The 72,089-nt window shown below is 38.9% G+C and overlaps 1 protein-coding gene across 1 annotated transcript; it reads left to right on the top strand.

Moving 5' to 3' along the window:
• Nucleotides 1–38,041: 38,041 nt before the first annotated feature.
• Nucleotides 38,042–52,771, top strand: KCNV1 (potassium voltage-gated channel modifier subfamily V member 1). The gene is made up of 4 exons (XM_026688934.2): nucleotides 38,042–38,254; nucleotides 42,506–43,017; nucleotides 45,596–46,122; nucleotides 51,166–52,771. Exons 2-4 carry the CDS (start codon nucleotides 42,536–42,538, stop codon nucleotides 51,675–51,677), a joined length of 1,521 nt encoding a protein of 506 aa, XP_026544719.1. The 5' UTR covers nucleotides 38,042–38,254; nucleotides 42,506–42,535; the 3' UTR covers nucleotides 51,678–52,771.
• The last annotated feature ends 19,318 nt before the right edge of the window (nucleotides 52,772–72,089 follow it).

Raw genomic sequence — 72,089 nt, 5'->3', positions numbered from 1 at the left:
GGAAATCAGATGGTTCTTCCTTCCCTCTGGGACACTGTGTTGGACAGTGATAAATTGTCAGTTGTTACCTGAAGCATTGTGCTTTGGGCATGTCATTATGCTAATGCTAAAGCAGCATGGTTTTGAAAGAAGTACAACACAAAACATTTCCCTTACTAATGGGCTTCTTGTTTTGTTTTTAAAAGCCCAGATAGTGGAGATTTTAGAAATTGTGTTCCAGGTAAAAACAACAACTAACTGACAACAAATAAAGATTAGCAGAGATTCCGTGAAGGAATGGGAAGACTCTCTAAAGACATGGAAAATATCGGTAACAGTTGAGTTTCTCTTTCTTTTATATACATGAGTATTCATTACTCATCAGGGAGACTTAACCTCTCTGGCCTCATGTGCAATTAATGATCTGGTTAGAATGACATTCCCTTTATCAGAGAGTTTGCAGTGTCATGACAAAACACTTCTGGCAAATGATGTGGGAGAACAGATTTTTTTTTAAAATGGCAAAGTAGGAAATACCTCCAGAAGTTCTATTCCTTCCAGGAGTATCCATGGGAGTATCCATGGGAGGCATTTGTATTTTTTTTAAGCATAACAAAGGAGCCTGCTGCATCTGGATTGACAGTATATACGTGCATGCTCTAATCACTGAGGTGCATGCAAGTTGCATCTGTGTGGTGGTAAGAGGTGTATGTGTGTGGGTGGATGAACATGCATTTTCTCTGTGATTTTTTTTTCTCTTTGCATTCCTTTGTGTTTGTTGTGTGTAGGTGGCCACTGGGAAACATATCAGAAGTGCAATATGGTACAAAGTGTGATGTCTCCCTTGGACAATTCCTCTGATTCTTCTTTGGAGGCCAGCTCAAGAGAGGATGAGCTCATTGCTGACACATCAGGAACTGGGTTAATTAATGATTCTGAACAGCCTGCCAAAAGAGATTTAACAGGAGACTTTGACTGGGTCAGTGAAGAGGAAGAGAATGAGTTACCTTCCATGGATCTGAGAGCACGCAGGGCAGAGAAAAGACAAGAGCAATGGAGATGTGTCAGATTATTCCGGGAAAAGGCCTTACCCATCTTGATGGGCTGCACTGGAAAGCTATTTATTATGGCAGACAGAGAGAGGCTAGATCTTTCTGGGAACAATGTGTTTGGTTTATGGCTGTGTGTTCTTTGTGCTTCCTGCTTGATTTGCCTTGGTGTGATGACCCAGGGTAGGATACAAAATAAACACAGTCACAAAAAAACAGGTGAAGCCCCTTTTATTCTTTCACTTTGCTTCAAAGCTCCAAATATCCTTGACTGGAGACAAAAAAAACTCCCACACAAGCAGTTACAAGACGGAGGAAATGCCGTTTAAATTATAAAGAGTAAAAAACAACACAAACTAGGCAAGATAAGGCTTGAAGACATCCACAGATATCAGAACACACACTGGGAAGGATGCCAAACTTAGAGAGGAACAACAAACTAGAGATATTTCCATGCTTTGTTTCCAGCACTCGCCTGTACACATGTCCATCCTTATCCAGTTGTCACAGCTGCAGCCCATGTAGAGGATCAAGGCCCTCTCCTCCCGAGTAGACCATGTCTCTCCCTTATCCTCTCCTCCCTGTGTGCCCTAGGATGGATAGGGAATGGGCCTGGATCCTCCTCTGACTGCTCAGCCGGCCTCTGGCCTTCCCCAGCCTCCTCCACAACCTCTGGAACCACACTTCCACTCTCTGTCGGCCGTTCCTCCTCTCCCTCAGAGTCAGTCTCCACCAGGGGCATGACACTTGGAGACTCTGAACTTCTTTTGCCAAGTAAGCTCCTGTTGGTGTGTTTCAGTTTGGTGTGGGTAGGTGGTTAAGTTGTTTGGTAGACTTATTTGTTGGAGCAACTTTTTATTGTTTTAGGGGCTATTGGGCATTGCTTTGTGAAATAACTTTGGTTTGCTTGTAGTTGGATTTATTTGGGACAGTTCTAACTCTGAGTGAAGGGAATTGCTGGGGAACATTAATAAACTTTCTAAAACCAAAACTCATGTTTTGGACTTGTTGTACATTATCTTTGTTTAGACGTCTTCATTTTATTTATGTGTTTATTAAACACATTAAATGTAGTTAGCCACCCATCTCCCAATTTTGGGCAGTGAATAACAAAGCAAATTTACAACCAGTTAAAAAGAAACTAGATTATGGTGCCTAAAACATATCATAGCTAGATAACTAGATTGTGGCTGGAGAAGTAGCCAGATCTTATAGCCTTCCAGAACAATGAGCATTGAACAATGACTTGTGCACTGAAGATATTGCCTATCAGGGTAAAGAAACATCTGCAAGAAAACAGCCAGGCCCAGAGAACAGCAAGGATTCCAGGGTTGGGAATGTCCATACCTTGGGGTGGGGAGGTAGGGACTGTTCCAGAAAACAGGTGCTTCCTGCTTAGATTATTGCAATACACTCTACAAGGGGATACCCTTGAAGAGCATTTGGAAGCTACACTACAGAATGTACTGCTATGTACAATTGTGGAATGCATGTAATACTGGCCAAATAACACTGCTTCCTTAATCCAGAGCATGGTTTAATATTCATAGTGGTATAAATAGAGTGCTCAGAAAAAAACACACTCAAAGATATGAAAACATTGGAACTAATCGAAGCGTGGAAAAGCTCAATTTGTCACAAGAGGATAGCAACTGAGATAATTTTACTCCAATTGGAAAACTAATGTACTTGATTTAAAGTTCTGGACTGAAGTTAAATCTATGTAAAGCATCTTCATATGAATTGATTTTCAACTGGCATTTTGGAAGTGCTCACCTAAATTACCTTGTGTAGTCAAAGTTTAATCTTTTTGAACAATTAAAAAGAGAACAATTAAATAGATGGTGATACCCAAGTGTTAAACAAATTATAATAACATTTAAGGTTTGAGTACCACTATTTATTTAATTGTTCTTTTTTTTCCCCTTCTCTTACTTGATTTATTTCTGTATTATGACTCTTATAATGTGGGAGGGGGGTTGTCTCTTCTGTTACAAATTAAAAAGAAATTTGAAGAAAAGGATGGGATGGGATGGGTATCCTCTGCTTAATAGTCACTAGAATTTTCAACAACTATCCCTCTGCCTCTCCATAAATCCCCAATAAACCCAGCCCATTTTCAAACTTGATTTTATTTTCCTGACTTATCCCATTCTGGTCCCATTCTGATCTGATTTTGGAGAAGTTATCCAGATGGTGGACAAACAGACAGTCTAAAGCCCACTTGACACAACTGCCCTCCATTTTGTTGGATAGAAAAAGAAATAGAAATAGGCCAATTCTAACACTCATTCTGGGCTGCATTTCTCAGAATATAATTTGGGAATTTTTTTTCCATTTTTTAAAAAAAATTAGATCAGTTCACAATCCACTACTCACAAATCTGGCAGATGTTCTCTTTTAACTAACAGCAACAACATCCAGCTAAGCCTAAAATAGATCCTGGATTATAGTCCTAAATATGTTGTTTGCGATAAATCCTGCTGAAAAGAGTGGGATTATATGAAATTTACAACAGCCAACAGGAAAGGTCATCAAGAAAATCTGTGATGGAATATGTGCCTACTTCTTTAAAAAGCTGTCACTTCCATAGCTGAACCTCTAAGCCAGGGGTGGGCAAACTACGGCCCGTGGGCCACATCCGGCCTGTTGGTCTGTCCAATGCGGCCCGCCCCTGAAAAAAAATCGCTCGCGGGCGCTCGCGCCTGGCCCCGAGCCGTGCGGCAGAGGGAAGCCCAGTGGGCGGGCAGGCTGCTTGGAGGAGGCGACCGGCGGTGCTCCGGCAGCAGCAACAGGCAGTTTCGCCCGGGCTCCGCTCAGGTGTCCGGCTGGGGCTGTCAAGGGTTGCTACCGCTGGCGCAGCTCCGTGCAGCTCCAGTCCCGCGTTGCCTTGGGAAGGAAAAGGCAAAACCAGGAGCCGCTGAGCCTGAGCCTCCGGTGTCGCTGCTCCCGTTGCAAAGCACCACCGCGGCTCTTCCTTTTTGCCTTTCCCTTCCCGAGGCAACGCGGGACTGGAGCCATGCGGAGCCGCGCCGGTGGTAGCAACTCCTGACTCAGGGGGCCTCCGAGGGGAGGGAAGGAGGAGAAGAGGCGGCGGGAAGGGTGGGGGCGATTCCCAAAAAATCTTGTGCTGACCCGGCCCGTCTGTCAAATTTTAAAAGTCAATGCGGCCCCGAGCCAAAAAGTTTGCCCACCCTGCTCTAAGCATAATCTTTGAAAAATCTTTTAGGACCAGCTCCTTGCCTAACCTATGGTCACAAGCCACGGTCATTCCCATCTTCAAAAAGGGAGACCCCAGCCTAGTTGAAAATTACAGACCAATCTCTTTATGCTGCGTCAGCTGTAAAGTCATGGAATCAATTATTAACCAATCCATTATACTCCACTTAGAAACAAACAACTTACTCTCAAATAAACAATTTGGAAAAAAAAACTATCATGTAATCTGCAACTCCTACACTGCAAAAACATATGGACTACAGAACTCGATCAGGGCAAAGCAATTGACACAATCTACATAGACTTCTGTAAAGCTTTGATTCAGTGGTACACGACAAACTATTCCTAAAACTAAAATCTTACGGTATCTCTGGACACCTGCATAACTGGATAGAAGCATTCCTATCAAACAGACAACAAATGGTCAAAATTGGGAGTGTCCTATCAAATTCTGTACCTGTCAACATTGGTGTCCCCCAAGGAGTGTTCTAGGACCAACTCTCTTCATAGTCTACATAAATGACCTCTGTGATCATATCAAGAGCAACTGCATTCTCTTTGCTTGACTACATATCAGAATGGTCAAACAAATAGCAACTTCAAATCTCAACAAATAAATGCTCTGTCCTACATATTGGCAAAAAAATAATAATCAGAAAATAAAATACAGGCTGAATAGTCAAGACCTTGTTGACAATCCAGACTTTGTCAAGGATCTTGGAGTACTCATCACTAATGATCTAAGTGCTCATCAGTGTGGAATCTACATTACTGATATTAACACAGTTGAGAAAGTCCAGAAATATTTCACAAGAAGAGTTCTCCACTCCTCTACTCATTGCAGAATACCTTATGCCACCAGACTCAAAATTCTAGACCTAGAAAACCTAGAACTACGCCGCCTTTGGTCCAATCTAAGTAAAGTATATAAAATCATATATTGCAATGTCCTACCTGTCAATGAATACTTCAGCTTCAGCCATAACAACACAAGAGCAAACAATAGATACAAACTCAAGGTTAATTGCACCAAACTTGATTGCAGGAAATACAACTTCAGCAACAGAGTGGTCAATATTTGGAATACTCTACCTGACTGTAGTTTCTTCCCCAAACCCCAAAAACGTTAACCTCAAACTATCCACTATTGACCTCACCCCTTTCCTAAGAGGTCTGTAGGGGACGTGCATAAGCGCACCAACGTGCCTACCGTCCCTGTCCTATTGTTTTTTTATTTTTCTTACATGTATCCATGTATTCATAACTATGTTTTTACTTATACCTATTACCTTGTAAGCAATTGACAAAAATAAATAAATAAATAAAAATAAAAAATTCTTGAACTGCTCTCCTTCTGGGCACTGACCTGCTTTAGCTTCCTGAAACACAATGCTACCGAGATTCTGTCATTTGAATACCACGTTCCTTCCTTCTCACTTCTGCAGGAGATGTGACCAGTTGCTCATGTATCACTAATTCTCTGCCAAAGTTTATTCTGCATTTTAGTTCTGTCATTCTCCTTCAATTTGATGGAAATGTTTTTTTCCCCCGCTTGCTTTTCAGAGACGATAATGTCTGTCTTCAAATGTCTGTCAATGTGTATCAAGACATTTTCAGGGGGGAAAGCATGAAGCGCTTCTTCTTATTTACCTGCAAAATGATAGAAGGGTGTATTTGAATGTCCGTAGTTCACTCTGCAGTCTCCTTGCCTTCTCACAATTCCATTAAGCTCCAGCACTACCACCATCAAAATGCTGTGTAAGAGACTTCTATCGTGGTACTTTTTCCAAATGCAACATACAGTATGAGTGGCCAGGAAAGTTGCTCAATGAAAGAGATATACAGGTAGTCCTTGACTTACAGCTGTTCATTTAGTGACTATTTGGAATTACAATGGCAGTGAAAAAACTGACTTATGACCCGTTTTCACACTTAAAACCACTGCAGCATCCCCATGGTCTCATGATCAAAATTCAGGCACTTGGCAACTGGCATGTATTCATGACAGTTGCCTTGTCCTGAGCCATCTGATTATCATTTGTATCTAACTTCCCAGCTGCCTTCTGACAAGCAAAGCCAATGGGGGAAGCCAGATTCACTTAATGACTGCATGAGTCACTTAACACCTGCAGTGATTCGCTTAATAGCTGTGGCAAAAATGCTTGGTCAAAACTCACTTAACAACTGCCCTGCTTAGGAACAAAAATTTGGGGCTCAGGTGTGGTCATAAGTGAAGCGCTACCTGCAAATCAACAATAACAACTACCTGTAGCAACTCAGCCTCTTGTTTATTTATTAAATTTATATGCAACCCATATTGCCTAGAAGTGACTATGTGCAGCTTACAACAAGGTTAAAAACAACCAACATGAAAATGTTAAAAAAATAAACATTGAAGTTAAAATTAGCCAAGATGTCTAAGGAATAGAGCAAGGTACAGATGGGGTATTAATGGTCTCTCTGTCCCTTAACCCTATCCTATATGACAGGGCCATTGGCAAAGCCAGATTTTAAGGCCCCTAGGGAAAGTCAAGAGGTTTGGGATGGATCTCACCTCTAGGTAATATTTCAGAGGACGGGAACCACATCAGAGAAAGCTCTTTCCTAGACCCTGCCAACTGGAATTTCTTGACAAATGGAGTCTACCAGGCCAATCCCGTTGGGGTGAGATGTTTTCTCAGGTAATCTGTACTCATGCCATAAAGGGCTTTAAAGAGGATGGCCTGAAAGTTTAAAAATACCTTTATGGTTTCTCTACATTTTTTAATTAAAAAAAACAGCCTGGTTTTAAATGTAGAAAGAACAAAAGAGATTGTTGTCGATTTCAGAAAAGGCACAGCCATACACCTCTGTGTATTCATGATTCATTTATTTATTTATTTATTTATTTGATTTGATTTGACTGTGGAGGTGGCTAGCATCAAGTTTCTGGGTGTGCAGTTGACAAGCAGGTTAGCTTGGTTGCTCAACAGAGAGACACTGGTGAAGAAGACACAGCAGCACCTGCATTTTCTGCGTTGTATGAGAACAGTACAACTTCCTTTCCCTATAGTACCCTTAATACTTTCTCTACAGTATCTTTACCACTTTCTACAGAGGGACAATTGAAAGCATCCCATCATATTGTATTATTCTGTGGTTTGGAAGTATTACTGTTTCAGAATAGAAAAGCTGTGGAGAGAGTGATGAGGATGGCAGAAAAGATTATTGGATGTTCACTTCCTTCTATTCAAGATATGGTATATAAGCGATGCTTGACCAGGGTCCACAGTATTGTCTGGGATGCTACACATTCTCTCCATGAAGGGTTTTCTACTGAGAGGAGGCTTCGTGCTATCTGAAGCAGAACATCTAGGTTCTGTAATAGCTTTGTACCATATAATATCAACCTTAATAAATCTCAAGTCTTTACCCTTTATGTATTCAAAATGGACTGTGGATATTCTCTCTCTCTCTCTCCCTCCCTCCCTCCCTCCCCCATCTCTCTAGCATATGCATGTGCATGTATGTGTATATATTTATTTTCTTTTGAGAGTGGGCATCAGAATTTCATTTTTTAATGTGTGCCAGTGCATTCACAGAAAAAAGGTGACAATAAGGATGATCTCATATTAAATAAATTCTATCACACACTTCAAGGATGAAGAAAAGAGACATCTCTTTGGGGGAACAAGTTTCTGAGACAGCATGCTGTATCTCTGCCTTCCTGTTGCAGGTATTTGAATAGTTGGAATTTTCCAATTAATGATAGAAAATGATGACCACCCTCTCCCAGGATTCAGCTTGTAGTCTGTGATGACTGTTGTTCCCCCAAAACTAATCTTTATGTCATATGGAGTAATACAACCTTTTCTCAATTCAGGAGATGTCTCCAGTGGGACACCTCTAAGTATTTTGTTTGCTGATGAAATAGAAAGGAACTAGGGAAGTGGGTACTATTGAAATGACAGAATAATTAATTGAATGTTACACCACAGGCACATTTTGTACTCTAAATGAAATACTACAATGGAGACATATAAAATGTTCTAAGTGTTGCAGATAACGACACAGGGGAATTTACAGATTTTAAATTAGCTGCAACCTATTATTTGATCGATGACTCCTGTTATTTCATAAAATGTTTCATTTTTCTGGGGAGGAATAACAGAGCAAGCTTAGAGCCATGTATTTGGAAATGAGTCCCACTTTTAAGCTCTGGATTGGGGCTTAAATACTCCATTCCTGAATCAGCTCATGAGCCAATAAAATAAAAAAAATAAAAATTATAGACTAAAGTAATATAGTTTAAAATCATTCTATTAGTAAGACAGAAATTTTCAAGAGTGTCAGAAAAATAGTAATTGTTTAATGGTGCACTATTATTTTCCCAATGCTTTTCACTATTATTTAGAATGTGCTTCCTAATCTTACCTGACAGTTTTCTTTTATTCTTTGCTTCTCTTCCTCACAGTAATCTGCACAGTTCAGTCTTACTGAATTCAGCTATTAATCTTCAAGGGTAAGTGCTGTTTTAACTATCTATAGCCTTAATCTAAGAAGCCCATCATGTAAAGTGTATGTTTTACTCAAATACAAAAGTCTCCCCTATAGTAAATCACTGTGAGATATAAGCATTTTTTATTAATAGAGTGAAACAGGCAAAACACCTGGTATCAACTAACACAACTTTACACAACTTTATCTTCTATGCAAGATTGCTTTTGCTTCACATTAGAAGCCAAGACTCAAATGAAAGAAAAATAACAATGTTGGAGATGTGTCTTGAGAAACTTACTTGTGGTGTAGACCCCATGAAATCAATGCAATAATTTAATTATCCTGCCTATCATTAAAAACCTTCTTAGAAATCACATCATTAGCATCACATCACTACCTGGGTTATTTTTTAAAACCTTTGTGTTAACTCTATCAATCATTATTAAAGCCTGCTAGTGAATTTATAGAGATATTCTGATGACTACTATTAATCAATATGGTTAATGTTCATATTGTTAAGTCAATGTTTCTCAAGCTTGGCGACTTTAAGATAAGTGGATTTCAACCCCCAGAATTTCCCAGCCAGCATGCTCTCTGGGGAATTCTAGGAGTTGGTTTATACATCTTAAAGTTGCCAAGCTTTGGAAATACTATGTTAAGCAATGGAATAAATATTTGGTTCCCAAAATAGCACTGTGTGAAGAAATGTATTGTGTTGGGATATTTCTTGCTAATTGGTTTGGACTTTTACATAGTTATGGACAAATTCGTTGTTTCAGAATTGTAGATACATTATCATCCTTCAGATAACTAGAGTCCTATGTCATGAAGGGCTTTAAAAAGAAAGAACCAGCAGCTTGAATTGCAGCTAATGGAGCTGATATACCAGTAGTGAGATATGGCAATGAAAAATGTCCATTACTGTTTGTACTGCTGCATTTTAAATCATCTTTTGCATCTAGGTGATCCTCAAAGGCAGCCAGGTAGAGCAAATTGCAATAGTTGGATACTGGAGTGACCCAGGTGTGAATGACTATCTGCAGGGCTTCCCAGTTGAGGAAAGGACACCACTAGCACACATGATATGCCTATGCAAAGTCTCACATAGCTGCCATTTACTCTTTGAGCAGTAGCTCTGAATCCAAAGCTGAGGCCAAGAGGACCCCTAAGTTTTGCACAATTTCAAATTGAGAAGTGCCACCTTATCAAAGATCAATGACTGAGACATTCCTGCCACAGCCACTCAGTCTTGTCAGAATTGAGAGAGTCTGTTTCTCCCCATTCACACCTGTACACTTCCAGATTCTGAGTCACCATCTCAACAGCTTTCCTTGCACAACTTAGGGCAGAGAGATAAAGCATACTGATGATACTAAATCCTGAAGTGATGGATGCCCTCACCCAATGGTTTCATGTAGATATTAAACAAGAGAGGGGAGAGGACTAAACCTCACCTTCCATTTTAATCTCATTTTAAACTTCTTTGTGGAACAACCTGATATGACTTCTTGTTTGGGTGCCTTTGAGTCAGTTTTACTCCTGACCCCTGAACTAGTCTCTACAAGGGTTTTGTTTTTGTTTTGTTTTTGGGCTGTTGTTGTTTTGAAGTTGTTTGCCATTGCCTTCTTTCCAGGTGTGAGAGACAGTAATTGACCAAGATCAAGCAGGTGGCTTGTTGTCTCAGACAGGACTAGAACTCACAATCTCCCCATTTCTAGACTGGTTCTTAACCACTGTGCCAAACTCTCTCATCACTTCAAGAACTTAAAAAACTAGCCCATCTCTTTGAAGCTGGGTACAATAACATTTGTAAATATCAGTTTATCGGCTGTTTGGTTTATCTTTTCAAATTGGTAAAACTGACTCATCAATTTCCATGCTGACACTTGTCATGAGATTAGTCATTCATTGAAAGATTATGAAATTTAAAAAGTTATGTTAGGATACAAGTACAGACTGAAGGTTGTGAGGAAAAAATAAGTTGGGAACTAACTGCTATGTGCCTTTCAAAATATGGGGTATTTTTCTTCATCAAAATAAAGATTACCTCTGATACAGTGCTTCTAGTAACATTCTCAAAGGTTGCTATAGCAACTCTTGCAATGTAAATTAGCATCAAGCTTTATCACAAGATTTTTCAGATTGCTGGGTTTTAGGGACAAAACAGAGAACACCAACAAAAGTAAAAATAAGCTATAGGATAACCTAAAGGGATCAGTTAATAGTCAATGGTTGCCTATTGGTGACTAGACATTATGGAATTATTTTAACTGCTATATCTGTTGATTCAACAATAAAATGTTATTATAGTTGTAAGCTTATGCTCTTAGTTCGTTAAGTATTTCCAGACTCTGAATAAAGGCCCTTTTAAAATAGCCTTTAAAAAAAACTATTTGCCATTACTTGAAATAAAAATATTAAATGTTGCAAATATAGTTATAAGGTTATAAAAAGATTATTTTAGCCAATTTTCTTTGACTTGTACAGATGTAGTAGAAAATTAATTCATGTCACAATTTCCTCTTTTTATTGAAACCATTATGTGAGAGTGTAGGGTGCATATGTCTCTTCAAATACTGCTGAACTACAGTTCCTAGGATTTCTCAGAGTTGATTCTGTTGCATGGAAATTATGGGTTCAGAACTTCTGGATGGCCATATTTGTTCCATCTTCCTAAATATGCCTTTTTTAGTTAAAAAGCATGTCTGTATTACCCATGATACAGATTCTACTGCTGTCAAAGAAAAGCTAACAATAAACAGCCTAATCAAGGAACTACCCCAGACCATTCCCTCCAACATTGACAGGGGAAGTTACTAGTATATAAAATGAGAGCAAACCCACTCCCTTGTAGCACTGATGAAGTTACCTAGTTTGGTAATGAAACATCTGCAAGAAAACATCCAAGCTCAGAGACCACCAAGGATTCCACGGTTCAACCCTGAGCTACAAATATTCTCCTCAAAGAAAAGAAAATGGAGGGATTCACATGTGCCTTGAAAATGAGGTCCATAGAGATACCATGTCCATGGATACAAAACTAGAATTTGCTTTTGAATAAAACTTACTTTTGATTTTGTACCTAGTTTGCATGATTGGTTTCCAATGCTAGTCTCTTCCTGTAGAGCCCTAGCATCAGTTCTCCTCATAATCACACTAAGACTTCTTTCAATTTTGCTGCATTTCTTCTGAAAGTTCAAAGAGGTAGTTTCCATTGGCAGGAATCCCTGCCTTATCTCACCTCTCAGCTGCTCTGAGTACTCCCTCCCCATCCTTCCTGACCAGTCTTTGTGAGCTTTGTTGCTCCCTCACACAGTGCAGTGGTGGGATTCAAAAAAATTTACTACCAGTTCTGTGAGCATGGCTTGATGGGCATGGCAGGGGAAGGATACTGCAAAATCTCCATTCCCACCCCACTCCAGGGGAAGGATACTATAAAATCCCGATTCCCTCCCCACCCCACTAACCTGCTTTCCAGCTCCATTCTCCTGTGCAGGGCAATAAAAGAAGACCCAGCCGATTTGGCTCTTGGGAGGCAGAAAATAGATGGGGGCGGGGCCTGTCAGAGGTGGTATTTACCGGTTCTCCAAACTACTCAAAATTTCCACTACTAGTTCTCCAGAACTGGTCAGAACCTGCTGAATACCACCTCCAACACAGTGTCTAGCATACATCTAAACCAGGGGTGCCAAATTCATGTCGTCACAGTGACATCACGCAACATATTGTAACTTTTTTCCCCTTCACTAAACCGGGCATGGTTGTGGCCAGTGCGTGACTCATCCAGCTCGCGGGTCAGGATTTTGACAGCCCTGATCTAAACAATTCAACTCAAATTGTTTGCAGGAAACTGTTTTTCCCAAGCATTTATTTCCAAGCAATTTCAGATGTAAGCAACTGATGTCCTCTATTTGCAGAAGTATGTACAATCCCTGGCTGCTTTTTTTTTTTTTTTTTTTTTGCTACGATAGGACATAATGCAAAGGCTAAGCAATACTACTTAAATATTTAAGTCAGCAAATCAGAAAACACAACAGTACAATTTTCCAATCCAACTGCTGTTCTGTCAAGAATTTGTCCCTCACTTTTTTTCCCCCTGTAACAATGCTTTAATAATGTAACTTACATAATTTGCCCAGTTTCTGGGCTCTCTGCAAGAAAGAGTATTTTGAAAGGGAACAGTGCTCCCAGGTGATCAAATGTAGGAACTGCTTGAATCCTAAAATGAAGGAGTCTCACTGTGAAGATAAGGAAACAAGATCAAATTTGAGGAAATTATGGCATATATGAGGTAAGAAGAGATTCGAAAATAATCTGCCACAGATTGAAAGGCTGGTCCTGTCACAGCATCTAAGGCATTAAGGAATAAAGTCCATTAACATTAGCATACAACTTTGTGTAATCGAAATCTGTGCAGCAAATTGTGCATCTGTGAGAGAAAGAGAGAGAGAGAGAGATTCCTTAGAATGGCTGAGGAAAGGTAAATGCTTGTGAAAATGAAGGCAATTATGTTAAAGAAAGAGTATGCCCTGATATAAACTTTCTTTTATGTAATTACCTTCATTTGTGTTTTAAAAAGCTACGTCAGGAAACTGTTTCTAATAAAAAATAACTTGACAGAAATACAGTATATGTTAAAAAAGAATTTACCTAGGAAATTTAATAATGGAAGCTTGCATATAAAAGTAACATACAGTGCAGAAAAACATGATTAGGAGGAGGAGCAGGAGGAGGAAGAGGAGCAGGAGGAGTGGGAGAAGGAGATTTAAGGTGAGGAGAAGAAGGAGATTTAAGGTGAAAGGGGAAGATATGGATGTCCAGTCCTATGATTTATTCATATTGACTGATTCCCCATCATCAGAATGAGACATCATACATTTTTGGAACATCAGTCTATGCTATACTCACCAACTTGTATTTTTTATCCTAAATATTTGCTTTTAAAAAGAAAAAGAAAAAAATGAGAATCTAACCTGCAGCCATCAAACAATTTAATCAGAAAGATATACCAAGGTGTTTCTTGGATAGTTTTATTTATAATGCTAAAATTACTGGTGCTGGAGTATGAAATTTGGCTTCAGTTTGGAGCCATAGCAGGAGAAGCGGTTTGGGGCAAAATATGAATTATTGTGAGATGTTCAGAAATTGTTTCTTTATTGTTGAGATACTCTAAGGCAAGCAAATTGTACTAAGCAGCTGGAATGTCATCAGTCTGCAATCAAAATTTCCAAGCTTGTGGTTGGAATTCTGTTCAGTTTCTACTTTAATCTCCTGTCTTTTTATTGAAGTTGTTGAAGTTTTATATTTTGTAGTAGGGTTTTAGTGGCAATTTTTGTGTTGTGGAAGAAGCTGTGAGCAATGTTCATTTTCAACAGAATGGTGATTATTCTGTTAAGAAGAGATTATGGCTCAATCATTATAGTAAGATTTATTTGTTTGAAAAAGAAAAATAATCCTTTCATGGTCAAAGATATACTTTTTAAGCAAATGTTTGGTCAAAATTCAAAAAGGTTACTTTGTCAGTCAAGAAGCTTGAGTATGATTGCAACAATACGAGAAAAAAACATTTTCTAATCTCACGTGAAGAAATGCCATTCACTGAGAATCAATCAACTAGCATTCAGAAAACCTGTCTGAACTAACTGAACATTCTGTTACATGTGTTATGTGAATATAGAACAATAATATGTGGAAATCATGCACCTATCACTTAAAACCTCCAGAAAAAGCATTTTGGAGAGAGCAGATTCCCATAATTGATTTCGTCACTAAAGCCAAATGATGGAAACTGAGACCAGGAAAAATGAACATAACCCAAATGGTTAAGACAATGTGCTTGCAAAAAGTAATCTAATGTGAACAGATTGTTTCCCTGCCATCTACTAGGCATGAAGGAAAGTAGAACTGAATCTTGGGGAAGGAAGGATTAAACAATTAAGGGGGGGGAGCGTCAGGTGATTAGACAGTTCCAAGAAAGAGAGAAACATGAAGGGGGGAAATCAAAATAATTCTGCCTTGATTTTATTAAGTACAAAATGGGATTTTGTTTAGTATAGTATTGTTTAATATAAAAGAGAAGCTTAGATAGGTTTTAAACCTACCTACCTAAGGCCACTTTCAGTCCCAACAGACATCAGTACTTTTGGCCATCATTTTGCTTGGTATGTGTGCTTTTTATGTTATGCTTTTAAATCCGTTTGCTTGAGTTACTAGTAAAGCTTAAAATATCTTTATTTACCAGTGTGTTAATTGTCTCTGGATTCAGAGGAACCAATTGCCTGGGCACCTGATCATTGCTTGACCTTTGGCAAAACAGCGAGAGAATGGAAACTAAAGGCTAAAGGAATTTCCATTCCCAGTCGTTAATACCAGCACCATCAAATGTGAACTACAGTTACAATTACAATGCTCACGGTAAGCATTAAACTAGTGGCAATGTCCACATCAAAAGGAGAAAGTGGTTTTACTTAAGGTACATTTACATTTAATTCAATTCCATGATCATATGTTTATTAATTTCCCCAATTAATCACATCAAACACTACAATTTAATGTCAACTTTTAGAGGATTCTAAGGGCTTCATCATCCTATTTTGGAGGCTTCTTGCATCCCTGAGCACTCAGTTGTGGATCTGGATTTGGATAAGAAATGGTTGTAAATTTAAATTAATCCTATCCATTTCATAATTTCTTGTTTCACATCTTCAGCAATTATGATATTCAGGCCTGTTTCTGCTTGCATCAACAAGCTCCTGTTATTATAAGTTGCTGGATTGTATCTATTTGGTTCATCATATTAGCAGATTTTGTCCTTTTGAAGGGTCTTATCTGCCACATTATGTGTACAAATTATTTTCAGTAGATAGTTCATGACCTTATAAGTAAAACATGATCAAGCAGATTCTCTTATTAGATGAAAAAGTAAACCTTCACACTAGCTCATAAATATCTTTGTCATTATAATAGCTATTATCCACAATCAAAATCAACCAGTGTTAATTTGGGATGTACATATTTTGGTGCACATTTTGGTATCTTGCTTCTTATTATATAAAAGTTTTTGGCTGTCCTTAAATAGAGCTGTTCCTTTATGTTCACAGTTGGGTCCCAATAACTTTTGGGTTCCAATATCTTTTATAGTAGATTCATGGAAAATACCTGTTGCAGATTTTTTCTGGGGGAAGAGAACCTGAGTTGGCTGTCCACTATCAAATGATCAATTTTCTTCTCTTTCTTAGCCATCATCTTCAAAGAAGATAGTTTTATTTATATGTGCGTGTGTACCTTTGAATTAGTCTTGATTCTTGAGGATTCCAAAAGTCTCTGTAGTTCTCTTGGAAGCAGTTTTTATTTTCCTTCTTCTTAGGCCTGAGAATATCTGGTCCAAGGTCACCTAATTGGCTTTGTACCTAAGGAAAAACTAGAATTCCCAGTTTCCCAGTTTCTAGTCTATTTCTTTAACGACTACACCCTCTCTCCCCCTCCCTCCCTCCCTCTATCTCTAACAGCATGGGAGAGTGAATTATACAGATAGTCCTCAGTTTATAACCACAACTGAACCCAAAACTTCCATCACTAAGGGATGCATTTGTTGTATAAGTTGTGTCCAATTTTACAACCTTTTTACCAGGGTTGTTAAGCAAATCATATGATTCTTACCTGAATCCTGCTTCTTTGTTTGACTTTGCTGGTCTGAACCTCTTGGGAAAGTCTCAAATGAAAATCATGTGATCCTGGAATGCTACTACCTTTGTAAATATGTGCTGGTTGTGAAGCACCTGAATTTTGCTGCTGTGACTATGGGATGGCTGTGAGGGTTATAAGTGCGAGAATCAATTGTAAATTATTATTTTTCAGTGCCGTCATAACCTCAAATGGATGTTAAATGAATTATGATAAGCCAAGGATTACCTATGTTATGTTATTTTGATTGATTCTATAAATGCCTTCCTGCAAGACCACAGAGATTTGGATAGGGGGTGTGCATAAGCGCACCAACGTGCCTACCGTCCCTGTCCTATTGTTTCTCTTATTCTTCTTTTATTTTTCTTATATGTACCCATTTCATGTATTCACAACTATGTATACACTTATACTTAGTATCTTGTAAACAATTGGCAAATCAAATAAATAAATAAATAAATAAATACGTCCTAAAGCTACTATTTTGAATGTAATAATCTAAAATGCAATAATCCATGGGTTTATTTAACAGTTGAGGTGTGAACCCCATAAAATAACATCTTTTAACAGAATAACAGAGTTGGAAGGGACCTTGTAGGTCATTTAGTCCAAACCCCCCTCCCAAGCAGAAGGCTTTTCACCATTTCTGAAAGATAGCAGTCCAGACTCTTCTCGAAAGCTTCCAATGGTGAAGGTCACACAACTTCTGAAGGCAATTAGTTGACTATGTAGGTTCTGATACCTAATAAGGATAAAACTAGTCCTTTACTATCTACTGGTGGTCAACATTGCTGCAAGGGAGCCCTCTGGACCCTGTTCTTTGTGTCATCTATATTAGTCTATTTGATAAAGTATCATTTCCGTTCAGCTAACAGAATTGTTTAAAGCATCATTGTCTGGGATTCATTAAAAATCTGCTTGCATTTTGGTCTACTGCAGTTTCTATTTTTCTTCTCCTCATACAATGTCCTCCAACCCGCTCCACCTTCAAAAGTAGAACAAGTACCACACTGTTGCCGTTTCTAGGATCACTTAATCAGGTAAGTATTGAAAGGAAATTGTGATTTGTATGATAACTGTTCCACTTTTAAAAGAATTGGGCAAAGAGAATATTTATCCTTTACTGCAGGGATTTATGGATTTCCTACCTGGCTTTCTGCACAAGCTAAATTTAAATCCTTCTGAACAATGAACGCTTGAAAAGGACTTAACATTTAGGACTACTGGGAGGTATGGTTTTCCTATTAGCAGCCTGACACATTCCCAGCCAATCATTATAAATAGCTTTGAATATGTCTCTTAACTTGTGCAGAAAGGACAAATAAATGCTGAGCCAATGAACTCTGAACTTCATGCTCCCGAAAATGTGCTGAAGAAACAGTTGCCATAGTTGGTTATAATATCATCACAATGCCAAAGCTTGGCAATTTACATTTATTTCTAAACTGAGTCCTGCTGGTTAGGCCATATGGTTATGTCAATGAGGATTGATTCATTATTCCATTTTCCACCCACTTTATTGTTCATGAATGTACAAAGCAATGTACAGTATATACACATGTCCCCACCTCCTGATTTCCCACAGCAACAATACCATCAGGTCATATCAAAGAGGGCTCCAGGTCTGAAGTATGCCCAGCCAGTTTTCACACTTAAGGAACAACTGCAACTCACATCTCCTGGTTTCTAAGGATTGAGGTGCTTACCATATTATGGCATTAGTTTTTGAAATCTAGAGACCATGTCAACAAATACGCAATGTGTGCTTTGAGCACATTAATGTGGCAGCCAAAAAAACCAATGCAATCCTAAGCTGCATTAATAGAGGGATACAATCAAGATCAAGGGAGGTACTAATACCACTCTATAAAAACTTAGTACAACCACACCTAGAGTACTATATCCAGTTTTGGTCACCACACTATAAAAAACACATTGAGACTCTATAAAAAGTTCAGAGAAGAGCAACCAGAATGGGGACTGGAGGCTAAAGCATATACAAAGAATGATTACAGGAACTGGGCATGGCTAGTCTAGTGAAGAGAAGGACCAGGGAAGACATGGTAGCAGTGTTCCAATATTTGAGGGGCTGCCACAGAGCGGAAGGGGTCAAGCACATGAAGGCCAGACAACGAATAATGGATGGAAACTGAACAAGGAGACATTCAACCTGGAAATAAGGAGAAATTTTCTGACAGTGAGAACAATCAACCAATGGAACAGAAGTTGCCTTTGGAAGTTGTAGGAGCTTTATCACTTGAGACTTTCAAGAAGAGATTGGACTGCCATTGATGAAATGGTGTAGGTTCTCTTGCCTGGGCAGGGAGTTGGACTAGATGACCTACAAGATCCCTTCCAACTCTGTTAATCTGTTACAGAATTGTTAGATGATGATAATGTCTTGATCAGAGAACAGATCTGTTAGTTACTAGTAAGCCTCTTTTTTCTTCTAGGCATCATGTCTTTTCATAAATAATATCAGAAAGGCTGATATCAGAATATCAGAATTTACATAATTCTAAAGCTCTGGTGAAATAAATACAAACACTGTTTCCTGATGGTTAGAACTAGAACAGAATTGATTCACCAGCCTATATTTTTCACAACAGTCAAATTAAATCCATTTCTCCCTTAGGATCAAGAGTACAGCTGAGTCTAATCTACGTCTCTAATACAAAATAGAAACCATTTAAAAAACTACTTTATTTTACTTAAACATCAAATAGATCAAATTCCATAGGTTCACTGATCAGAATTCATCTATAAAAATGTGTCTAGCCTTGACTCTAGAAATGTTGCATTCCTTTTTCCTTCATAGTGATAAAGAAAGGTGTTTGTTTATTTAACTTTCTAAGAGTACCTCTGAGAGAAACGTGGATCATCTCTGCAGGGAACTGAACTTTATATAATTACAATGCATGGTACTTTGCCTGTTGCTTAAACAAAGCTAAATCTGTTTCCATACTGCAGAAAATATTTGGCTTTTGAATCTGAAAATGGTTCTGAGAAACTTAAGGAGGTGGCAGAGTTCAGTTCAAAGAAATGATCTCTGAAATGAATAACAATAGCAGCTTAGATATAAGTTTGCTTACATCTTCATTTTTTTCAATAATTCATATTACAACAAGAAAGACAAATCTAATTTCCTTTCCCTACAATCTTTTATTTCTGTTACTTATCCAGGCAGAACCCACCAGTAGTGTCATCCAATGAGAACCAAGCACAGGGAAAATCAAAGGGCATAATATGATTGAAATTGGGGAGTAGGGAGAGATGACAAGTAATTATGATGTTATCAGAGGGATGGTCATTTACCCACATGCCCTACTCTTCTAAAGCTACTCTTCCAACTTAAGAGACAGCCCCAAGTATCCCTACTACCATTGAGACCATGTTGCCAATAAAGGAGAATATTTGTAACTCAGGATTGAAATAAGGAGTCCTTGGTGCTATCTGAGCTTGGTTGTTTTCTTGCAGATGTTTCATTAACCAAACTAGGTAACATTATCAATGCGCTGATGATGTTACCTAGTTTGAAGCATCTGCAAGAAAACAACCAAGCTCAGACAGCACCAAGGACCCTCCTGAGACCACATTGGTCTTTAGTTTCCATATATCCTCCCCAGTTCCTGCTTCAGGCCCTGGTAATTCTCCAGTTTCTCATACTTCTTCTTCTTCCTGAGATTGCTGTCCCATAGATCCCTATCGGGAGGCTACCATTCTGGTGGGGAAGGACTTAGGTGCATTCTTTAGTTTATAGCCATTTTCCTGGTGCTTATCTATCCTGTACTTTGATTTACCTTCTTGGGAATGTAAGGGGGGTGGCCCATCTGTTATGTCTCAATTCTGAAGCCTCCATCAAGAGACGCCTAAGAACCACTTCTTCTTCACCTTCTCAGCTGTGATTCTCAAAAAAAAAACCTTCACACCTGTGGATTGGCTTATTCAACATGGACTGAGGGGTGGGGTTTCTACCTAATTTATCCTTAGTGAATTGTGTGGGAATCTTCAAATCCTGCTTCCTTTGTCCTGCAATCCATTTCTTTCAATAAAAGGTTCCTTTTTAAATGCTAATTGTTTCAAGAGTTTTACCTTCTTGAACAGAGAGGAGAGGCAGGCCCTTACAGGTGCTGTCACTTGGCACCACTGCATCTATCACCATCACTATCTTTTGGTTCTTGTTTATTTCCATGATGTCTGGATAGTATCTGTCTATCTGTCTCGATTTGAATGTTTGAACCCATGGAGATTGCTGGTTCCTTTTCCTCAACATCAATATTGTAATTAGGCAATAATAAAGTCTGAGCAAGACTCTACCATTCAAAGACACCTTCAACCTTCTAGTCTTGAGGCTTAACAGTTTGCAGTATGGTTTTCAAACCCATATCAGTGTGGGAGGTTCTTTTATTTGTGCTGTTTCTGGAGCCTTTAGTCTTTACCTCAGGTAACAACAGCAGCAGCAAGTAACACAGCTCCTGTCATGCTAACAGTCTTTTCATACTGTACAGTGTCAGCTGGTAGGCTTCAAATGTTCTGGTCCTTTGCATAAGATATAAGAGAAAACATGTTGTCCTTCTAAGATATGAGCCTCACAGAAAGACAGTTGTAAAGGAAACCAAGAAGAGCACATCACCACACAATCAAAGTGTTCTGCTTTCTCTGGGTGAAGATCTTTTGTCATGAGGTAAACTGCAATAAGCCTCAGGACAAGATGGAGTTTTCAGCTTCCTGAACATATCTGATATGTTATATTTTGGGGCAAAAAGTGCAAACAAAACAAAGCTAGCATTTTTCATGCCTCATTAGGCCACAAAATAAATATGGGATTACACTTACCCCAAAGGATCAATGACGTTGTCACAGATAACCAACTATATATGTAACATGAATGCATATGAATAACCTCTGGGAGAAGAAGTCATTCTGCATCCCACAAACACAGTTTCATTTTTCAGTTTTTGCTGAAAATTATTTTGCTGAAAACAGTTTTTGCTGTTTTTCCCTAATCCACATTCTGAACAGCCACATGTAAACAGAACATGCCTGTTGGCATCATGAAATACTTAAAAGATATAGAGAGATCTAAACAGAAAAAAACCCTCTCTTGACATTTTATTCAGTGGCAACATGTTTAAGGCTGCTAGTGTCATTTGCCTGAAGCTTTAGGAAGAACATATCTAAACAGTGCAATAACACTATCTACTTTTGTCATGTCCTGTCCTATCCTATCCATAGCTAATCAAGTAATAGACTTACTGATTTTAGTTTAGCCTACAGTCTATTCACAAATTGTTCAAAGTTCCAACTGTCCTACCAGGGGGTTGCTTATGACCCAGATTCAAAGTTCCAGTGGTTATGTACACCCCTCCCATGATCACCTAAACCTACTTTGAGTGCTTGGCAATCAGGCCATATTTATAGCCATTTGCAGCATCCCTCAGTCACATGACTATGCTTTTACAATGGTTTTGCTAAAACCTGGAATTTATTTCTGCACCCATCATGAAGCAGTGGTTCATTTACAATTGCAGCATTTAATTAATCATCACCAAAAAAGTCTGTAAAACTAAATGAGTCATAAGATGTTTTACCTGTTTTACCCCTATCAGGAATCGTGATCTTGATGGGCAGGCTCCCATGTATATATAAATGGGTCTATTTGCTTATTTCTTAGTTTTATGTCCTCCCCACTTTTCTCCATGAACTCAAAACAAGTTATCTGGGCAGCTTGTTTTATCAAATTCTCACAACCCTCTCCCTTTGAGAATGATTGTGTGATAGTTACCCCTGTGTAACTAGGGATTAGCTCACACCTAGGTCTCAGCATGCATCCAACTTCTTAACTGCTACATTCAACTGGTTCCCTATCACAATGTAAAAGAATACAAGACTACTACTTAATTTCATGACATTAAAAACCAGCCATTTTGGATTTTGACTCTCTTCTGCTAATAATGAATTAATGAAGTCATCTTATAAAATGGCCATTATTTGGATTACATCACGATGTCACTTTGCTTTGTTGGCTTGTTTTTGCTTTTGTTTCTGAATTTTGGCTTTATTTTACAGATGATTTATTCTGCTTTGAGGATGCTTTAATATCATACGCATTATAATTGTGTCTGAAGCTAAGGATGGGATCTAATCAGAGATTATCAGCTTTTGATCCAGGGTTACCCTTTGCTTAATTCTCCCCCATTTAAGAATTTAAGACTGCTAAAATCTGCTAACTGAATGTTTATCATATTCTGGTGTGATCTTTTTTCCTTTACACTCACAGGAAACTTCAGCATGATATTTACTTATGCTACTTTTTCAATCTTGTCATTAATTACTGAAGACATATTTACCACAAATCAGTCACAATTTCAGTGCATTGTGCCCCCAACCGCATCTCCAAAAACCCAAAAAATATCAATTTGAAAAATAGTTAACTGGACCTTTTAAAAAAAAGAGGTCTGAATAAAATAAGAGGCAAGTGCCAAAGATAAAACTAACTCTCTGGTTAAAACATCTAACAAGCTGGCAAGAGAAAAAGAAGTCAGAAGAAAGTGATCCTTCCCAAATTGGCAGAAGGCAACTTGGCAAGATGTTTCATAGTTAGGATGTGCTGTTTCTAAAAAGAACTCATGTCAAATCTAAATATAGTTGACCAAGACAAAAATGTAGTTGCTGATTAGATATAAAACTAATGATACAAATAAAAATTAGCACTTCCATTTTTTTAAAAAATGAATTATTATCTAGAACATATTCAGGACACATTTTATTTACTCTTTTATATACTGCGAAATGGTATATATCTATGTGCTGTTGCTAGTATTATTATTTGAAATGATATAGGTTTTAGTGCTAACTATCAGCTTGGCTTGCTTCAAAAAGGGTTGGATTTTTATCATAAGTGGTGGACTTGTGCTAAAAAAAAAATGAGCAAAAATACATAGATGGTTAGAAAAGATAAGAGGGAAACATGTAGAGTTTAAACCTGATGTGTTTTTATTAGGGATGATATCAGAAAATTTTGATGAGTATATATATAGTATTAAATATTTTAACAGCAGTGAGGATTATCTTTGCACAATAATGGAAAGGTGAAGAAACATCACAAGATAAAGAGATAATTAAGAAGATACTAGACTGTGCAGAAATGGATAGACTTGCATTGAAAATCAAACAGAAAGAAAAAGCAGAATATTATCAAAATGGAACTTATGTTACCAGTGGTTGGAAAAAAAGGGGTGGAGAGTAAGAATGGCATTTGTACTGTTAAGCAAATTAAACACCCAGACAACACGATGTTTCTTAAGCACTAAGAAATGTAATTAATATAAAATTAATAAAATTTAATTTCAAAAAGGGTTGGACCAATCAATGAAAGTCATGGGTTCAATGGCTGAATAGCTTCATCGGTTATTCAGATGGCAATCTGACTTCCTCTGCTTCTGAGGTCCATTTCCTAAGGGATAAGTAGGGTTCCTTGTGCAGTGCCAACTCGTAAAGCATTCCTGGTTTGCTCTCGAGTTGCCATAAGAAGGAGACAGGGAAACATTTGATGGAGCAGTTCGTTGCTATGACCAGAAGCACATTCCACGCATACCTTTCTCCAGATTGTGTCTCAAGTTACCAGTGTTTTCCACAGCCCGGAAAGTGCTTTGTTGGAAAATGTGGTTTATGACACACCCTGGGAGGAGGAGGAAACAGGGTCATAGTGAGCAGTAAATTACATAGGGCAGAGCCGACTGCACTTGAGAAGGTGCCAATGTTGCTCCTAATAAATAATTGGATTTCTTTTGAAACTTGGCATGAGGTTCATGAATTAATTAGAGCATCCATTGGAACCCTAACATGAAGTTAGTTGGCCACTCTGGGTACAAGCTGTTGGATTAGATTGGCCAGAGGTTCACTCCAACAAAGGTTTATATTTATATGTTCTAAATTAAATTCACTCCAAGCTCAGTTCTTGGTGACATAATGTGCATATCCATATAATTTTCTTAAGAAGACTTTGAATAGAGGTCACATTTCCTTCTTCCCCAATATTTCTCCACTCCCATTGTAACCTTCAGCCCTGAGATTTTCTGATATTATTTAAATACTAACTGCAACTAACCCTGCTTAGGTTTTTGACATTAGCTAAAGATGAGCTGTAATCAAGCATATTATTTTAGTAGTACAATTTGACTGAGGGAATAAGCAAACAATCAAAAACTTCCCAAATGATTTAAATTTTTCTTAACTTGTGTTGCCTCAACTTTTCTTTATTTTTATTCTCACACATTTGAAACACCCTTCATTTTACCATTCTCCATCTTGAAATCTTAGGCATACAAACTCGCAGTTGATGTTTTATAAAAAGTCATGGATCTGCTAGATAATTATTAGGGGAGTGGGCTAAGGAAGATCTGGTTCAGAAACATCGCAGAGCTAAACAGAGCAAAATCTGAACCTATTTTAAAATGACAAAATCAAAGTTCCCCCTAACATTAACTATACCAGTACAAAATAATTAGGGTTTTATAAATCTGTGTTTTCTTCTTGGCATATTAAGCTGGCTGGTAAAGCCCCAGGAAATTGATATTATTCTATATATTTCTATCAGAAACAGTGGTGTTATTCGACAGGTTCAGCCCCGTTCTGATGAGCCCGTAGCAGCAATGAGCAGCAGAAACCGAACAAGTTCTCTCTGCCGCTCTGCTGTTGGGCCCACCCGCCCAGCTGGGCTCCCATACTCACCTTTAGCCTCTGAATCTGAAGTGCAGCTGCTTTATGCAGCACAGAAGAGTGCTGCGCAGCAGCTGCTGAAGCGACCAGGATCATGCAGGCTTGCAGGAGGTGAGTTAGAATGCCTCTGCACCTGCAAAATGCCTCTGCACCTGTGCACAGTATGCTTTTTGCACGTGCCTGCATGCAAAGTGTGTGCACGCACACAAAGCGCGCCCACCAAGCCACACCCACCGAACCGGTGGTTAAAATATTTGAATCCCACCACTGATCAGAAGCCATTCAGTTCACTCAGGAAAGGGAGAAAGTTGGATTTGCTTCAGAATCTAATGCACCTATAGACCTTTGTGTTCTTACTCTGTATACCTGCATCTTATTGAAAGCTGCTGTTTGTACGGCTTTCCCTTCCTTTATTGTCAGAACTAATCAGCTATTTTGTTTTAAATTCTTGTCACCTAATGCATAGCGACAATGACTTCCATTCTGTCGGAAATGTACCTTCAACAGCACTTCAGCATCTCATAAATGCTGGCAACAAGGGGCAGTGGATAGAAACAAAGAATAATGCTACATCCTGTTTTCAGGTTTCCTTTTTCCTGGCTTTTATCTATGAGAGTGTTAAGTTACCAAGTCACTTAATGTCTGTGGAGATTCTCAGCATCCAGGTCATGGTTGTCCCAAAAGTGCTTTTTTTAAAAAAGGCAACTAGACTTTCTTTGTTTTTTTCCTTGAAGACATTTCAAATGTCATCCAAGAAGCTCCTTCAGTTCTGACTGATGAGGAATGGTAGGATTTATATTCCTTGCAGTCATCTGGTCATTAATACTCTGAAGGTCAGTTATTAGCTCTCTGAGAGCTTTTGATGCAACTTGAGAGTTTATCTGTGCACTTAGGGTCATCTGCAAATGGGTGTGGAACCTTCTTGGAACTACTACTTGGAACTACTGAAAGGACTGAAATGGAAAATAGGTGGTGTTGTACTCCTTGCCTTCTGTTGAGAGGGGATTTTTCCATTTTAATTTAGATGGCCTCTTTTACCCCTCTTTCAAACCAGTGGTCCTCTCTATCCAGAATGTGGACTTTGCTGTCTTCAAAAGAATGACATTTGTCTTTTGAATGCAGATGGACTGCTGAATCTTTTTCCTGGTGGATTTGTTTTCCCATGCTGTGCCATGCGTTTGTGAAGTGTTGTTTTGTTTCTCCAAACAAAAGAGAAATCCTTGTGTTCAGGCACATAGACATAACCTTTTGCTCTGCGATTGTCAACTGGCAAGATGTAGTTTGCTAGGTATTTACGATCTGCCTATCTCTATGATGTATTTCCTTAACCAAATGTTCTCTTTGTTCTAGTCATAAAGTTTGTTCCACTAATCATTGTTTAGATTCTATTCTCAGGAATGCTCCTATCCATACTCTAATGTTACCTCCTCCAACACATTATTACTATTAGTGTTTAAGTTTTGTAACTTATACAAGTACACCATTTCAGGAAAATATCGGCTAGGTAGAGAAACAACAAATAAAACTTCGATGGATGATGAAAAGTAATGTTATTTAATTACACATATAAAGCCACGCAAATTCAATTAGAATCTCTTTATAATTACTTGAACTCATGCTGAGGAAAAAGAAAGCACTAGTGGAGGAGATAAACAACCCCATGGAGAGCAAAAAATCTAGAAGATTCTGTACAAGGAAAGTGTTGGTTGTATGCTATTTCATTTAGTGATAATGGTAAACTACAGCAAAATCTATGGGAAGGCAGCAAAATAGCCATCAGCACTACAAAGGTTGAGTTACAGACTCTCTACTGCAAAGTCAGGCAAATTACTGACAGCGAAAGGTCTGGAAACTGGAACTGGAACTGAGATCTGCACTTCTCCTAAGTCTAGAAAGCTACAGGGAAGAACCACCTTTTCAAGTTTCTCTGAACAATCAGCAGGGAGACCAAAAAGATGAAGTCAAGAAGCCAAGAAGACTCTGAAGCCAATGTCTTCAGAGACATCTTGAAGTTGCCACTTCAGATATAAATGCCGTCCAGATAATATGATTGACTGATTGGTTCAGTTTCTATGGCTGCCCATTTCAATGAATGATTCTCGGCAGTTTACAATTCCAATGAATTCTAATTGCAATGATAGTGAAGACATATAGTCACAGGGCTTGGAAGTCCAAGGGTCTTCAAACTTGACAAGTTTAAGACTTGTGGACTTCAACTCCCAGAATTCCTGAGCTAACATGACTGGGAGTTGGAAGTCTACAAGTCTTAAAGCTGTCAAGTTTGAAGACCCCTGTTCTAGTCCAACCACCTGCCCATGGCAGGAGTCTATACCATCCCAGAACAATGGTTTTCCAATCTTTCTTGAACAATGAAGCACCCACAAATCCAGGAGTTAAGCTGTTTCATTGAGTGATCATTCTCACTGTCTGGAAATTCCTCCTTATTTCAAGGCTGGATATCCCTCTGAGGAGCTTCTGCTCATTACTTTTTGTCCTGCCCTCAGGTGCTGTGGAGAGTAAATCAATGCTCTGTGATGGCCTTACTTTAAATGAAGTACCTTTCCTAAGCTTAGATTCATGAACATAAAGTAATGAATTACAGACAGTTTAGACTGCATGTATATTTCATTTACACAGTCATATTATAAATAGATGCTCCTAAATTTTGAAGTTTTGTCTAAAAATTAGCTCTGCCATAAGGCCAAATGAGATGGATGCCCACAAGGACAATTGTTGGAAATTGAGAGTGGTAACAATATATAGAAGACAGAACTTTGATTTTGCAACCAATGTTGCACCCCTTAAACTATTCTACTGCCTTGTGATATAATAGAGAACCATAATCTGTATGGTGCAGGTCAGTGGTGGGATTCATTTTATTTTTTTTACTATCGGTTCTGTGGGCATGGCTTGCTGGGCATGGCAGGGGAAGGATACTTTAAAATCTCCAGTCAGAGGTGGTATTGGCCGGTTTTCCGAACTACTCAAAATTTCCGCTACTGGTTCTCCAGAACTGGTCAGAACCTACTGAATACCACCTCCTGTACAGGTATATATTTATGTATGCATATAGAAAGTGTATATGTGTGTTATGCATGTGTTTGGGTAGATAGACACTTTCTCTTGAAGAGCAGGCAACAGAATTGCATTTTAATATGGACCAGTATGCTCACAGTAAAAAAAAAATGACAATAAACATTATCTCATTTCATCTTTTATCCTGAGGTAAGATTTAACTGCTGGGATAGTGCAATATGTTTGGAGATCAGAATGGAGCAACTTGAAAATGTCCCTAGCCCTAACCTTCACCCTTATCTTCTATTATGAGCCACAGTGGCAAAATGGTTAGAGTGCAGTACTGCAGGCTACTTCTGCTGACTGCCAGCCGACTGCAATTTGGCAGTTCAAATGTCACCAAGGTTGACTCAGCCTTCCATCCTTCCGAGATGGGTAAAATGAGGACCCAGATTTTGGAAGGGCAATATGCTGACTCTGTAAACTGCTTAGGGAGGGCTGTAGCAAAGCACGGTAAAGCAGCATATAATTCTAAGTACTAGTGCTAAGTGCTATTATCCAAACAGCGGCTCATCCAGTTGGATTTGTATTCAGATGAACGCTGTGTTTGTAAATGTTTAAATTTTCCTGCAGGTAGTAAATAAGTCCATTAGTGCTACAGTCCTATACAGCAGGGGTCCCCAACCACCGGTCCCTGGACCAGTACCGGTCCGTGGAACATTTTCTACCAGGCCGCAAAGCTTTGGCGCCGCCATCTTGTTTCGACAGCGCTTCCGGGTTTTTGGTTGCTTCCGGGTTTTTGGTTGGAAAGTGCTTCCAGGTTTTCAGTTGGAAAGCGGCGTTTGGGTGCTTGTGCCTTAGTTTCGTCGAAGGGGGCGCTTGAACGAAGAGCCGTCCTGATGGCGGTGGAGTCTCGCGTTACTCAGGTACCGGTCCGTGGAAGAATAAATAATCATGAAACCAGTCCCTGGTTCAAAAAAGGTTGGGGGCCACTGCTATACAGAGTTATCTGGGAGTGAATTTTACTGAATTTAGTGAAGTTTTCTTCTCAAAAGTATGCAAAGGACTATAGACTTAAACAAGGTTTAAGAATGCTAGCTATTCTACTATCACTTCATACTGGATGCTAGTCAGTGGTGAGATTCAAATTGTTTTACCACCAGTTCAGTGGGTGTGGCTTGGTGGGCGTGCTTTGCCTAACGCTGGCACACAGCTTTCCCCACACCAGCTGAGACCTGCAGTGCCAATCAGCTGAGAGGATCAAGAAGAGAAAAGTGCAGGGGTGCGTGGGAGGGCCAATCCTGCATTTTTCTCTTCTTTTTCCTCTCAGCTGATTGTTGAGGATTTTTTTTCCTCCTCTCAGCTGATCATTGGCTTTTTTTTTACTACTGGTTAGGCCAAACCGGTCTGAACTGGTAGCATACCACCACTGATGCTAATATTTTGTTAACCTTCTTCACACACTAGGGTTCTTCACTATGTTGATGACCACTACACACAATAAGTGAGCAGACAATGGGGGATCTTCATCCCCAGTTGAAGCAAATATCTGGATTATGTTCCACTCTGGCAAATAGATATGCTGTCATAGCAGTTCACTATCAACAAGCAGTTTTACAATTTTAGTTTAATGTGTAATACTTAGCATTGCTCCAACTCATGTAACTACTGATTTTGGAATTAATTTGGTTTGCCGCATAGAATATAATAGGCATGGGAGAACTACTTCATAGTTTCAAAGTTCAAAGGTAGTAATTAAATCAGGTTAAAATATAATGGGAATCTGAATTACCTACTGCAATGTTTCTTAAACTTGGCAATTTTAAGATGTTCTGGACTTCAACTCCCAGAATTCCTCAGCTAGTGTGCTATAACTGGGCATTTCCCCATTTCCTGAACTGTTGCATGGATTCAGTTTTGCTTGTGAAATATGAAAATATTTTCTATCATATACTAATGTGGCAGGAAAAGAGCCTTGTGGGATTGGATGTCATACTGTGCAATTGAATGTTGTTGTTCTCTTTAATCTAAGAAGCTAATAGACTGGGTGAATTATTGCTAGTAATGGTACATCCTTGCTGGTAGTGAGCCATTCAAATGTGTAGGAAGGGATATAATCTGAATCATTTACATCAATATCTGAAGCATTTCTTTTAATACAAACACTCTTGTTAAAAGCTCATTTGAGCTACTTTGAATAAAGATTATGATAAATTCTCTAATGACTTTACCAGTCATGGCAAGTAAAAGAACCGGGGGAAATGTGGAAAATAAGTGAATCCAGTTTAGGGATGCTTTTTTTGCCCAGATTTCCATTCTGGAAATCAAGTTTTGTTGATAAGGCAAGTGCTCATTCCCACCCACATCAATATATATTTTATTATTTATGTATTGGATTCAGAGGTAGTATTCAGTAGGTTCTGACCAGTTCTGGAGTAGTCTGAGTAGTTTGGAGAACCTGCAAATACCACCTCTGACTGGAGATTTTACAATATTCTTCCCCTGCCATGCTCACCAAGCCACATCCACAGAACCGGTAGTAAAAAAAAAAATTGAATCCCACCACTGATTGGATTATATACTGCAATTCATACATGACTCAAAACAACTAGGGTCAAAGCAGCTTACAGTCACTTATAAGAATAAATCAACTTTCACACACACAAAAAACCCCAGCCCTCATTCTTCCTGATAATACAGAGCAACAGATACATCCAGTCTAGAGGAGGACAACACTTTCATCCATTATCTAGGTTAAGACTTTCTGAAAATGTGAGGTTGGATCGTTTTCCAAAAAAAACCAACAACCCAAAACAGAACCAAACACAATAAGTAGGAACCAACCTCTTCCTAAGGAAAACGACATCTGAAGAAGTGGCATAGCAACTGAGAAGGGTACTAGCCTATGGTACCCAAAGGAGAACATCATTTTCTTCTTGGAGTAGTGAAAAATGAAATAAGTAAAATAGCTATGCAGGTAGTCCTTGCTTTACAATTTATTTAGTGACAGTTCTAAGTTATACAGCACTGAATAAAGTTACTTACAACCAATCCTTGCCTTTTCTCCTTCTGTCCTGGCCACTTTTTACAGAGGCACGGTTAAGCTTTTTAACAAACTGCATCACTGTTTGTTTAGGTGGCAGCAGTGCCTCAGATAGAAAGTCCATACAGAGAGTGGTAAGGGCAGTCAAGAAGATTATAGGAAGCTTGCTTCCTGTTATTTAAGATACTGCTTATAAGTGCTATATGTTTAGAGCTCAAAGCATTGTTAGAGGCCCCACACACCCACTTCACAGTCTATTTCTGTTGCTCCCCTCTGGGAAGAGGTTTTGAAGTATTTCTAGCAGTGGCTAAGATGCTGAGAAAGGTCAGAAGTTGTTGATCAGAAAGGTCAGAAGTTTGGTGGTTCAAATCCCTAGAGTGAGCTCCTGTTACCAGCTTCTGCCAACCTAGCAGTTCAAAAGCATGTAAAAATGCAAGAAGAAAAATAGGGACCACTTTGGTGGGAAGGTTACAGCATTCCATATGCCTTTGGCATTTAGTCATGCCAGCCACATGACCACGGAGACATCTGCAGACAGTGCTGGCTCTTTGGCTTTGTAATGGAGATGAGCACTGCCGCCTAGAGCTGGAAACGATTAGCATGTATGTGCGAGGGGGACCTTTTTACCTAAGTGTAGGTCCTTTCTTTCCTTACCACTGAACTGCATAGGCCTCAAGAATACTAGAAATCAAGGATATTTCCTGGTCCTGGTCCAATATTTTATTAGGGCATGCTAGTTGTCCTCAATTAATTGACAACCTGGCCTATTTTAAACAAGCTTACAGAGTAACTGCTTAGAGTACTGGGCTGGTGTCAAGTAATGAACTGAAAATTCCATCTATCTTCTCTTTTGCTCTATTTATATTCTCTTATCTTTGAAATCTTACAAAAATAAATGTCCCACAAAAAGGATTTGGATGCAATGAAAGTAAATAGTTGTCTAATGGTCTCAGAAAATGAACAGATTCTGGCATTCAGGTGTATTCCATATATTTTACTGAATATCCACCTGAGAGGAATGGTTTATTATCTCTCTTTTCGTATAGGCTATAATCCCACAACTTGCTTAAGATGGTTATCAAATTAATCAAATTTTTGGGTTCCCACACTACATTTAATTATAAGATATGTACTGGGTTCAACACACTAAGCCAAGAAAACAGCTAATCACTAGCCAGACATAACTTGTAGAAATGCAGTTGCTACAACTTTAATTAGAAAAGCATGCCATATGAACATACAAAACATGTAATAACTTTAAAAGAGTAAATACCACTAGACTGAAAGTATGACAGCATCCTTCTTCATTTTAAACTCAACAATTCAGTGAAAAGCATGCATAATGTCAACTCTGAAACTGGATTACTGAGGCCATTTTGGGGTCCAGTGCTGCCACAATGGTGCTGAGGATAGGGAGGGGGGAATAGAGATAGCCGGAGTTTTGTAGTCAAAACAAAATAGCTTCCCCTGAGAACCAAGGACATTCTGACAGGTGGCTGAAAAGAGGAGGAGTGAAGTTTCCTAGCAACTGGACAGCACCTTGATTGAACCATGTGACTGATTGTTTGGGAAAGGGGGGAAACAGCCTGAACTCCTTACAGCTTCAACCTCAAACTGTCTACCATGGACCTCATCCAGAGATGGTGTTCAGCAGGTTCTGACCAGTTCTGGAGAACCGGTAGTGAAAATTTTGAGTAGTTCGGAGAACCAGCAAATACCACCTCTGACTGGAGATTTTACAGTATCCTTCCTGTGCCCCACCAAGCCACGCCCACAGAACCGGTAGTAAAAAAAATTGAATCCCACCACTGACCTCACCCCATTCCTAAGAGGTCCTTAAAAGGGGCGTGCACAAGCGCACCAGAGTGCCTACTGTCCCTGTCTTACTGTCCCCATTTATCTGTATTTACTTCCTGTGTTCTTGTTTATGGTCATACTTATACTAATCTTGTACATGTTTGACAAATAAATAAATAAATGCTTTACTTTTAATTAGGTGAAAACTGCAGGAACCTTTAGAGTCAGTTTTCACCAGTCTGTGCCCATATGATATGTCCAAAAACCCTGTTCTTTGAGGAACCTGCTTGCCTCAGAGTTCTGTTTGATATCGGCGGAACACTGACACTAAACCGACTCGAAGTCTAACCCAATTGTTCTTCCTTTCTGCCCACAAAGTCTACTTCCTGATATTGTTGCCATATTTTGACTACTGGCTGGGGAGAGGGACTGTTGGAAGATGAGTTTGTGTATATAAACAGCATTCTTTATTTGTATAGGACAAACTAAAGGGTGGGGGGAAAGAAAGAAAATTAATTTTAACTCAACCAGAATCTACATATTTAGACTACCTTTACTTATCATTTTATGGTTTCCAACAGAGTGCCATTTACATGAAAATGTAAACACTTGTAGTACCAAAGCTGATGCATGAAAAATATTCTAAAGTCTCCAGGACAGGTGAGTTTGGTCAAAATGTGCAAACTATTTTGGAAACAGCAGGTGGCAGTATGAGATCAGACCTGAGATTCCACAGTTTCATATGAAATTTCCTTTCTAAGCAGTAATTTATTATACTATTATTTTTACATACTTTCCAAAATCAATGGATCAGTGGATAGTTTTTCCCTCCTAAATATATTTCCTACCAGTGGGGAGGAGAGCACAGGAGAAGGGACCATGCTTTTCCAAAAGCACCTGACAGCTAAACAAAGGAATAATGGATGGAAACTGAACAAGGAGAGATTCAACCTGGAAATAAGGAGAAATTTTCTGACAGTGAGAACACTCAACCAATGGAACAGTTTGCCTTCAGAAGTTGTGGGAGCTTCATCACTGGAAGCTTGGAGACTGGACTGCCATCTGTCAAAAATGGTATAGGGTCTGCTTCAGCAGGGAGTTGGACTAGATGACCCGCAAGGTCCCTTCCAACGCTGTATCTGTATCTAAAACTGTAGTATCAACATCTGCCCAGTAGGGACACACAAAGTGGAGACCAAATTGAACCAATACAATGATACACTTTAGCTGTCCATCTTAATAATTACATGCAATATTTAATTAATTGATGAACGGATGAGTAGTATCTGAAGACCACCTGCTCCATATGGATACCCACCCAATAAGTGAGTTGCAGTTCCCAATACATAGGAAATGTTGCCATCAGAGTACCTAAATGAAAGCTGGCCTTTTCCTGGAACAGCATACCTCTAAATATGCCCTTTGTCTCACCTCTGCTGCAATTCTGATATCTATTAAGACTTGACTATTCCAGAGGGTCTTTAGGAATTGACGGGTTCTGATCAATTTGGGGTTAACAATGGCATCATTTGGTTGTGGGTTCATTGTGATTGTTGTTCTGTTAATTTGATTAATTAATTTGATACAACATATTGTAATGCTGTTACTTGAATGAGAGATGGAGAAGACGAGAGATTCATACATTTTTGGCACAATATTTTGTTTTCACATTATAATTACTATCCACCAGGAAGGCAGATCCAACCTATATGAATGAAGTATATCTCCCAGATGAACTTCTATATGTATACAAATTATATTTGAAATATGCAGCTGATAGTCTAGCACTTGTCTTGTGCTTGTGAAACCGCGTGCTTAGAACTTCATTTGTTACTTTAGATATACAGTGGCAATTATCTCATACCAAACATTACAGGACTGGAAATCACCGATTTATGTTCCACTCTCCTGGCTCGAAAAGATGCAGCCTTCTTTAAATCATGCACACCAAAGTGATGTTGATCTTGGTATAATCTTGCTGCGTTCAACATTACATGATGCCCTCAAATGAAAAGAGAACTAAAATTGATATAAATGTATACATACATACTTAATTAACATTATGCAACATATAAGCTATGAAAAGCACCTGCCCAAATCAGTAGGTTTAAGCAGTCATGTCTTGCTTTATAGTTATCTAATACCTTAAAAATAATAGAGCAGATTTTCAACTGATTAAAAATTGCTTTGATCGGTGCATATAAGAGCTGTGGGGGCACAGCAGTTAGAATGCAGTATTGCAGGGGAACTCTACTCATTGCCAGAAGTTCCATTCCTTTGACCCTGATCAGCTCAAGATTCCATCCTTTGGACGTCAGTAAAATGAGGACTCAATATTCTGACTCTGTAAACTGCTTAGAGAGTGCTACAAAGCATTATGAAGTAGTATATAAGGCCGAGAGCTATTGCTGTTGCTATTGCTATTCCTCATGCTATTCTTCCTCCTCCTATACAAAATGAGATCAGTTAAAGTTTCAAAGCCCTCTTCAAACCTAGTCATTTCTGGTTGCAACTCCCCAATACCAATGGTTCTGATTTCTTAATTTTAATGAATCCATACCTTAAAGCAGTGACCAATGTATGTGGAAGCATAACATTAAATGTGTTGCTTTAATGAACAACAGATGCCAAAATCATGCATAGTGTATAACAGGGGTGTCAAACCCAATTTCATTGAGGGCAGCATCAGGGTCGTGTTGGACCTCAGGATTAACCAGGGTCAACCTGGGGTGGGCGGGACCCACTCAAGATCACTCGTATTGGGGGCACCTGTGGTGGCCCAAGCACTCTGCCAGTGAAAACGGGCTCCCGACCTTTGTTTTCGACTGCAATGGCCTCCTGAAACCCTCTGCCAGAAAAAAGAGAGTTCCTGACCTCCATTTTCAGTTGCAACAGCCTCCTGCAACCTTCTGCCAGCAAAAACAGAGCTCTCAAGGGCCATGCATGGCCCTCACGAGTTCTGTTTTTGCTGGGAGAGGCACCACGGGCTGGTCCTTCACTGTTTCCAGGGTGGCCCTGCGGCCCAGGGTCTAAATACCCCGCAGACCAGATTCAGACCCTGGGCCTTGAGTTTAACACCCCTGGTCTGCAACACCAATTTTAAAAGCAGGCATAATTCTACTGAATACACTTGATGGCAGTCCCAATAGGGAAGGAAATTTGTAGATCAATCTGATGATATTAAGCAGGAGAGAAAAACTATACAGACATTTTATCGGTTTTGACCATTTAAAACAATATTATGACCAATTCCTATTAGCTATTGAATGCTTGGGTTTGCGGTATCACTCATAATTAGAACCAAAACAAAACAAAAAGAATAGAAACTTCTCCTCACTTTATTTTAGATATTTTTTGGCCCAATTTTATTATTTTTTTAATAAATAATTCAAGGTAGCAAACATACTCTTTGTTCCTCTTATTTTAATTGAAAGGGCAGAACCAATGTTTCTGTGTCTTCTAGAGAACTGCAAAGCATTTCAGCAGGTGGTGCTCCATTTATCACTGAGGTTCAAAGGGAAACACATTTTGCTTTCTCATTTCTAAGCTCAAAGAATAGAGTTGAGATCAAGGGATGATTTCCAACAAGATTTCCTAACTTAAATCTCATTCATCCACAATGGAATCATTCCAGCAAATTCATGCAGTACATACATACCTTTTCAGAAGGAATCATCACTCAATTGTTTTCATGGTACACACCTATTCAACGAACACTGTTGTAAATATTCTGAGAAAAATAATGGAATAACAGAGTTGGAGATTTTCTAATCCAACTCCTGGCTCAAGCAGGAAATCCAATACCATTTCAGACAAATGGTTGTCCAATCTCTTCTTAAAAACCTCCAATAACAGAGCACTCACAACTTCTGGAGGCAAGTTGTTCCACTGGTTAATTGTTCTTAACTGTTAGGAAATTTCTCCTTAGTTCTATGTTGGTTCTCTCCTTGATTATTTTCCATCCATTGCTTCTTGTCCTGCCTTCAGGTGCTTTGGAGAATAGCTTGACTCCCCCTTCTTTGGAGCAGCCCCTGAGATACTGGAACACTGCTATCACGTCACCCTAGTCTTTCTTTTCATTAAACTAGAGAAACCACTCTTCATCCAGAAGAATTTCACTGTAATTATATTCTCCTTTTGGAAAAAAAAAACAAATCTAAAACCATTTTCTTTTCATGAAATTAAATGAGAACTGGTAGAAAAAGAATACAAAAACACAATTTGTGTCTGACACTAAAAACTTTTTAACTACTTCTAACTCCCCAATGTATCAATTTCTACTGACTTGATGGCAGAAGCTTGTTGAAAAGACCTTTTAGAGTTTGTTTGAAGTAATGTGAGGTAACATTATTTTGCATAAATAACTGTTGGGTTTACATGACCAAATATACATTTCCCTTACTTGAATTATTAGACTTGGCAGTATTGGAAGAACAGACATTGCAAGCAGGTGACCATATTGGCAGCTGGTGTTCTTCAATAGGTCTCTTCTCCACTTAGGTTTATTTGGGTTCCTGGAACCAGGAGCCCCTCGCAAGGCCTCAGGTACTTCCAAGACTCTCACTTAATATTGGTTCTTCTGCAATAGAGCTCCATGTCTCAGAAAGGTCCTTGATCGTACAAATCGCTCTCCATCCTAATGGTTGGATTCAACCGCACTAAAATGGGTTTGGATCGTTTCTATTTCAGTGTGTTGCCTGGATCCTAGTACTTACCAAGATATCTTATCTGTTGCTTGGTCTTACATGCCCCAAGGCCCCCTCGCAACTGTATTTCCTTAGCCCAGCGCTTAGATGTTGTGTGAACCCACCCGTATTGCAAACGGTTTGATAGTCGAGGGACGCATCATCTAACTCGACATAAGGCAGTTCACCCAAATTCTGCTTCTACATATCTTGCACGGTTTTCTGTCCGGAGAGACTCGCTCGCATTTCATTCACTGCCCTTCGAGGAAAACGACTAGCCGGTCTAGCTAGGGTCTTTGCAAAGGAGCCGGGTGTATTAAAAAGCCCCTCCCGCTGCTTCGGAGTTTGGGGGGGGGGGGGAATCGCGCCTGCTCACGTGATCAGCCCAGCCTTTCCATTGGAACGCCGCTCTCCAAGTTGAGAGAGCTGGAGGGGTCGGCGGTGGGAAGCGGTCTCCCGGAGAAGCGCTCTGCAAGCCAGAGGAAAAGGCAATAATTTTTTGGCGTGGGGGAAGCGAGCCGGGCAAAGGGGCAGCCGCTTAATCGCAGCAGCCCAGATGTCCTGGGCCGTAAGAAGGGAAGCAGGTGAGTTGGGAGTCCAGCTGCGCTTCTCAGTTTTGGATGGGAAAGTGCGCCCTTTAGTAGTTGGAGTAAAAATGAGTCAACTTTCTCTTCTTTTGTCTTCCTTCCTTCCTTCCTTCCTTCCTTCTTTCTTTCCTTGTTTTCCCCCTCCTTTCCTCCCTCCCTCTTTTTTCTTCTTCCTTTTTATTTTCTGTGATGCTTCGGGTATTTGTTTTTTCATGTCTCAGTTTGCCTGAATTTATATATTAGAATGATAGTGGCAAGCTTGTTCAGTGTAAGTCGTAGAGTGCTCAGTGATGTTCACTTCTGGAGGGGAAAATGCACCATCAGTTGCAATCACATATAACTGTAGCATTCTCTGGTCTCTAGCATGACTTTTTTTTTAAAGAGTCCTTAAACATCAGTTTGAAGCAACTTCTGGCACATTTTTTTGTTTAAATGGAATTGAGTTTCTCGGACTGAAATCCCCTTTGCACACTTGCAAAGTATTAAGGTCAAGATATTGTGCCTCCAAGGAAACATGCATTGGACTTTGCTGTCTTTGAATCAACAAGAGCTTACGCAGCCAGAGATATTAGATGATTTTGCTGTAGCCTGAGATAAAACTATAGTACTCTGTCCAGACCAGTTATTAATCTTCATTTTGAATCCCCCCTCCAAAAAAATACACAACTTCTGTTGTTTTCTTTTACTGCTTATAATTAAGGAGTATGATTAAAAGCTGCATTAATGGAAATAGACATTATTGACATTATTTTCATTAAGCATCTAATAGTTGTTTCCAATTGGAAAAAAATCACCTAATACAGGCAAGGCAAAGCTTGGTAAAAGAATGTCTTGCTGTTTCTACACGCACAAAAGGAGATGGAGAATTGAACTACTAATTAAAAATAAATGAGTCAATTTTATTGGCACCCTTAATGTAAATGCAAACTCTTCCTAGAGCAATAAAGATTGTTGGTTGCTCATAAGTGAATCCCTTTATGTTCCCTAGGACTTACTTTCCACTAAGTGGGCATAGGGCTGCAGTCTTGTTAAGTTCCATGGAAAGAAAAGTATTCTTGTTACAGAAGAAATGTAATATGCTCCCAACTAGGTCAATGGTCAATGCCACAGTTTAAATATGTTTCAGCCATTTTAAAGGAAATAGTAGATATTTTGAGATTTGAGTAATTATTGCATGTGATTTTCTTCAGGAGTATTGTATGACAAGAGTAACATGAGTAATTTCAATTTGTGGATCTCCTAGCTTAAAATAATTAGCCCAATTTTTGGAATTCCCACCTCCCTCCCCTCATCATTATGCCTGTTAAAAAGAGTTCTTAAGAACTCAAAAATAATCATTGAGTTCTTAAGAACTCAAAAATAATCATTGAGTTCTTAAGAACTCAAAAATAATCATTGAGTTCTTAAGAACTCAAAAATAATCATTGAGTTCTTAAGAACTAAAAGTATCTATTATCTCAAGTATCTATTATTCATAATAATAATCAAGGTAATAATTGTCCATTTTGGTTAGATAAGGAATAACCAATTAAAGGTACTTTCTTTATAAATGTTTGCACAAACATTATGGAATATGGAAGACAGGTGATGATTGAATGGCTGGTCATTTTCCAGGGAAATCTGAATAAAATCCTGATTACAAATGTAAAAGAGAACAATTTAGATGAAAGGAAGTACTTCCAGAGGTATAAAAAGGGATGTTACTTAAAAAGAAGCATTTAGGGATCTCAGCATCTGTCAATAAAAGATCCGCTGAAAACATATCAAAGCTACGTGATTGCAATTGATGATGAAGTGAATAGTGGTTGATTGGCCTTGCTTTCTCTATCTTATGCATTCCATTCATATTTTATGTGTTAGATTTAGGACATTCTTGGAGTCAGGAAAGAAAATGGAGGTTTTCAAACCATGGCAGAGGAGAACCAGATGGACATTTCAACCATATCTCTTAAGTGAGACACTTCTCCATTCATTAGGAAGTCTATGAGGAAAAGGATCAAGGAACTCACACAGATTCTGCCTTAATGTATTCACTAATAAATGAAAATTGAATTACCTTTGTCTAAATTCCCAGAGTCTGTAATATCACCCTTTTTTTCTGGAAATTAATAGTGTAGACTCTCTGTCAATCTAACCTCCTTAGTCATATGCTACAATTAGGAAGATGACATTATCCTAAGTTCGTATCAGAATCTCATGATGACATATGGTATACTTCCTATTTTTCATCACAATTGCTGTTTGGGATGAGTTGGCTGAAAACTGCTCTAGAGTCACCTACAGAAACTTCAAGAGTTGGATGTCGATGGAAATTTTCTATCATTCAGGTCATGGTTGTCCCAAAAAATGTTTTTTCCAAAGGGCAATTGGACTTTCTTGCTTTTTTTTTTTTCTTTAAAAACATTTCGTTCTCATCCAAGAAGCTGAAAAAAACTGAAGAAGCTTCTTGGATGAGAAGTGAAATGTAAAAGAAAAGAAAAGAAAAGAAAAGAAAAGAAAAGAAAAGAAAAGAAGAAAAGAAAAGAAGAAGAGAAAAGAAAAGAAAGTCCAGTTGCCTTTTGGAAAAAGCATCTTTGGGATTCCAGAGTTGGAGGTGAAGTTGAATCCAAGACTCCTTTGAGTTGAATGTCTACATGAGGTCTAACTATGTAGGCTTCCTATATGATTTAGAACAGCCTTGCCTGGCACCCTCGAGATGGTTTCACCCAGTGCAGAGTGCTTTTATAGATGACCTTTTCAACAGCCCTGGAAATTGGGAAATGATGAGGGATAGTGCTGAAAATGTGAAAAATCTGGGGTTTAAAACCACAGATGACCTTTTCTGCAACATTGAAAATAAAAAAGAGGTACAAAAAATAGATAAATCTGTGGTTTAAACCACTTTTTTTTTTTTTCAGTACTGTTGAAAAGGTTCACATAAATACTTTTATATCTGGTTGCTCTCAGCTCCACCACAGGCTTCAAATATCTGTATCCTATGCCAAGCTCGCCAACATTCTGCATCCACAAAATTCAGGCTCAAAAATATGAATGTTTTTGTTTGAAATTTACTATGCTTTTCCATATTACATATATATGCTCATATTTAAGATGATCACAAGCTGCTTCTCAGGGGTGGGATTCTACAGGTTCGCACCTATTCTCTAGAACCGGTTGTTAGCATTCTAAGCAGTTCAGAGAACCGGTTGTTAGAAGAAATTAGTGGCCTAATCCTGTAAGGAAGGCAGGAAGGAGACATTATGATGTTGCTTACAGAAACTGCCTCTTCGTTAACCCTTATTACATTCTTGGCAGGACTAGACTTCCTGTCTCAGGAACTTCCCTGGAGTTCTTTTTCCCTCCTTTACTGATACTTTGCTTGTGTGGAGTGACCATTCAAAGTTACAGTGGCACTGAAAAAAGTGACTTATACCATTTTTCACACTTACGACTGTTGCAGCATCCCCATAGTCATGAGAGGCCAGGCAAGGAGATGCGTGCCTCAATGTGAGTGATATTGAGTTGGCCACGCCCAGCCAATAACATGACCACCAAGCCATGTCCACCCAGTCGCATGACCACCAAACCACGCCCACCAACTAAGCCACACCCACAGGACCAGTTGTTAAAAAATTTGAATCCCACCCCTGCCTACTGCTTCTGTGAGGGGAACAAAGACATGGAGGTTGTAAAGATCCATTGTTTAGTTGATTTGGTACCTTCAAGATGTGGTGGTCTTCAACACTAAATAGGCAAAGATCTTTTATTTATTTGTATTATTAATTTTCATAACCATTCTGAAAACAAAATGAACCTTGAAGTTCTCATAGGTTGGCATTAGTGCCAGATTCCATAATTACGTAGTGTAACCAGGGGCGGGCTTCAAAAATTTTAGCAAAGAGTTTTCTGCCCAGTTGCTGTCTGGCTGTGGCCATGCTGGGTTTGGCCTAGTCAGCCTCAAGAATGACTTTTGCCCCAAAATGGAAAGATAGAGAAATTCCCAATGAAGGTGAGGTGATAAAGAAGATATTGATATGTGCTGAAATAGATAGATTGACTCAGCCAGGAGTGGGATTTGGGGTTCTCTGAACTGCACAGAATCTTAGCTAGGGGCTCTCCAGAACCCCTGCAAACCCCCTGCGTGTAACAATGAATAAAAATAATGCTCAAAGACCTGATCCTTAGGATATTCGGAAGAAAATAACATTTTGATTTTGTTCCTTTAACTCCGGAATCAGCTTTCATCATTAACTTAACACTTTTCTGTAGGAGACCAAAAGCTGCTGCTGGAGCTGAAGGATGAAGTCACCTCCTTGCTGCTTGTCCCTTTCTTCTGGGGCGTCTGGAGAGGAATTAGAGGAGAGCACGTCCTTTGATTCTTTGGAATCCAGTGTCTTCTATGGCGAGGAAGGGACAGGATCCTTGCTACAGCACATAGCTCCATCCTTGGACTGCATGACCGTCAACGTTGGAGGTGCCCGCTTTGTGCTGTCCCAGAAGAAGCTTTGTTCCTATCCAGACACTCGGCTGGGCAAGCTAGCAGTAATGGTTTCAGCTGCCCGGGATGTTGCCTCCAGCCTTTTGGAACTTTGTGACGATGCCAACTTGGTGGAGAATGAATTTTTTTTTGATCGGAACTCTCAAGCATTCAGTTATGTCCATAACTATTACCAAACTGGCAGGCTACATGTAATGGATCAGCTGTGTGCACTTTCCTTCCTGCAGGAGATCCAATATTGGGGGCTGGATGAACTTATGATTGATTCCTGCTGCAGGGACAGGTGAGCAATTTGGGGGCAGAAATCCATCCAAGTGGCTTAGTTAATTTGGTTGTAGGAAGATGTGAAGGCAAAGTTAACACAAATTAGAGAAACATACCGGAGTGGTTGGTTCAGCACAATCTCCTCCTCCCTAGATAATATAGCAACAGGCATTATTACATCTGTAAAGACTTAGTGCTAATGGGAAAGAGAAGCAATAAATGTAAAATACGAGGTAGCAGACTGGGTAAGTTCAACCCTTCAGGTTTGCTAATGAATAGAAGCAGAAGAATGTTAATTAAGCCTAGAGCCCTGTATGAGGGATACATATAATTTGTTCTGTAATAAATTCAGATGTGAATTTTTTAAAGTGTTGTGGTAGATGAACCTGTTAAATAAAATGTGAAGTAAAATTAGATTTTTTTCTCATAACTAATCTTACCCTTTTCTACCATTATTTACTTTCAAAAGGGAAAGTGGTGGCCCACACAATTCCACAGGGCATATTGGGAACATGGAAAGCTGGTCTATTAAGAAAAGTGCTTATCTATTTTGTCAGATGCTATATAGTAAAACAAGGGTAGAGAATATGATACATCGATCAGGCCCATAGCTCATCAGCTATAATTGAAAGTGCCTAGCTCGTGTTACAAAGTTATTCACCAACATCGCATTTTAGTGTTTGAATATATAGTATTTTAAGGATTATAGAGGGACAATAAGGGCTAGTACCATACCTACTGGTTAAAAAGCAGGAAACCATGAGTTATAATCTTCTGAGATGGGCCAGTCAATCTCTCTTAGGCTTAGGAAGAAAGCAATGGCAAACCACTACTGGAAATGTTGCCAGGAAAACTGCAGGACTGGTCCAAGCAATCACCAAATTCAAGGCTGATTCCTACGCACAATATTGTACAGTTCATCCTGTCAAGCCTTTTTGACTTGGGCTGCTGGCATAGAATTAAAATTATGACTCAGGTTTTTTTACAAGTTAGTAGTGAGTTTTTCAAAAAATATTTTTTCTCAAACTAGAAAGATTGGAAGTAGCCCAGGAATGACTCACTGTGATTTGAAAACAGTGGGAAAGGTCTTCTGCCCACAATTCATCTCTTGACCATCATATTCTGTGACTTTAAAAACAGATTTAAGGACTATAGAAATAAAAATAAAAATAAACCTGTTGGTATTTCACACTGTGAGATTAATCAAGGGTGGGTAATCCTCATCCTTATTTCAGAAATCCTTTGTGAGCAAACAATTCAAATATTTGGTAAAAACAATCCATCCCTTTGCCTCAGTTTACTTCTGGCATGAAATATGGTTCCATCAGTTTTCCCCTAGAATGGGCTCTTGAATGTTCACTACTAAATTAAATTATGCTGATGTTGAACTTGGATTTGGTAGACTAGATCCATCCTTGAGTTACCATCTATCAAAAATATCAAAATTCATTCTTACTCCACATGTGAATTTTATTCTCTACCTGTTTCAATTGTTGATTTGAAATGACCAGTTTCTTTAAGCAGAAACTTTGCCTGGCTGACTATAATAATATATGGGGAAAATAAAACCAAATCTATAAATACAGAAACAGCTATTGGAAAATACCACTTAAAACCAAGTCAAAGTTGATATTTTTTTTAAAAAGCAACATATAAACCCAAAGAAACCTAAGTAAAGTCTCAAAAATGTTATTAAAATTCAGGGAATGCCCTCTGAAATGCAAAATTTCCCACTGATGTATGTAGGTGTTCTAAAGCAAATGTGGATGTTTGGCAGGGATATGGCCTTGATAAATGATCAACCTTTATTCCCACTGAAGCCACACAATGATACCGTGTTAGTTTATGGTAACTCAATTTTTATTTCTCAGTGAAATTATTCCACATTAATCCTTATCAGAATTATCCTGTACTAGAGCAGCTTGCAGTAGTAAAATTAGATCTGAAATTGCATATACAATATGGGTGAAAAATATTTTCCCACATTTTCTTTCTCAATTGTGTGTTGCAACACCCTCACATCATTTTCAGTGGTTTTGTGGAGCAACCCCTGTTATTAAGCATATGGTGTTTGTATTCATTTTGATAAGTGAGTTTATGGTGAATTACTTAAAGAACTAAATTGAATTCTTCCCTTATCAAGACTTAATTACATTTATGATGACTCTCAAATGCAACCTATCTGCATGAGGATACCTTGAATAACAATTCAATTTTGCAATTCAGCTTTGAAATATATCATCTTAACATCCCACTTGTTATTCAAATTGAATATGCTGTTGCTTGGGAATTTTCTTCCTATTCTTTCTCCAAAACTCATATTAGAAGTTACTGGTTCTTTCTTCAAGATCTTTGAACATTCTGTGCCTCTTTTTGTTGTCTGGCTCAGCTTATAATGAGAGAAGGGATCCTTTGAGAAAATTAATCCAGGATTCATTTCCAAAGGTAATCATGGCCCAATTTTCTCCCACCTTTAACAGACTCTAGTAACATTGCCTATCAGGGAAGTTCAGAAATAGATATCTCAAAATATTTTCTACTGAATGTATGTATTGGCTTCCAGTGGTGTAATATTAATAGCTGACTGCCCTATGCAGGTACTTCAGAAGAAAAGAACTGAGTGAAACTTTGGATATCAAGAAAGATGCTGAAGAATTGGAGACACAAGTTGAGGAAGAAGATTTCTCTGGAAGTCTGTGTTCTACTACCAGAAAAAAGCTATGGGAAGTCTTAGAAAAACCAACCTCTTCTGTCACTGCCAGGACTTTTGGCACAATCTCCATGGTTTTTGTCATCATTTCGATTGCCAACATGGCTCTGATTTCAGTGGAATTGACCTGGATGCCAGCCCAGCTACTTGACATCCTGGAGTATGTGTGTATTGCTTGGTTCACAGGAGAACTTTTGCTACGCTTTCTCTGTGCACAGAATCGGTGCCGCTTTTTAAAGAACATAGCAAATATCATAGACCTTCTGGCTATTTTGCCCTTCTACATCACATTGTTGGTGGAGAGCTTGAGGGGCGAACACAGCTCCCAGGAGCTGGAAAATATGGGACGTATTGTGCAAGTGCTGAGGTTGCTGAGGGGTCTGCGCATGTTGAAGTTGGGCAGGCATTCAACAGGTAAATCCATGTGGTGTTGGGAGCAACTCTTTCTTCTTGGGAGACTTCAGGGAAGGGGGATGAATTAACAAAACCGAATTACAAAATAGGTAAGATTCCCAAAAGCTGCTTGTACTTGTACTATTCCAATTCACCAACCCCAAAGGTGCTTTTTCAAAAGGCAATTGGACTTTGTTTTTTTTTTCCTTTAAAACATTTTGCTTCTCATCCAAGAAGCTTCTTCAGTTCTTAAGCAACTTTGGGACAACCATAAGTTGGATGAGTGAGAATCTTAGTTTTGCCTTTTCATTGGGATAGCCAATGCAGGCATTATTTTAATTTTTTCCCCAACTTCTAATGACTACCAGAAATTTTTGAGGCTGGACTTTATAAATTAGTTTCAGGGTGGGGTTTTTTTTGGGGGGGGGAGTGGGGTCAGGGCAGATTCAGTTGGAGGTTCCTTCAAAGGTTTAACTCACCTATTTTTAGTGGAAATAGGTTTCCATCCCAAGCAACAAAACCAAGCTTTCAGATTATGGTGAGTGCATATGTAAACTGGCACACTTATTTCTTTCTCTGAATTTATTCCCAAGACAAGGAATAAGTGAAGGGTCCTTGCAAATCTCTCAGCTTGATTGTTTTCTGCCAAACATTTCATTACTCAGACTAGGTGATATCATCAACATTAGCACTGATGATGTTACCTAGTTTGGGTAACAAAACATCTGCGAGAAAAAAAGGACCCCTCATTTCTGCCCTGAGCTACCAATATTCTCCTTTATTGGTACCAGGAATAACTCTTAAATAGCTGGAATATTGTCAGTAAAGATTAAGAGTGACAAGTATTCTACAGATCAACCATAAAAGGGTTTGAACAGTGAACATATTTGGAAGATCTTCTGGCAACAAGCTGAGCTTTTTGCAGTCATTTAATTTGGACATTTGTCAAAGACTCAATGGTTTGCCATTATTCCAATCAGCTCCCATTTTTCCCCTTCCTCAGAATGTAATAGCTTATCTTAAGATAAGTATCAGTAAGTATGGGTAGCAGCAAAAGCTCCATTTCTTTTATCCAAGGTCTTGGATTACCAACAGTGAAAGGGAATTAATAACATAGGCTCTTCAGAATGAAAAGCAGAAATCTTTCTCTCTAACTGGCCACCTGGTTCCTTCTCACTGGCTTTTCTGTATGCAAAACCTGTTCCTGCCTTTGCTCTCTGATCCCTTCCCAAATATTTTTCACAATAGTGTCATTTTGCTTGTTTTTCCTGCTTCTAGATAATGAATGCTAATAAGTCTGAGGTAAACCTTTTGTCAAAAAAAAAAAAAAAAAAAAAAAAAACCTTAGCAGGAGTATTATTAATCAACCTGCTTGCAGCAATTTATCAAATTAAGTAAGCAAATTAGAAAAAATAGAATTTGGAATTAAAATTTCCAAACCAGGGATTTGTGCTAAGGAAATTAGGGGGCGTGCATAAGCGCACCAACGTGCCTACCGTCCCTGTCCTGTTGTTTCTCTATTCTTTTATTTTTTCTTATATATACCCATTTCATGTATTCACAACTATGTATACACTTATACTTATTATCTTGGAAACAATTGACAAATCAAATAAATAAAAAATAAAATAAATAAATAAATGGGTTTTAAAGGGTTACATGACATCATTGGCCAATACAATTTCATTGGCAAATACAATTAAAGTTCACCCAAAAAGTAGATACTATTAGTCAGGAGGTGGAAACAGGGGGTGGGCACTAGGGAAATATGAGCCAATCAGTCGGTATCTTATCTGGTTGCTAGCATAGTGATGTTGTTTCTTTGGTCACTTCTCAAAAAATCCTTCAAGACTATATATCCAGTAAAAAAAAAATCCATATCTCTTTTCTGGTTTCTTCTTTAGGCAATAAAATATCTCACCATTTGCTTTCTTACCATTCCACCTACCTGTACTAGCAGAAAATTTCAAGGACCATTTTTCATAAATATCCATCCCATGTCTCACTGATAGGATATTTTCCTCATTTTTTTTTAAATGTAATCTTTATTAACCTCTCACTCCCTCTTGTGTCCACTTTTGAAGTTCCATTATATCTTGTTTTCACTTCAGAAAACCCAAACAATTGTAATTTCCCATGAGAAGAATTCAATTAATTTAAGATTATAGTTCAGACTCCATCTGGACCCTTAATCCATTATTAACTTTTGAAAATCAATATTCTAAGCACCCTTTTGTTGTTTGATCCAGAAAAATTCTATTTATCCCCAATCTCTGAAATTGTATTAAAGATTCTCTCTCTAAGGAGAAGGCAACTCATCCAGTAGTTGCAGTAATATTTGATGTTCCGAAGGATCTTAATTTCCCCCATCCCCCAAAACCCAAATTCAAATTAATTAAAAGATCAGACTTGATAACATTGATGTCCTTAAAACAGGCTACCTCATGACTGGGAGTAAAGATGGTTTCTCCGTCAACTCCCATCTGCTGAACTCAATTTCAAAACAATTCCTGCAGTATATTCACAAGGAATGGCTGTTTAGAGTCACATGGGCTATCTCAAAAATCATTCATTGATCCAGAGGGAATTTCTGTAGCCAGAAGCCTGCATCCTGTACCGGTCCCACACAGTGGTGGGATTCCATTTTTTTTTTAACTACTGGTTCTGCAGGCGTGCCTTGGTGGGCATGACAGGGGAAGGATAATGCAAAATCTCCAGCCAGAGGTGGCATTTGCCGGTTCTCCAAACTACTCAAAATTTCTGCTATCAGTTCTCCAGAACTGGTCAGAACCAGCTGAATACCACCTCTGGTGCCACTGTATAATATCATTCTGCTGTAAAAGAGAATGTTTACTTGCCATGGTGTCAACAGGAAGTCCTCCCTCTCTCCAAGGAGGATTATTTTTACTTGGTTATCAAATAATCATGTGTGGATGAAAATTTATTCTCATGAGAACACAGCTATATTTATTTATTTATTTATTTATTTATTTGATTTGCCAATTGTTTACAAGATAATAAGTATAAATGTATACATAGTTGTGAATACATGAAATGGGTACATATAAGAAAAATAAAAGAAGAATAAGAGAAACAATAGGACAGGGACGGTAGGCACGTTGGTGCGCTTATGCACGCCCCCTACAGGCCTCTTAGGAAAGGGGTGAGGTCAATAGTAGACAGTCTAAGGTTAAAGTTTTTGGGGTTTGGGGAAGAAACTACAGAGTCGGGTAGAGTATTCCAGACATTGACCACTCTATTGCTGAAGTCGTATTTCCTGCAATCAAGTTTGGTGAATATGAATCAATGGGAAGGTTAGGCAGATTCTTATTTCTTCTTCTCCTTTTCAGCATTCTTGCTGAGAAGAAGATTCTTATCAACCTCTGGATAAATTCCAAACCAATAAAGCTGCTATAAATATGAGCCAGCAGTATGGTGCCACGAAAATGCAGATTATGCAAAAGTACTCATATAGAAAGAAATTGTTTCCCTTTCAGCACTCTTTGATGCCTATGTATCAGTGTTGGGATTTTAAAAAAATTACCGGTTCTATGGCTTGGTGGGCATGATGTGGCTTGGTGGGTGTGGCAGGGAAAGGATACTGTAAAATCTCCATTCCCTCCCCACTCCTGGGGGAAGATTACTGCAAAATTCCCTTCCCTTCCCACCCCATTAACCTGCTTTCCATCTCCGTTCTCCTGTGCAGGGCAACAAAAAAAGACCTAGCCAATCAGCTGGGACTCAGGAGGCAGAGAATAGATGGAGGGGTGCCAGCCAGAGGTGGTATTTGCCAGTTCTTTGAACTACTCAAAATTTCCACTACCGGTTCTCCAGAACTGCTGAATACCACACCACCTCTGCTATGTATAATAAAAGCTGAATCTGTTTTTCGACTTCAACTATTAAAGCAGAATGGTGGAAACTGACTTTAGTAATGTCAAGGAAATGGTGCCTTGGCATTATGCAGATCATTTGATACTCTGAGACATCTTGGTTGTTGTGAGCTTGCTCTCTTAATAAACAATGAGCGAGAACAATAATATGGACACCAGCAATAGAATTGTTTCATGTTAGTAATTTGAGGGTGATGTGTATTTTTATTGTTTGAATAAAAGAATGGTAGGTTTCTTTGTCTTCAAGCATTGACTTTTGCCATTATTTTCTTATTACAGTTGTGTAGTTTTTAAAAATGTTATGTATATTTAAGGTTAGAATTGGATGTGTATGATTTTAAAAAATTTGTGAAACTTACCATTAGTTTTTATGTGTTTTCCCTGAGAAAATGTTAAATCTTTCATCTAAGAGCCAGGGAAAAGCACTTTTTTAACATTATCAGGCTCATGAATCTTTATGATTCACTTAATAAGTCACCAACAACTGTAAGATAATAATTTCAGTGTACCCTTTTATGGAACCTCAACTCTAGTCCTAGTGTAGTTATGGAGTCACATATTGAGAAGGGTTTCAGATACATCAAGTGCTTCCTTAGGAAATCTGATGTATAGACTTCCACTCCAGAATTTCTCAGCCAGCATCACTGTTGCTAAGAATTCTGGGAATTGAAGACCACACTACTAGAGGGCATCCAAGTTGGAGAAGCTTAGGACTGACATTGACTTCAAGACAACCTTTTTTTATTTTACTTCTCCAAGTTGACATCTGTAGATTTGTCAAGTTTCCAATTCACAGAATTCCTAGCCAGGTTGGAGAAGGATAATGTTAAAACCAGTGGTGGGATTCAAATTTTTTTACTACTGGTCTGTGGGCATAGCTTGGTGGGTGTGGCAGGGGAAGGATAATATACAATCTCCAGTCAGAGGTGGTATTTGCCAGTTCTTTGAACTACTCAAAATTTCCGCTACCGGTTCTCCAGAACTGGTCAGAACCTGCTGAATACCACCCCTGGTTAAAACCCAATATATCTGGAAGAATTCAATTTAGAGAAGGAGTCTTATTGGAAAAGATAATTTGATTGAATGAATGCCACTTCTTCCCACTTCATTGCTCAAGAAGAAAAGCAGTAAGAGGATATCTTGCTAATTGAAATATTGTTTTATGTTTTAGGCTTGCGTTCTCTTGGGATGACCATTGCACAGTGCTATGAAGAGGTTGGCATGCTTCTCCTTTTCCTCTCTGTGGGCATCTCCATCTTCTCCACCATAGAATACTTTGTTGAGCAAGGTATCCATGACACAACCTTCACAAGTGTGCCTTGTGCTTGGTGGTGGGCTACCACCTCCATGACAACCGTTGGCTATGGAGACATTAGGCCAGATACAACCGTTGGCAAGGTTGTGGCCTTTATGTGCATATTATCTGGAATATTAGCCCTTGCTTTACCAATTGCCATCATCAATGATCGCTTTTCTGCCTGCTATTTTACTCTGAAGATAAAAGAAGCTGCCCTTCGCCAGCGGGAAGCCCTAAAAAAACTCACAAAGAATATATCGAGTGACTCTAATATCAACATTAATTTGCGAGATGTATATGCTCGAAGTGTAATGGATGTGTTGAAGTTTAAAAGCCGAGAAAGAACAAGTACCAGGAGTAGTGCTGGTGATGAGTTTTGGTTTTGAAGACACACACACACACAAACATGCACACACACACACACACACACACACACACACACACAAACAGTGTGAGAGATGCCTAAGGTGGTAATAGCTTTAATAACAACAATGAATGCAAAGTTAATGGTTCTTTATTTTTCCCCATGCAAATCTGCTTATCTAAGTTGCTTTGTATATGAACAAGTTATATAGTCCAAAAGTGTATTAAAAAGTAAAACAAAACAAGAAAAAATACTCTCAGGGTACATAAATGCAAATTCTCTTTAACATTTTTCATCTTTCATTAGAAAACAATGGGGGGGGGAATTAATATTCCATTCTCTGGCTGTAACCCTTTTCTGCTCATTCCATTATGAAAAGAATAAAAGATTAACAACATCAAAATGTGTATTGCTGCATTGGTATGAAATAAAATAAAAGGAAGGAAGGAAATGCCTGCTAAAACAATAGAAGTCAACCACTGACAAGCAGCATATTCTAGAAGTAGTAGCAAAGATATAGCAAAAGAATACTTATGGGGATGTCAACATTGGCATCTTTCTACTAAGCCTGTGTACAGAAATTCTTGCTTTGCTTCAACAAAATACCTTGAACAGCAGAGGTAAGGCTATTTGTGATGACACAATTTTCCATGGTACAATACACTTTGGGTTCCTGCACGAGTTGTAATTTCTCCTGGCTACTGGAAGGGTGAAAGATCCCAGAAGCAAATAAAACATAACAAAGAACTATCTTTGCTTCTCTCTATAGCAACGAAAGAGAACTGAGTTCCTTCATAAAGCAATTTTGAATGAATATATCATTCTCAGCATTATGAATGCTTTACCCATCTTAATTTTCTGTACGATGCAGGGAGGGCGAAGCTAAGAAATGTTTGCAGTTTATCTGTTGGTCTCTCCACTATATTAGTGGTCTTTGCAGGATATTAACAGCGCTTCTCTGGGGAGAGAGAGAGAGAGAGAGAGCTCTATTTCAATATATGCTGATATTTGTTTTCTTTGGTATGCTTCAAATGAGTTGGCTAAGAACCCTCATGTACATTAGAGGTTGCTCTTTCATAATGCAATTTGAATTCCTGATCTCACAAAGGGATTTGCCACTTACCGTATATACTCGAGTATAAGTCGACCCGAATATAAGCCGAGGCACCTAATTTTACACAAAAAACTGGGAAAACTTATTGACTCGAGTATAAGCCGAGGGTGGGAAATGCAGCAGCTACTGGTAAATTTCAAAAATAAAAATAATTAATTTGGGAAACGATCTCACTATCATGAAAGGTTTAATTGATTCACTAACCCAAAAGAAGAAGATGATGATGACAGCGGGAGGCAGGAGTCACTCTCTTCCCCTCCCTCGGAGGCCCCCTGAGTCAGGAGTCACTACTGCCGGCGCGGCCCCAGTCCCGCCACCTCGGGAAGGGAAAGGCAAAGCGCTTTTTGCCTTTCCCTTCCCGGCTGGGGCTGTTGGGAGTCGCTGCTGCCGGAGGCCGCGACTCCACACCATTTTTTTTCAGAGGGGAATCTGACTCGAGTATAAGCCGAGGGGGATTTTTTCAGCACAAAAATTGGGCTGAAAAACTAGGCTTATACTCGAGTATATACAGTAAGTCTAGGTTTAACTGCTAAGAATCTAAACTCATAATGTGCTTCAGTGTGAATGTGCTTCACAAATAAATATAACTTTTTACATGACAGATGAGGTGCCTGTCTGTTTGAAGTAGATAGGGATCAGAAATGGCAATTCTGAAAGGAGTGACTTGAGTCAGATCCAAGAAGTATGAATGGAGAGGCACCATTCATTCACGAAAAGTGCTAAGATCCAATAGAAGTTTCTTCTGAGAGCAAAGCAACTTTTCCCCAAAAATCTTAAGCAATGTGGCTTTTGATTGCATTTGCAAAGAAGGTTGTTTTTTCTGGGTTAGTGTTATTTCCCAATGACTGCCCAGTGAATGAGTCCCCCAAGCCAAAACCAAGGAAGTCACATTGTGGTGTAGTGTAATAGGTCAGTTCAATCAACATTTCCCCTCTCATGCTTCTAAGAACCATATATGAGACACAAGCCCTAAAAGAGAAAAGGGGATACATTGTCTCTTTCTCTATGCTTCACTAAGTCAAGTCACTAGGTTCTTTTATATCCAATCACCTTCTTTTCTCCTGTACATTCCAGATATATTCTTGGTCCCAAAACAAACACTTTGTAGAACCTGCTTCCTTATATTGATGTTGGAATTTTATACAGGTAGTCCTTGACTTAGATCCACAAACTGAATTTAACATTGCTGTTGCTGAGTGGGACAGTTGTTAAGTGAATGTTGCCCTGTGTTATGACTTTTCTTGCCACAGTTGCTAAGTTAGTAACATGGTTGTGAAGTGAAACTGGCTTCTCCATTGACTTTGCTTGTCAGAAGGTTGCAAATGGTGATCACATGACCCTGGGATAGTGCAACCATCATAAATATGAGTCAGCTGTCTGAATTTTGATCACTTGACCATGGAGATGCTGCAATGGTTTCAGTGCCATTGTAACTTTCAACAGTTGCTAAACTGTTGTAAGTCAAGAACTATTTGTACATGATTAATTGATATAGTACAGTACTGTACAGTACAGTATCCTACAGTATCAGCGAGCTCTTGGTGTGTGAACAGGAGGAGGATGTTGCTTTTTCTGTGTGGTTTCTGTTTCATCAAGACTCTTCCTACCGAGTCTCCTGCTGTATGATTGATGACTGCTTTCAGCACCCCATCACCATTTCTATGTTACATGAACGCCGGCTGGCACCAAGTCAACGGTATCATCTGTTGGCATTTCTATTCCAAATGCTCTGGCACAGACTGTTGCTTGGTTTCAACTCTGCATATCAGGATGGTGTCGGTACAGTTGCCTCCATAAATTCATGCTGCCTTCTGGACTTCCTGATGGTGAGGACACAAATAGGATCTCACCACACACCTGAGGTAAAAGTAAAAAAGAAAAGAAAAAGAATAGCAAGCAAAATATTTTCATTTAAGAAGGAATGTACATCCATCAGGGATATCTTTCATTCAGACAGCTAGGAGTTGAAACAAAACACTGCAGTATCACCTCACCCTTTAACACAGCAGTGAGCAACTGTGGGTCTGAAGTCTTTAAGTCCCTTCAGTTCTTAGGAAATGTCTGTCAAGGCCAGTGTGATCATGATTGTGGAAAGCTGACAGACAGCAGGTTTTCCTGCCATTTTTGTGTCATGAGACGACAGATTAATAATTCTCTGATTAGTAATCTGCAAGTAATAAAATGAATAAGTTGCAGCATTTGTAATTGTAGGAAGAAATAACTCATCCACGTTATAACTGCCATGGAATACACTAGGGCAAATTTTAAACACATAGATGCAAGGAGTCGCTCCCTTTTCCTGATAGGATTGTGACTGGTTCACTTATCAACACAAGTATAATTTCCTTGATTTTAGGTCAGCATCCTTTATATATTTATTCACTTATTCAATTTCCATCTTAAACAAGTGACTCTGGATGATGAACAATCATAAAACGATTAAAAACAGTTACAATATAGTACAGAATGGTTCCTCAGGTAACCCAGTCCCAAGTCATGAAGACCTTAAAGGTGATAAGCAGTGCCTTGAATTGCAGTCAGAAACACACACGCACACACACACACAAAACCAATTTTGCTCATGCAGAGTGACCTCATTTGGCACCAGTTGAAGCTTCCAAATGGTTTTCAGGAACAGCCCCAAGCAGAACACATTACAGTAATCCAGACAAGGGGTCATGAGGGCATGAATGACTGTGAGCAGGGCCTTTTGGTCCAGGAATGGACACAACTGACACACAACCCAAAGATGTGCAGGGACCCCCCTAGACACAGCGGCCATCTGCTCTTCTAGCAAAAGCCATGAGTGTAAGAGGACCTCCATTTTGTGCATCAGGCCCATCTGGGATAGTGCTACCTCACCAAGGACCAAAGGTAGAATAGCCTTGTCATTTGAGGGTTCAAATACCCAAGCTACTCAATCTTGCTTGGATTGAGTCGAAGTCCATTGTGCCCCATCTAGGCTCCCTAAGCCTAGATGGGATGGGACATCCATGACATCACTCTCAGGGAGCCCATGGCAGAATTTTGACTCCTGGTTTCTTTTCAATCAGTTCCACCTTTTAAATAACCTTCTTCACCAGCAGTCTTCAATCATATTGGGATTACAAGTCCCAGAATTCCCAGCCAATCAGCATTTTAACAAGGACTGCAGGTTTCATTTAACTGCATTTTTGTTTGGTTCTGTGCTATTTGATATTAAAATAATATCAGGAAAAAGGGACCCTGACAAAGAGATGCAAGGAAATGAAATGAAATTTCATAACTTACAGGACTTTTTATGATAAAAATCCTCTTGACTTTAATTAGATTGTCCTTTTTAGGTCTGTTTTTTTTTAAAATATCAGTATATCTAGCATTCTTTTTTTTACTCATTTTTATGAACATTCAGTTGCACGAAACATAACATCTGCAGGATCAAAGCAACTGCCACAAAACAAGCCATGTTTCCTTCCGCATGTAAAAAGAATAATCAAATCATAGATTGACATTGGTAGAAGGAACTTGTTAGACCATTAAGTCCAACCACTTGTTTGAGGCAGGATTAAAAATTAAAGCATTTTAGGTAGATGGCTACCTAATCTTAGTTGAGACACATCTGGGCAAAGAGAAGACCTGTACAACTTTGTGTAATTAGTGCCACTGTTAAAATGTATTTATTTTTAGAAATATTCTTTTTCTTTTTAATTGGAATCTGCCTTCTTATAAGTTAAATCCATTCTTCTGTACTCTGCAGTGGAAAATAGATCTTGTTCACCTTCTGTATGATATTCCTTCAGGTGCCTGAAGGCAACTGTTATTCTCCACACCCCAGCCCTTGTTGTTCCTTCTTAAAACTAAAACCTTGCAGTTCCCTAAATATTATCATAGAACCTGTCAAAGGTCTTTGGCCTTAATGGCTGTTTTGGGATGATCTGGCAATTGTTTACAATGGACAGAGCCAACAAAAGATTGTTTCATCTTACAGTGGCTGATTCCATTTCCTCTTGTGAGTCCAAGTATTAACTGCTGACTCCAAGTATTAACTGCTCTTACTTTTCTGTGATGTTATTACTGTTTCTTTTTCTCTCCAGGTATTTTGACTTCTAGGTCATATTACAGGCAGGGCACAGAGGGAGCTTGCAAGAGAATGCTGAGTAGTGACTATAGTGGTAAAATAGACCCTCTCAAGGAAGGATGTCATGACTGATGACATCAGGAGGGCTGGTTTGGTGCCTTCAATCAGTTTTCCTCTCAAGGAAGGAGAATTGACTGAAGGCACCAAACCAGCCCTTCTGATGTCATTAGTCACGACAAACTGGAATCAGATAACAGTATTTAACTCATGACCAAGCTATTTTTCCTTTCCTTGGTTCCTGGTTAGTTAGTCAGTCAATCAGTTAGTTAATTAGTTCCTCAGCTATTATAAAAAAGAAGTTTACCCTTGCTATCATCTAGGGTATTTTTTTGGTAGAGTGAATGTGGGCATGGTGAATTAAATGAAGATGGCAGCCATGATAGTTCAATTGAAGCTGTGCTTATTGTTGCATACACAAGGCATGTTAAAAAAAGTAGATAAAGCTTCAATCTCATTGATGCGGCTGCCATCTTGTCTTGCTTTGAAGACATTCCTGCTTTGTTTGACTTCCCAGCTTTGCCTCTCACTCTGGAATTTCCTATAAACTTCCAAATGTAACCTAATCTAACCCTACTTAGCTTTTTTCAAAATACAATCAATATTTAGTGAATTAAGAAGAAAAAGCAATAATTATCCTCTTTGGAGGCCAGAATTTTACATCCAGTCTGAAAAGGGGGGGGCAGTCTAAGAAATTCTATAATCCCTAAAAAAATTTTTTACAGAACTATACAAGGAAGTATTAAAGACATTGTCATTGGTTGCCCTTTGGCTTGGTATATAATTTGTCCTTTGAATTTAGCATAACAAAAATCTGTAAATGGGATTTGAAATAGTATTATTATTATTATCATCATCATCTAAAATGGTTCTAAACAAAGATGTTTGGATTTAAATCGATAGTTTATTTATTTCAATAAAAAGATTAAAAATAAAAAAAGTTAATTAATTTGCTTAAAATACACTTCACTTTTTATTATCTTGCAATTATGAAATAAACAACTGGTTCCCAGGGTCATTTTAATAAGCAAGAAATAGAAGGTGTGGAAAATATGAATGCGTCCAAAATCTGTAATGCAACTTATATAAATTGTCAACAGCAGTTAAAAGCAAACGCAGTAGCCAAGAAGATTTCCAATTACTTTGGAATAATTGTCATAACAAGAGAATTCCAAAGAAAAACAGCGCATCATATAAAAGGAGCCAGACGGAATACATCTAGCACTGAAACAGAATTGGCAAATGAAATAATTGAACAGAAGACAAGAATAATGCCAATAATGTAATGGTGCATTCATTTGTGTTGACTGATCTGCAAAGAAACAAGCATTTTGATTTCTTCAGGAGCAGGAGGAGAATAAGAATCATCTGCCACTTTGTTGGCCTATCTTAGGGAACAGTTACCCTTGTTTTCACTAGAAAGTAGGTTTCAGTCAGTATAAAGATCATTAAAAGAAGTGGAGTGGTGGCCTAGTGGTATGGTGACCTAGTGATGTTTGCCTCCCACTTGGAAGGTTGTCCTTGGTAGTGGCAGATGTTTCTCACCTAGGGTACAAAGAAAAAAAATCTGCTGCAAACTCCATGTAGGCAGCAGGATGTGTATCCAGCCAGTAAAGGCTCAGCTCCATCCAGTTGCCCTGACTCTATCCTGAGTTAAGGGATTTCAGGGTTATAAAAAGGGAGTATGATGACCCAGGTGGGGATACAAAATAAACACAGTCACAAAAACCCGGTGAAGCCCCTTTTATTCTTCACTTTACTTCCAAGATCCAAATATCCTTGACGGAAGACAAAAAACTCCCACACAAACAGTTACAAGAAGGAGGGAAAAAACAGGCAAGATACAGGCTGGAGGATGTCCACAGATAACACACACTGGGAAGGATGCCAAACTCAGAGAGGAACCATAAACTAGAGATATGAGCTTTGTTTCCAGAGCTCACCCATATGCATGTCCGTCCTCTTATTCAGTTGTCACAGCTGCAGCCCATGAAGAGGATCAAGGCCCTCTCCTCCTGAATAGACCACATCTCTCCCTTATCCTCTCCTCCTTGCATGCCCTAGGATGGAGAGGGGATGGGCCTGGGTCCTCCTCTGCTCAGCCGGCCTCTGCCCTTCCCCAGCCTCCTTCACAACCTCCGGAGCCACACTTCCACTCCCTGTAGGCTGTTCCTCCTCTCCCTCAGTCTCCACCAGAGACATGACAGGGAGTTTTAAAGATCATTAAACCAAAAACATGGTGTTAAATAGGATATGAGAGTTTTGTACCCTCCTCTAAATAAGCAGGTGATCATTTTGGAGTTTCACTCCATTGTTCCCTTCAAGGGAAGAAGCTTCGGAGGGAGGGAGGGAGGGAGAGGAGGGGATAAAGAGATGAGATAGAGAAAGAAAGAAAGAAAGAAAGAAAGAAAGAAAGAAAGAAAGAAAGAAAGAAAGAAAGAAAGAAAGAAAGAAAGAAAGAAAGAAAGAAAGAAAGAAAGAAAGAGATGGCATCTATCATCTATCTATCTATCTACCTACCTACCTAACTCATTTCTGGGTTTACTGCTGTGAGCCTTATTCAATATTCTTAAATATTACAATCTTTCAAACTTGATCCAGTCCTAGATGTTTTTATTTCAAGCATTGACAATCTACATTTGCCTAGGTTTATATACAATCCTTGATTGCCTAGAGCTGTTCATAAAACGGCAGGCGCATTTTGTTTTGAACTCTTCCATCAAAATGTTTCAAGTTGCGAAAAGACAAAAGAATCAAAACAGTTTGAGTGTTCTGACAATAGAACACAATGAGAACTAAGAACAACTTCTTAGATCCTCTGTTGTACACCATAGTTCTGTAAGAATAAACAGGTGGCAATCCTTGTTACTATGCTGCCAGTTTGAAATACAAACAGATGATTTTTTAAACATTTTAGAAAGCATTAGAATAAATGGAAGCACAGCTCTGATCTCTCCCACAGAAAAGTCTGTTATTTTTTAATAGAATATGTTATTAGATCAATCATCATTCTTCTTAATTCAGTGAGGAATCCTTTCAATAATTTAAATAAGCCCTCTGGCACTGAGCCAATAGAATACAGAAGAAAAGAGGTAATATATTTAACATTTCTTTCAAATAGCACATCTTTCAGCATGAAAAAAAAAAAAAATCCAGACATCCAGATAGATTGTGCTTCCATTCCTGAGTTTTCCTTAATGTTACCAATCCTTCATTTTTTTCTCTCTTGGCGCTGCAGTTACTTAGCAAAATCAAAATCAAGTAACAATTTAGCACATCTTTTTTTAGTCTGCTATCTTGTAGGTGCAAGACAATAAAGAGAAATGTTACTTTTTGCTAATATTTTTCCTTGCATGTAGGGGTAAACAGTAAAAATACAATAAAAATGAAATGATTTGCTGGTGTTCTTAACTGCATGAACATAAAAATAATAAAACATAAGAACATGTACGAAGTGAAGGTTTTAAAATGCTTCCTGAAAATTCAATCTCAACAAGATGTGAAATCATGGCTCAATACACCAATTAAAGTACTTCATGGCATTAAATTTGTATGAGAACATGAGAGAAGTCCTGCTCATAATTTCCTCTTAAATTATAAGGGCTCAGGCTGAACATGTAGCAGTGCATGATGGATTAGGGCATTGCCATCTCTCTGTGGATGCTTATGTGCTCAGTACTCATCTTAAATCATGCCATATGGATCATACTCTTAGGAACAGAAGCTCAGCTGGACTCCGGTGATGTCATTCAAGGCCTTTAACTTGAATTGTCCTGGTCTATGATAATATTATTTTTATCATCTGAAAGCTCCCGTTTGCCGTTATTTCTGCATTTTTTAATAATGCAAAAGACTTAGGTTTCAGAATGAGTAATGCTCTTCAAGTTCTATGACCTAACGGATCACCTAACTCTGGCTTTCTTAAGATTTCAGTCAAGGCAGGTGTTGGAACACTAGTTCGTAATTTTTTACACAGAGTATCCCACATCTACCTTGTTGACTCTGTATGATCCTCACTCCATAACTAGGTTTCTCAAAGTCCTCATCATGGTAAGAACAGTATGAATGGAATTATTATACATATTAATTCAGAAATGAGTAAGTCCAATTTGGTCTATTGGTAAAGGTGCTGGCCTAGAAACCATGAGACTGTCCCACTTTAGCCAAGAAAACCAGCTGGCTGATTTTGGGTGTCTAACCCCAACATACTACACAGGGTTGTTGTTGTGGGGGAAAGTAGGAGGTGGAAGGAGTATTATGTATAGTCACCATTGAGTTATGTAATAAAGGCAGGACAAAAATCTAAATAAATAACAAATTCTCATTATGATGGACCTTGATAAAATAGGTCCAGCCATAAAGGGAGTTGTACTATCTAATCTGTCAGAAAGTAGGATGTCTCCCAAATATTGTGATCCAATGCAATAATTTCTGAAGCAGAAAGGATGCGTAGAAAGTGATAAGTATGGCAAATGCACATAAAGAGTGTGTCTACCAAGCTTGTGTTCTCATTTGTTCGATGTGTGAAGAAAACTATTGCATAGATAACAATTACCAAACAAAAACAATTATCCTTAGCCAAGTTCAGAGAAGTAGAAGCAACAATAAGAATGGGTGAATGCTTATCTCAAAAGCATAGTTCTGAACTAAAATAATGGAGAAAGTGCTTAGCACCGTCCTGTCCCCCTTTTATTTCTTGGGTCTTTTCAAAAGTGAAATCACTTTCATTTATGCTCTGTGTTTGGATGGTGAGAAAAATTCAAAAAAGCCACAGAGAAAAGGAACATTTGTTAAAAAAAACCCAAAACCAAAACCATAAACATACAGATGAAGTCACTGCTCCTGTCATGGAAAGAAAAAGTAAGTGTTAACATCATTAATCAGAGGCTGGAGGCCAAACATTAGATATATGCTTGCATTTAGTGAATTTGTGTTTTTTTAAATAAAGAATACAACTGTTGAAATAATTCAGATTAACTCCTTCATTGTGTCTTGTAGCTTTCCTTACTACAAACTTACCTCTACCACTTAATATGGTTTGTTGCACAATCAGCCACATGTTTAACTTGGATTTGGCATTTTTATCCACCTATCAAGGGACCTGGGATGGATAAATGTCATTATTTAATAATATTAAAGTCACAAGATATAAGCTGTACCAAGTAAAGCTGCCTTTTGCAATTAACTGATGGTGATTTTCTCAATGCCAATAGCGTTCAGAGGTTGTTCCAGATATTTTGGGATTATAAAATGAATTTACATTTACCATAGCATTCTCTTGGCCAAAGGATATCAGAACAGATCACCAACATTTCATTTTTTTTTAATTTGTCAATTGCTTACAAGATAATAGGTATAAACATAGTTATGAATACATGGATACATATAAGAAAAATTTAAAAAAGAAACAATAGGACGGGGCGTTAGGCACGTCGGTGAGCTTATGCACACCCCTTACAGACCTCTTAGGAAAGGGGTGAGGTCAATAGTAGACAGTCTAAGGTTAAAGTTTTTGGGGTTGGGGGAAAAAAACCACAGAATCAGATAGAGTATTCCAGACATTGACCACTCTGTTGCTGAAGTCGTATTTCCTGCAATCAAGTTTGGTGCAATTAACCTTGAGTTTGTATCTATTGTTTGCTCTTGTGTTGTTGTGGTTGAAGCTGAAGTATTCATTGACTGGTAGGACATTGCAATATATGATTTTATATACTATACTTAGATCGGACCGAAGGCGGCATAGTTCTAGGTTTTCTAGGTCTAGAATTTCAAGTCTGGTGACATAAGGTATTCTGCAATGAGTAGAGGAGTGGAGAACTCTTCTTGTGAAATATTTCTGGACTTTCTCAACTGTGTTAATATCAGATACATAATGTGGGTTCCAGACTGATGAGCTGTATTCAAGTATTGATCTAGCAAATGTTTTGTATGCTCTAGTTATTAGTGTAAAGCTACATAAGATTAGGTTAACAACTCTTAACGCCTTTTTGCCTATGTAGTTACAGTGGGCTCTAGCACTTAGGTCATTTGAGATGAGTACTTCAAGATCCTTGGCAGAGTTTGGATCATCAACAAGGTCTTGACAATTCAGCCTGTATTTTATTTTCTGATTTTTTTTTTGCCAATATGTAGGACAGAGCATTTATTTGTTGAGATTTGAAGTTGCCATTTGTTTGACCATTCTGATACGTAGTCAAGGTCTTTTTGAAGGGTAGCAGTATTGTATGTGGTGTTGAATAGCTTTACATCATCAGCGAAGAGAACACAGTTGCTCTTGATATGATCACAGAGGTCATTTATGTAGAGTATGAAGAGAGTTGGTCCTAGAACACTGCCTTGGGGGACACCACTGTTGAAAGGTACAGAATTTGATAGGATGCTCCCAATTTTGATCATTTGTTGTCTGTTTGACAGGAATGCTTCTATCCAGTTATGCAGGTGTCCAGAGATACCATAAGATTTTAGTTTTAGGAGTGGTTTGTTGTAAACCACTGAATCAAAGGCTTTACAGAAGTCTATGTAGATTGCGTCTATTGCTTTGCCCTGATTGAGTTGTGTAGTCCATACGTTTTTGCAGTGTAAGAGTTGCAGATTACATGATAGTTTCTCCAGATAATTTCTCCAGGGAATGCTGACAAATATGATAACTTCCTTGTAAGAACCTTCCAGCACTGGAAGGTTCTTACAAGGAAGTTAAACTATAAGAACTTAGAACCTTCCAGCACTGACCTTACAGTTCATTTTCTTGAACATAAAAGCCGATAAAGACTGAAACAGTTTCTCAACTTTGTAAACACTGAACGTGTGCAATGATTTTGAAAAAAAAAAAAAAGAATAAAAATGTGACTTTAGCAATGACAGAGTCATCTTTGCCAACATAGCTGCGCTCAAAACGTTGCTATAACCACATCATCAGCAAAAGGAACATTTAAAAAGATGTTTTCATAAGTGAATATTCTATATATCTCAAGCACTATGTCATTTTCAATACTTGTGGGCTTATACTTTTATTGTTGAAAGGAAAGTGTTGTGGTTAGCCAGCAGCAGATGCAGATGGCTGAGGACAGCAAGGACTCAGATGAGGGGCCAGGACCATTAGGGAATGGACTGTTGCCTTCAGAGATTGTGGGGCCTGGCAGCAGTGATGAGGAGGTTCCTGAGGAACCTGTGCCAAGTGCGTGTGCGCACAGAATTTCTTGGAGGAAAGTGCAGTTACAACAGCATGGGCGACTCAGGAGTAAGGCTGCAAGGTAATGACCCCTCCTTCAAGAAGATAAAAGCCAGCTGCGAACGAACGTACTTTGCAGAAGGCAAAGACATTTAGAAACTACAGCTTCGTGGACATTCCAGTATCCTGAGTTGTTCTGTAGATGCATTTGAACATTTTTGTCTTGCAAATTATTTCTTGTCTGTTATCTTTTGGCAAGCATTGCCCAGTTTGGCAATTTTTGTGCTTATCAGGGTTAATTATTTTGTAAAAGCATTACAAGGTTTTTGTTCTTTTTGGATTGGGTTTGATTTGTCGGAAAAGGGCCTGGGTCAGAACAGAAAGAGAACTTTCTATATTAGCAACAATTAAGAGACATCCCTGGGATACATGCATAAATATCACAGAATCTTTCAAAAGATTGTTTCCATGGGAAGATTTGAGATTAGTAAAATGCTGATCATGAATTATCCTCCTAGCAGAACTATCGAAAAGTTCTAAACTGCATTATGTCTATGAAGATTCTAAGATCCAAGCCATGGTTGTCCCAAAGGTGCTTTTTCAAAAGGCAACTCTGGCATACGTAATTTACATTCACCTGAGACCTTGTTTCCCCTCCCCCCTGGCTGTATGATAAATCAGATTCTCCAATGAAGCAGGCTCATGGGTTGGGTGTCATCAATCATGTTCTCCAATGAAGGGTTTTCTGGGGCAGAAGGTCCGGTAGCCTAACTGTAATCTTTGTAGATAAGGGTAGAATGTACTTCTGGTTTTAAACTGCCTTAATGCTCCTTCAGATTCCACCCCCACTCTTGTTTATGGCAACTTGAAAACAGGCATAGGAATGTTTTATGAGTTGACAGGGTCCTTCAGAGTTGGGTTTTCCCCAGATTTGCCAATATGGCATGCCTAATACATCTGTACTTTGAGGAATATGCCTGCCTTGAAGTTTTGATTCTGTTGGGTGTGTTAACTGGAACCCTGACAGCTGAACTGAGTTTCTTTTTCTCTTGCTGATGAATACTGATTTTGCCATCTGCTTCTTAACCCTTGTGGTGGGAGCAAGGTTGTTGGCTGGCTCCTGTGAGAACTGGTCTTCCATGGCCTACATCTTCATTCTAGCAATTGTTCCAGAGTCATTAGATGCCAAGCCTTTTCTTTTCTTTTCTTTTCCCAGATGTTTGCACACATTGATGCCTCCCCTTTTCCTTCCCACTTTATTTCCTTTTGACATTAACACAATCCATTTTTTTTTCTCCCCCATCCCAATGGGTATCTTCATTTGTTGTTATGCCACAATCAAAACAACAGGGAACGGCTTGTGGTTTCATTCCTACCTTGTTCTGTAGATGCATTTTGGTGGCACGAAAGCAATGATGGTTCAGCTTCACAGAAACAAAGGTATAATATTCCTCCTTTATAATTTAAATGTCTTTTTTTTTAAAAAAAAAAAAGGAAAAGAAAGGAAGTTTTTCAGAACTATGAGCAACAAATATGAAGGCAAGGGGAGAATGGCATAGAAACTGAAAAGATAATCACTAAATTATGGTTGTAAGTGTCTAATGGGTTAATATGTACAAAATATGCATATCTATATATTTGGAGCGGTGCGGTGGTTTTGAGATGGAGCTCTAATTTCACAATCAGGACACAGTGAGTTCGATCCTAGGTAGAGGCAGATATTTCTCTTTGGGCACAATGAGAATTTATCTGCCGAATACAATTCCACATTGGCGATAGGAAGGGCATCCGGCCAGTAAACACTCTGCTCCATTCAGTTGCCCAGACTCTACCCCGCTAGGGATTATGGGGTCATTAAAGGATGATGGATATCTATATATTCATATTCAGGATGCATATCCTGCTCTCCTTGAAAAAAATTTGCAGTCAGTTCAAAACCACAACAGAGAAATCATTTTGGAAATGTTATTTTCAAACACAGATACCCTAATCGGGGTTGAATGGCATGGGCTATCAACTGCAAGATAATAACAAAGCTGCAAGATTATAACAAAGCTGCACATAATACGGCAACCCAGGGCCAAATGGTTGAACAAGGAAAAAACCCGCCCTTGGGAGAAGAGGCAATGCCTGATATTGTAGATAGTTGTACTTGGGCTTCAGCTAGATTGGAAAAAAGCACTGGAGAATATACTTGCATAAGTGACATACTACACTTTTATGAACCATGTGATACATTTGCTATCTATCCCTAATTTTTCATGTTCTCATTACACATGGAATGGTATACAAAGCAAGTTTCTATTCTTTTATATGCTTCAGAAGATGATTTTTGCAGAAGTAGATTATCAGGTAAACCACCAAAATCACTGAAATGGAGCATTGTATGTATTAAATAAATACATATGATTGTAGGGGGCTAATATACTAATATGTCTAGAATATGCATAACTATATATTCAGGAGACATACCCTGCAATCCTTGAAAAAAATCTTCAGTCAGCTCAAAACCACAGCAGAGAAGTCTTCTTGAAAATGTTATTTTTAAACACAGTTAGCCTGATAGTTCTTATCATGGCAGTATGCCTTTAAAATATTCCATCAAACAGACTAATTAGAAATACATATTTCTTTTTTGAGGGCACAAATCTATCTCCAAAAAAAATCTGATTAAACAGCCCTCTGGTTTTCAGGGAAAATTTTCAAGATAAATCTATTTTCTTTAAATGGGAAGAACTCTGATATCATGATGACATGTTTTCGAATACCATCCAATCACTTGTCAGTTGGATTAAACATGCCTCAGAATATGAGCCTCAGATAAAGATCATCCATGCATTCACACAAAGGAAATGTGTGAATAGAGAACAAGCCACTGCAAAATACAAGAAGGGTTTCATAGGAAAGATAGCTGGAGGATCATCGCCCAGATTTTGTTTGCTTATTTTTGTCCAAATATTTTTTTTTATTATTTCAAAACCAGCCTTCCAAAAGGCCATTATAGAAGCTTATTTTATCCTCCACAAATGGAATAGAATTAAACAAACCAAAAGAACATCCAGACAGCTCATTTAATATGCCATCCTCCAATCTTTGAGATAGCACAAAGTAGATCAGGCAGTACAGAGGGTCCTCGACTTACAACTACAACTGACCTCAAAATTTCTGTTGTTAAGCAAGACAGTTGTTAAGTGAATTTAGTCCCATTTTATGATCTTTCTTGCTACAGTTATTAAGTGAATTGCTGCAGTTGTTACATTAGTAACATGGCTGTTAGGTGAATCTGGCTTCCCCATTGATTTTGCTTGTCAGAAGGTCACAAAAGGAGATCACATGACCCTAAGACACTGCAACAGTCATAAGCATGAGCCAGTTGCCAAGCGTTTGAATTTTGATAATGTGACTATAGGGATGCTGCAATGGTTGTGTGAAAAACAGTCATAAGTCACTTTTTTCAGTGCCATTGTAACTTCAAACGGTCAGTAAAGGAACTGTTGTAAGTTGAGGACTACTTGCTGTGGCCTGTCAGCCGCAGGCCCCTCCAGCTGCCGAATCAGATAAGGAGGCAGGAATCGAGGCCAGCATCAAGTCAATTGGAGAACTCCGAGGGGAGCTATCAGTGAGAGAGAGAGAGGCAGAGCCTGGGTCATTCATCAGTCCCCAGATGGAGACACAACAGCCCCAGGTCTGGAAGTGGCTAATGAGGAAGAGGAGGAACAGCTGGGTCCAGTGCCTGGCACGCGGATGCGCAGAAGGCACAGGAGAGCAGTGGGAAGCTATGGGGCAGTCCTCAGGATGTAAGAGCCACTGCTGTTAGCTAAACCCCACCCTAGCTCTGGGTGAGGGGGCAGAGATGAATAGGTGTGACAGACAACTATTCATCTCCCTGTCAGTCAGCCACTGATATTTTGAACTTCTGAATCCTGTCAGGAAATTTATCAGAATTCTTTCTTGGAATCTGCAGTGCTTGAGAGATGGGCAGGCCTTCTGAGAGAAGGCTGGATAAGAGTGAGTGCACCTTCCAGGACTTCCTGTACAGAGAGAGAGAGAGAGAGAGAGACTGACTGACTCACTCCTGGTGTGTTCAATGGGAAAGGGAACGAGCCCACTTTCCACAGGCACTTAGAGACTTTGTTAGCCTGCTGTGTATGTGAGAGAGAGACTCTTGGCCAGGGCTGCTGGCGCTCCTAATGAAGGGAACATTTAATTAAAAACAGCATGCTTGCTGTGTTTGGGAGCCGGATCAGAACACTACCTGTAAACATTTGCTCTGCCTCACCAATCATTCCTAAGCCTGCCATGTTTATAAAGCTGATGAGTGACACTGCCTTAACAATTTACTGTGGAGGAAGTGAAAATACGGTGCAAGGCAAGTTCCTTTTCCTGTCATAAGATATGGCTGTGACAGGAAATGAGTTTCAAAACATGGCTGCAGAGGAGAATTTAGCCATTGGAATCTGGTCTGTGGGAAAAGGTTGAAAGGAATATGGAATAATAATTGGACCTTGGGGGTCTTGTAGTCCACCCACTGCTCATGCAGAAGACCCTATACCATTTCAGACAAATGGCTGTCCAATCTCTTCTTTAAAAAAAAACCTATAGTAATGGAGCACTCATAACTTCTGAAGGCCAGATGTTCCTCTGATTAATTGTTCTCACTGTCAAGAAAGTTCTCCTTAGTTCTAAGTTGGATGTCTTCTTGATAAGTTTCCATCTGTTACTTCTTGTCCTGCTCTCATGTGCTTTAGAGAATAAATTGTTCCCCTCTTCTTTGTGACAGCCTCTCAAATATTGGAAGACTGCTATCATCTCATTTCTAGTACTTCTCTTTGTTAGACTGGACATACCCAGTTCCTGCAACTGTTCATCATATGTTTTAGTCTCCAAACCCCTAATCATCCTAGTTGTTCTTCTCTGCATCTGCATGTCTCTCCACACTCTCCCCCCAAAAAGTTAAATCTACCCCCCTTCAATAAACAGATGCAAGTTTTGCTTCTCCAAAGTAACAACTCCTTGTAAGAAAAGATAGAAAAAAATATCATTGCTTTAACACTTTGAGCAATTTAATATTTCTGCATTCAAATGTTGAGACACTGAGCGTTCTTTTGACAGAATATCAGCACATTTCCTGTTTTTTCTCTGCAGAAGCAAATCTTATTACTGTCATTAGCTAGATGTCAGATTTTCATAACCTATCAACTTATCAAATTTGCAGACAACACCAAGCTACTGGGAATAGCCAACACTTCAGAAGGTAGGCTCAAGATCTAGAAAGATCTTGACATACTTGAACAGTGGGTCCCTATCCAACAAAATGCAATTCAGTGGTGAGAAAAATAAGATTTTACACGTAGACAAGAAAAATCAAATGCACAGGTATAGAATAGGAAGTACCTGGCTCAACAGAAGTAACTGCAAAAGGGATCATGGAGTCCTACTGGACAGTCACTGAAATACAAACCAACAATGTGCTGCAGCTGCCAAAATAGCCAAAACAATCCTAGGCTGTATTAATAGAGGGATAGAATCAAGACCATTGATGTGTTAATACCACTTTATAATGCTTTGGTAAGACCACACTTGGAATATTGCATCCAGTTTTGATTCTCAGAACATATAAAAAGATGTTTAGACTCTAGAAAGAATGTAGAGAAGAACAGCAAATATGATTAGGGGACTGGAGGATAAAACATATAAAGAACAGTTGCAGGAATTAGATAAGTTTAGTTTAATTAAAAAAAAAAAAAGAATTAGGGGTAGGCTGCCACAGAGAATCTATTCTCCAATCTATTCTCCAAAGCACCTGAAGGCAGAACAAGAAGGAATGGTTGGAAACTAATAAAGAAGGCCAACCTAGAGTTAAGGAGAGATTTCTTGACAGTTAGAACAATTAATCAGTGGAACAACTTGCTTCCAGATGTTGTGGGTGCTTCAACACTTGAGGTTTTTAAGAAGAGATTGGATAACCATTTGTCTGAAATGATATAGATTCTCCAGCTTAAGCAGGAGGTTGGACTAGAACCAGGGTCTCCAACCTTGGCCACTTTAAGACTTGTGGACTTCAACTCCCAGAATTCCTCAGCCAGCAAAGCAAAGCAAAGCAAAGCAAAGCAAAGCAAAGCAAAGCAAAGCAAAGCAAAGCAAAGCAAAGCAAAGCAAAGCAAAGCAAAGCAAAGCAAAGCTGGCTGAGGAATTCTGGGAGTTGAAGTCCACAAGTCTTGAAGTGGCCAAGGTTGGAGAGCCCTGGACTAGAAGACCACTAAGGTCCCTTCCAACTCTGTCATTCTGTACAACTGTCAGAGTGATCTGGGAGTTCTAGTGGACAATCACTTAAGTATGAGCCAGCACAGGCTGCAACTGCCAAAAACGGCCAGTGCAGTCTTAGGTGCATCAACAGTCATCCAATGGCTGTTGTAATTTTTGCATCTCAGATATGATAGCCTGAATTTCTGCCATCTATTGCATTCAGACTTGATTTGCTTTTTTGGAATGCCATACCAAATACTTACACCTATCTAAGATTTTATATCCTAGGCTTTGGGGGGCAATGCACATGAAATGTCTGCTTGCTGTAGCCAAATCACCTATTATGTGGGAAAGCCATGGTTAGGGTCACTCAAAGTTTTTCCTTTATTAGTTAATAGTTATATGTAGATCATTCTCTCCAACGTGGCGAGTCCTGTTCTTATACTGTTTCCTCCTTTATCAAAGTGCTTGTATCATATTTTGTATTAAATGATTTTGTTCTATTTTGCAAAAGTTAACTACCCAAGCATTAATTCACAATGGAAAGAAAATACTTTGGGTCGGGGTGGGATTCAAATTTTTTAACAACCGATTCTGTGGGCGTGGCTTAGGTGGTAGGCGTGGCTTGGTGGTCATGTGACTGGGTGGACATGGCTTGGTGGTCATGTTATTGGCTGGATGTAGCCAACTCAATATCACTCACATCGAGGCACACATCTCCTCGCCTGGCCTCCCAAGACTGTGGGGATGCTACAACAGTTGTAAGTGTGAAAAATGGTCATAAGTCCCTTTTTTCAGTACCATTGTAACTTCAAACGGTCAGTAAAGGAACTGTTGTAAGTTGAGGACTACCTGTTGTGGCCTGTCAGCCGCCGGCCCCTCCAGCTGCCGAATCAGATAAGGAGGCAGGAATCGAGGCCAGCATCAAGGCAATTGGAGAACTCCGAGGGGGAAGAGGGAATGGAGCTATCAGTGAGAGAGACAGAGGCAGAGCCTGGGTCATTCATCAGTCCCCAGATGGAGAGACAACAGCCCCAGGTCTGGAAGTGGCTAATGAGGAAGAGGAAGAACAGCTGGGTCCAGTGCCTTGCACGTGGATGCGCAGAGGGCACAGGAGAGCAGTGAATGGTCACTCCACACAAGCAAAGTACCAGCAAAGGAGGGGAAACAAACTCCAGAGACGTTCCTGAGACAGGAAGTCTAATTCTGCCAAGAATGTAATAAGGGTTAACGGAAAGGCAGTTTCTGTAAGCAACACCAGAATGTTTCCTTCCTGCCTTCCTTACAGGATTAGCCCAGTAATTTCTTCTAACAACCGGTTCTCCGAACTGCTTAGAATGTTAACAACCGGTTCTAGCAAATAGGTGCGAACTGGTAGAATCCCACCCCTGCTTTAGGTAAAGGATGGATAATGGAGTAGGCAATGAATTTAAGACATTTGCAGTATTTTTAATTGCTTAGGAACTTAGAGATTTCCTTGAGTTCCACAATAGCCAAGATAATGTTGCAATAAAAGGATTGAATTGCAACTGGGGAAATACAAATTCAAGGCCCCACTTGACCTTCAAGTTCAATGCATGACTTCAAGCAAGCTATATGTCTCAGGCAAATATATGTCACCATATTTTCGCTGTGGGCAAAAAATTAAAGAAGATTCTCTTCTTTAGCCTGTGAACTTGAGATTGCAGAAAAAAGTCAGTATATCAATGCAAAAAAATAAAAAGCTTATGAAGCATACATATCCATCATGCTTTTGATTTTCAAAGTCACTAAAGGTATGTAAAGCAGGGAG

This window comes from Notechis scutatus, chromosome 3 (genome assembly GCF_049901735.1).
Source record: "Notechis scutatus isolate UNSWTSFEM ecotype Mainland chromosome 3, rNotScu1.2, whole genome shotgun sequence".
Lineage (NCBI taxonomy): Eukaryota > Metazoa > Chordata > Lepidosauria > Squamata > Elapidae > Notechis > Notechis scutatus.
The sequence above is the reverse complement of the archived record's forward strand: the minus strand, read 5'-3'. Positions and strand labels throughout refer to the sequence as shown.

Coding starts and splice junctions, on each gene's coding strand:
- KCNV1 (XM_026688934.2), top strand. CDS start 42,536: ATGAAGTCACCTCCTTGCTGCTTGTCCCTTTCTTCTGGGGCGTCTGGA. Junction 43,018..45,595: donor GATTCCTGCTGCAGGGACAG/GTGAGCAATTTG, acceptor TGCCCTATGCAG/GTACTTCAGAAGAAAAGAAC. Junction 46,123..51,165: donor GTTGGGCAGGCATTCAACAG/GTAAATCCATGT, acceptor TTTATGTTTTAG/GCTTGCGTTCTCTTGGGATG.